The 72089-nt window shown below is 32.7% G+C and overlaps 1 protein-coding gene across 1 annotated transcript; it reads right to left on the bottom strand.

Annotated features, from left to right (window-relative positions):
* Positions 1-35165: 35165 nt before the first annotated feature.
* On the bottom strand, positions 35166-71869 carry LOC107074262 (uncharacterized). The gene is made up of 6 exons (XM_089170622.1): positions 71792-71869; positions 70762-71490; positions 67944-68212; positions 53046-53240; positions 45520-45665; positions 35166-35797 (listed from the first exon to the last, which is right to left on the bottom strand). The coding sequence occupies exons 2-6, from the start codon at positions 70764-70766 to the stop codon at positions 35192-35194; spliced, it is 1221 nt and encodes a 406-aa protein (XP_089026748.1). The 5' UTR covers positions 70767-71490; positions 71792-71869; the 3' UTR covers positions 35166-35191.
* Positions 71870-72089: the final 220 nt, after the last annotated feature.

Raw genomic sequence — 72089 nt, 5'->3', positions numbered from 1 at the left:
TGTGGGGTTGGGTTGGGGGAGGGAGGGTGTAGCGCGGGGAAATAATTTAAAAGCTGAATTGAATTTTTCGTCCTCGGAGTCTTTCGTTCGGGCATTGGGAGGCGGACAATGGCTCAATAGCGATGTATCAAGGAAAGTCGACTCGCGGGAGAGGCTAGCATTGTATCGGCCTTTCCTCCTCTTGCCTACCCCCGCTTTACCTTCTCTAGACACATACACACATACATTCATACACACACACATAGATGAATATATGTACGTTCGACGAGAGCCACGATCGTGCGCGCGTGATGCCTGTCGCTTGAAAAATCTTCTCTTCTCAACTACTGGCTGGTCCATCGAGTTTTCTCTCTCTCTCTCTCTCTCTTTCTTTTTTGATTTTTTTCTTTTTCTCTCTATGCATAGATATATACATGTATGTGTTATTCGTGTACATACCTATGTAATTATATACCCAGTTCTATCTATACATATACACAGCTGTGAGATGTCATTCGTTTTGAAATGAAATAAAATGAATTTTTTCTTAATTGCTTACTACGAACAACAAATAAAATATAATTCATTAATAATAAACTCGCATAATGAGAAATACTTCAAACAGGAATTTAACGGAAATGGTTGGATGTTGACGGGTTATTACTCACCGCGTTCCTCCCTTTTCGTTTGATTTAGATCTTGCGTGTTGGTAAGTCGATCGGAATAGTACGGTTTGGTATGTATACATATATATGTCTCTTAGTGTTTATGTGATCGTATACGTAGGTGTACGACATCAGGATCGACGTGGGAGGACATTACCATATCGCCTAGGTCGCCCATTGTCGACAGTCGACGTTGGATTTGCATTGGATTCGCATTCGGCCACACGAAAGTAGATCGCCGTACTTTGTTCTACGAAGACGAATGGCCAAAAAGGTCTTTCTGTTTCTCTCTCTCTTTCTCTCTCACTCTCTTTATTTCTCCCTATTTACTTGTATCCGACCAGCGGAAAAGAGATGGAGAGATACTAGGGAATAGACCTTGCCTTTTTTGGGAGAGACTTTCTTCGATCCTGTTGAAATCCCGTGTTCCGGTTATCTGGAAGAGAAACGATCTGTTAGAGAGATTCGCAAGATCGCATTTTTTTTTCTTCTTTCTTTTTTCTTTTTTCTTCTGTCGTTGTTGCATGTCATCAAACGACATTTATTCGAACAATCGATATAACTTTTGTTCAAAGTTATTATTGGATTCGTATTTTTTTTCTTATTTATTTTTCCTTTTATAAAAATTTAATATTTTTAAGTATTTATAAAATATAATTATAATATAATATAAATATAAATGTAAATTATAAAATAATATAAAAATATTAATAAAAATATATTTTGTAAAATAATGAATCATAGATTTCGTAGTTGTATTGGTCTAACTCAAAATTAAAAAAATAATCAGTATATCAGTTATTTCACACAACATTATTTGAAACTAAATTACATCAATGCATTTTTCATGATATTGTCAAAAATGAATTTTTGTTATTTCGACATTCTAATACAATTGATTTTGTTAGTGTTCAAATGTAATCTTTCAAAAAACATCTCGAAACAAGACATATATGTCTTACAATTAGACCACTTTCATAATTATAAGCACATAAATAAAATGAAATCATTTTTAACGAGTTGATAATATTTATTGGTAATATTTGATTGGGGGAAAAAATGTTAGACACCCCATGAATATCCCGAGTTCTTTCGCGCCAGCGCAAGCAGGCGAGAGATCCGGCCACAGAGAGGTACAAAGGGTGGAGACAAAGGGAAGCGCCGCCCTCAAGATACTAGAAACAATGGAGACTCAACAATGGGAAGCTACTGGAAATTTAAAACCCATTGGATCCAAATTCGATTGTATCAATCGATCGTATTCGATATAAATAATATAATTACTTATTTGTTATATAATACTTACGTGAACAAAAGGATAAAAAAAAAGAAAAAGGAGTTGGGGAGGGGGAAATTATAGTTGCATATAAAAAATGTCTTTCGTTTTACGGTAAATATTTTAAATATCGCGAAAGGAAAGAAAAAATCTTTTGAATAGTTTGTTCAGAGAGGCCGTGTATCGGAAGTGGCTCGTCTCGTTGCTTTTAGTTGGAAAAACAAAAAAAGCAAAAAGGAAAGAAAAAGAAATTAGTTTTTAATGGAGATCGAGCGATTTATACGCGAATCTTTGAGGGTGGACGCAAAACAGGGATGGAGGATACGTGTGGCAAAGTTGCTCGTCGGACCGGAACTCGTAAGCATACCGTGCTACTTCTGTCTCTCGTTTGTGGTCCGAGTAGGTTCTGATAAAAAGGAGAAATAAAATAAAAGGGAAAATAGAAAGGACAAAGGGGAAAACAGAGACAGAGAGAGAGAGAGAGAGAGAGAGAGAGAGAGAGGGGGAATAAAATACTGTGTGCTAGTAGCAATAATGAAAATTTCTCTCTTTTTTTCTCTTTCCATCTCATTTTATCGTATGCAATTCTTTTTTGCTAACGTTCATTCGTCAGATAGATGGATAGATAGATGGTTAGTTGAAAGGTTGGTTGGTTGGTTGGTTGGTTGGTTGGGATTAAAGTAATGGAAGTAGCAAGTGGGTCAAACGCGTACACTTATTTTTCGTAGTATAAAATACAAACTTTATACGAGAAAAATCCTAATTATTTTTCAATTTAAGTAGAACACGTGCAAAATTTCTGACAACAAATTTTGATATTGTTAATGAAGGATTCAACCAGAATATATACAATATATCATTTCACTGATGTACGTCTCTATTGAGATGAAAGAATTCATGGATTATTCCATTGTAGAGAGTCTTATTTTATACTAACGACAATAATAATAATAATAATAATAATAATAATAATAATAATAATAATAATAATAATAATAATAATAATAATAATAATAATAAAAAAGATGGAAAAGAAGTAGAAAATAGGAAGAAACGGAATGGTAAAGACGATCGCACTGGCGGTCGGTGACGTCGTACAAAGCCCGTCCTTACATACTTATATCCCATCCATATAATACATATATACATACATACACACATGTATAGAATCATAAATACATGCATATATGAGTCGCGTTGCGCGAATGCGTTCGTACAAATGCAAAAGCGGGCGGTGAACACACGTGAAATCGATTTCAAGCAAATAATCGGATACTCGGTGTTCAGGGGCGGGCTTCGTTCGACTACAACAACTACGACGAGGAAGACGACGACAACGACGACGACGACAACAAGGACGACGACGACGATGACGACAAGTTTGGTGGTGGATGAAGGCGGCAGCGAGTGTGGAGAGGTAAGGGGTTTGGTAAAGGGTGAGAGGGAGGTAGAGAAAGATGGAGAAGGAGAAGGCGGAGGAGGAGGAGGAGCGTAGTCGCATAATTCAGAATCGACAAAGCGGCAGATTATGGAAATAGAGTCTCTGAGTCGGAGCCAGTTCGCTCTCTCTCTCTCTCTCCGTTCTCTCATTCCTTCATCTATCTGTTTGTCTCTTTCTCTCTCTTTCTTTTTCTCTCTTTCTCTCTTTCTCTTTTCCTCCGCAGTAGAGTGCGCAAAGCCGCGTGGTGTTACCATGACAACCATTGTGGTACTTTCTCTTCCACCTCCACATTCGCTCCTCTTCCTCCTCCTATTCCTCCTCCACCTCTTCTATCCACCACCACCAGCAGTAGCACCACCACCATCAACAGCAGTACCAGCAGTAGTACCGGTTTCACTCTCCGAACCCCTCCGAACCACGACGTGCAAGCAGCTTCAACAGCGCCTCCTGTGCTGCCGACAAACCAGCCAGTTCCTTTCTCTCTCTCTCTCTCTCTCTTTCTCTCTTTCTCTCTTTCTCTATCGTGCTTTCTCACTCCTCTTCCCATTACCTCCTCCACCTACATTTTCGTCTCCAACGTCGTCGTTCTCCCTCTGCCGTAGCATACACCACTTCTACCCCTCTTCCTATCGGTCTCCCCCCAGCCACCCTTCCCTTTCTCTCCCACCCTCCTGTTTCTCTACTCTCCAACAACCCTCCTCCCTCGTGTACTACCTCATCTCTCTAACGACTTGTTGTTAATGTTGTATCAACTCAACCTTGCAAACAGGCTCGCACGCGAACTCTATACCTTTCGTGTCTCCTCACCTAACGCCACGAGACGCCACTGTGTGTATATTTACTATCGATACGGTATATATACATATATGTATGTATATACAGTTTATTCTATGTGTCGAGCATCGATACGCTCTTACCTATAATTCTATCTAAATCTCTCCTCGTTTCTGGGATCAGCTATAAGAATGTAGCTGCTGCTGCTGCTGCTGCTGTTGTTGCTGTTGCTGTTGGCTGTTGCTACATGCATATAGAAATGTTCTGTCTATGTATTGGTATACGACGTTTTGTAAGAACTTTCTTGTTTTATTTGGATATACACGCGATCTGTAGGACCACCCACGCGCCTATCGTTTCAAGTTATTTAAACGATGACGAGGTTTCCTCTCATTTTGTATTTTCTTTTATTTTGTTTGATTTCTTTCTGTAAACGTGTTGATATTACGCGATCGATATTGTTATATTATTTAAACATGATAGGGTAATATAACTATATGGGTTTGTTTAAAAAAGAAGTACAATAAATCTGTTTATCTAAAGATAATAAGATAAACGAAATTATCGTGTTATCTTGGACGAGTTTACATTGAATACGATGACGATGAAGACGACGACGATTAAATTCTTATATACAAAATGACAAAGCTTCTTCGTTAAACAAACTTAATAGTCATCGTTGATATCGTTTTTATCAAAAAAAAAAAAAAAAGAGAATAGAAGTTCGTTTCCGATGAGTCACCTTATTTTCTTTTTTCTTGTTCTTTTTGTTCTTTTTAAAAGGGTAGGGTAAATCAAGAACGTCCGATCGCTTAGACGATTCGTCACAATGTCGCGGTGATAATAAACGGCAAATCTGCATGATTTTGCTTTCCGTCGGATTAGTTCCAGAAAATCAGCGTCGGAAGGAAGGAAGGAAGGAAGGAAGGAAGGAAAGAAGGACGTTAGGCACGTCGAGAATAATTAATGAAGCTTACGCGCTTGTTTCAATGCTACGATTAAAAAAGGACAAGAGCTTTTCCGAATTGTGGTTTTTTGCATGTATCATCATAATCATTATCATGTTCATCGTCATCTTCTTCTTATTATTATCATTCTTGTTCTTATTCATCTTTCGTATAATAGGCATTACTCTCTCTCTCTCTCTCTCTCTCTCTCTGTTTTTGCTTAAAGGTAGTAAAATAAAGAAAAATGGAAGATAAATAGAAAAGAATAAAAGAAAACGTCGTTCACCGACATCTACCACGCGACCCATGCCATCGATTATCAATGTCCGCACGTGCAGATACGATCTGTTCTTGTATTGTTTCTTCCACGTGCTCTGATGGGTTTTTATATATATATATATATATATTTATAATTTCATCTCATTGAATGCTTTAACAACAAAAATTATATGGACCGTATATTTAGAAAGTGATGTAAGTCCATTTTCTCTCGTTTCGAAAAAATTAAAGGTTTGCATATTTCTTAATACAAAAATATAGGGTAATCATATTAAATATGGCAATGTGCCTATTTATTTATCAATATTTAATTTAATTATTTAAATTGGTTTTAGGCGAATTTAACTAAAGTAATGTATATTTATGAGCTTCAAATGGACTTATACAACTTTTAAAATAAACGGTCCATGTATCAACATACTTACATTGGTAAAACAAAATAATAATAATAATAATAATAATAATAATAATAATAATAATAATAATAATAATAATAATAATAATAATCTTCATCATCATCATCATTACCATTATTACTATTAAACTTTTAACGAATATACGTATAAACGTGTATAATAAAGACATTTTCTTTATTTTCTTTTTGAATAAAGCTCGTGTGGTGAACTGTTATCACGTTTCGTATGCTTGGTAGATGCTTACAACCGTGGAAATTTCGTAAAGAAACGAAAGGAATGGAAAGTATTCTGCATTTTTGCCTGAGCGCAACAGCAACAGCAACAGCAACAGCAGTAGCAGTAGCAGTAGCAGTAGCAGTAGCAGTAGCAGTAGCAGGCAAGCTAGGATGTGATTCGTGCGTATACAACACCTATTGTTTTCTATATACGTATACACTAACGTTTACAATAATATCGTCGTCACCCTGCATTATATAATGACACGGAACGGATTAATCCTACCGGTGGCGGCAACTCAGGCAGGATAATAGATATGCTCCTTCTTTGTTTTCGTACTCTCATAATGGCCGCGCCTCGCAAGAAAACGCGGAATACGAGGCATTATGCAGTCCGCCGAGACGAACGAGAATAAACCGGGGCTGAATGCTTCTCTGAGCTTGTTTCCCTTTCTCTTCGTCTTTTCGAGGTACCAGCCGACTCCGCTTTTCAGGGCTCTTTCCTCGAATGTAAAAAAAGAAAAAAAAGAAAAGAAAAGAAAAGAAAAGGAGGTAAAAAGAAGTGAGGAGGAAAAGAGAAAAGGAGAAACCGAGAGAGAGAGAGAGAGAGAGAGAGAGAGAGAAAGATGTGGAGAAAAAGAAAAAGAAAATGAAAGAGTAAGAGAGTAAGAGTGTGTGTTTGAGAGAGAGAGAGAGAGAGAGAGAAACGATCGGAGCACAAATACATGTGCATAGTTGTGATGCTCGTGGAAAGCCCTTTGAAAATCGTTCGGTTTATAAATATTCGATCCCAGGAGAAGCAAAGAGTAACGCGCGTCGGTAATCCTTCGAGCGGAAGTTACGATGTACGCGAATCATGCATTGCTGGATACTAACTTCTAACGATCGAATGATCGCAAATTTAAAATATGTCGTATGGTTGCTTTCTCTCTCACTCTCTCTCACTCTTTCATTCATTTTTTTTTTTTTACTTTATTTATCTCTTTCTATTTTCGTTCTTTATATTTTCTATACAATCATTTGCATCCGTGCACACTTCATTGTTTTATGTAACATTTAAATATAAGAATAAAAATTCCTCTTCTTTTTTTTTTTTTTACAGGTAACAACGTGAATGGTGTTCTTGGGTGTTTTTTAATTGGACGGATATATTTTCTTTTTTTATTGTTGAGAAAATTTGCGTTGAATTCGAAGGCACGATATGCTGAATTTGTTTTTTATTTTGTGTGTGTGTGTGTAAATGCAAAGGAAGAAGAAGAAGAAGAAGAAGAAGAAGAAAAAGAAGGTAGTGCCGAACGTGAAATATAAATCGTGCGAATGCCACGTTCCAAAAAGCACGGATCGAAGTGGTTTCGTCGCGGAGGGTTTTCTTTCTCTTTCTTTCTTCTCATCTTCTCTTTCCTATACGTTCAAAGGAAGGTCTTCTTAACGACCGTATCAATTCGCATTTTCTCCCATTCACGCTCGGCCTAATCCCTTGGCTTGGTAACATATATGTATGTATATAGATGCGTGTATATATATATATATATCGAATAAGGGGTGTCGCATTTTTTGAATCAATGAGAATTCAAATATATTTACGAGAAATAACAAACATATTCAATTATAGGTTTTACAATAATAAAAGTGAAATAATGATTATAATGAAATGGGTTTATAAAAAAATATGTATACGCTTGTTAAATTGAATAAAATTTCAAGACAAATAATAAATTGTGCATATACCATTATTACAATTTATACAAACATTGAATATCATTAAAAATATATAAAAATATAATTGCATTATTATTAAATCTAACAAACGCATTAAATTACACGTTGACGTTGTAACACATATTTTCTGTTTTTCACTTTAAACAAAGTATAAATTATAATTGAAAAAATATATAAAAATATGATTTATTAATGATATTTTTAAATTATAAATTACTATAATTTTGTAAATTTTAATAATTATACATTTTATATAATCTAATAATTATATTTTTTAATTAGAATTTACTATAATCAAACTCTCTACTATCACACTTTAAACAAAATATAAAATATAATAATATAATTTAGCAATTATCAAATGCATAGTTCATGTAAAATATTTATTTACATCCAAAGTTATATTTAATATTGTCTTATTTAGATGCAACTCTTATGACTCTTATTTCAAACATCCATTTATGTTATATTGAAATATCGACAGATATTAATTAAAATATTTCGATGTTATGGATGATGTGTATTTTTTGAAAAAGAGGACACCCTGTATAAGCATATAAGTCCTGTATCGAGTCCTCCTGCGAGACTTATGCCAAGCCGAAGGCTGCTATGCCTACGGAGGGGTATAAATCGTCCTCCTCGTCGTCTTACTTCGCACGGTCGTAGACACACGCGCACGATGGGAAACGTTCTTTTGTAAAAGCTCCTACGAGACAACTTATATGCGCGTGCTTCGTCTATGGGACACAATTTCAATGGTTATAAAAGATCAAAGAATTTAGAATCTAAGTCGGGCAAGCATCTCCACGGATGAGCGAACTTATTCGAATGCGATCGATTAAAAATGCCAAGTAAATTCGATTATTCGATTATTCTATTCAAAATGCATATAAATGATTACGTCATATCAATCCCGATTATTATTATCATAATAATCATTATTATTATTATTAGATTAAAATATTAAATTATTGTACATAATATTTAACCGTTCGTCAGATTATTATTTCTATAATTGTGATAGTAAATTTGATAATTCTATTCGCATTTAAGTGATTACGTTACATCAATCCTGATGATTATTATAATAATAGTATAATTATTATTATTAGATTATAATATTAAATTATGTCATAATATTTAATCTTTCTTCAGAGATTATTATTTCTATAATTGACATAGTAAATTTGATAATTCTATTAGAAATTCATTTAAGTGATTAGGTCATATCAATCCTGGTGTGATTACAATAATAATAATAATTATTATTATTCAATTACAAAATTAAACGATTAAATAATATTTAACTGTTCGTTAACTTATTATTTTTATTATACGATGATAGTAAACTTGATGATTCAATTGAAATTATAATACATTAAAGTTAATCAATCATGTAAATGAAAATTCGATTATTATAAAATAAATCTATTCAATATGTTATTAGTTATTATGATCAGTTTATTAATATTTAATAGAATTGATTTTGTATTATATCGAAAAGCTCTTATTCTCGATGTATAACAGTAGGGCTTTACGCCAAGTTTGATCTCGAAGTATAAGGAAATTCGTTGGATAACTCGCGGAAATGATCCGGAAGATTCGAAATGTTGGCTCGCCAAAGTTCCTTTATTTTTTTTTTTTTTTCTATTTCTTTCTTTCTATTTGGAAAAAGAGGAGTATGCTTCGTCGTTTCGTAGAGTCGTTATACCGAAGAAGCATCGAAGTTTCCGTTCTTGACTCTCGCGTTAGATCGTTTTCTCAAAGATAAAATGGCCGAAAGGAGACGTACCGGCACTGTATAACGTTCTTTGTCGATCGAGACTCCTACTTATTCCTTGTATCATTTTCAATACGTATAATACATACCTATACATTGATAAATGTATATACCATATAAGTAGTATCAAGATTTGAAAAACTAAAATGTCGGATGTGTAGATATTTTTCCTATTTGCTGTTGTCGGAAGTAATGCGATTATGGAACTCGCATAAAAGATAAAAGCTTTTTTACATCAAACTTTACTTTTCGAGTTTTGAGAAAAGAAAGAAAAACAAACCAAAAAAGAGAAAAAAAAACTTTACGATAGATTGGTATGAAGGATAAAAAGAATACAAAATGGGAGAGAGTGTGCATTTAATGTTGCATCTTGAAGTACGTTTGTCTATTTCAATGCATCTTCACGCTCGTTTGAAAAAAAAAAAAAAAGAAAAGAGAAAAGAAAAGAAAAGAAAAGAAAAAGCTAATGTAAGCGTCTTTTGAATGGAAATTGCGAAGTAAGAGAAACGATGATTGCTACGGAGTTAGAGGATAATGAGTAATTACTCCACTCCCAGATGTTCTTTTATGAATTCTGATAAGAGGAACTCGATGAAGGGAAATGGTTAATAAGAGAGTTTCTCGCACGTGCCAGTTTTCGCCAGGGGGTTTAGTAGCTATTTAAATCCAGAAAATATGTAAATCCGTCGTTTATAAAGCCATACATCAAGCTTGTTGCTACTCATGACGAAAGAGGAAGGAAGGAAGGAAGGAAGGAAGGAAGAAAAGGAAGGAAGGAAGGATATTCATCTGGAAGAAAGGAAACCTTGACTCACTCACTTACCCTCTTCAAACTTGTACTTACTAAAACTCCCTATTAATCGCCCTTCAATGTTCCCTACATTTTCGATTATTACATTTTATCATATAAAAAAGTATTCAAGTATCAAAAAAAGAAAATCAATTAGATATCTGTTAAATATATATGTAAATGTTATTTATATTAAATATAATACATATTAACATTTACTTTAATTTATATTAATATAAAACATATATTTATTTATTAAATAAATAAATGTTTACTTTTTTTCTTTCTTATCGTGTATAAATACGAAACGTTATATGGAAAAATAATATATTTTTTAAAAATGACGCACATATGTGCTACAAAAATATTTAACAAGTTAAACACATTGCAGATGGGATAACGTAAAAATCTACACGGTTTCGTATAATTTTTTTAAATTATATGATTAGATATAATTACGTATAGAAATAATGTTAACAAAATTCGTTACCGGTATATTTTCGTACGAAACGTTTAACCGTGTACCACTACTGTGTATTAACGCAATAATTATAAAACCTATTACTAAATTAAGAAATAAAATTACGATTAAATAAATTTAACAAGAATATAAAATATAACAAAACATTTAAAATAGAACAAATTAATTAATAATAAGAATATAATGACGTAGTATTATGTACCATTGATATTTACTTCAAGAATTTCATTTGACTAAAGATATTAATACATTAAAATCAACACATGGATGTGTTCAGAGAGTAAAACGTTTGTATCCAGGATGTGTCAATCGTTGTTTAAAAGATCCCACCGTATATAAATTTTTAATAACACGAAACGACACATCTCGAAACACGGTATTTATGTTGCACGTATCTCCAGTGTATTCGACGTTGTGAGATATTTCGGTCTCGAGTACAATACGTTGTACTCGACGTATTCTTGTCTCGTGTATTCTCCCTATCTCTCTCTCTCTCTCTTTTTTTTACTCTTTTTCTCTTTTTAAGAATGCCTCACACGTATAGGAATAGAAAGGTCGTAGTGTTCTTCGCGGACTTCCATGCGGACGAGTTCGTATGTCGAGTACAAAACACCTTATACGTAGTGCGCGTAGGCTCGAGAGAATGCAAAAGAAAAGGAGAGAAAAAGAAAGAAGAAAGAGAGAGAGAGAGAGAGAGAGAGAGAGAGAGAGAAGAAGGGATCAAGAGGGAGGAAGGGGTTGGTGGAGGGGAAGAAGAAGAAAAAAAACGGGAGAGAAAAAGCGGTATCGAATCTGCATGCCAAAACCATTTCACCCTCGCGATGGATAGATGGATGGTTGGTTGGTTGGTTGGATAGATGGATCGACTATAGAATATAGTCGATCTCTTCGCGTATGTTTTTTTTGTTTTGTTTCTTTCCTTCCTCTTTTCATTCCTCCACGGGTTCAAAGAGAAATCGTCGAAGAATCGAATTTTCTGACTGACCACCAAAGCCTAGTCACTTGATTGCAATTTTACGGATTGTAAAATATAAAGAAAATATATATATATATGTTCTTAATTCACCGTCACTGTGAGTTGGAAAAAACGAAAAGAGTAATGGTGAGCTTATTAAAATTTGAAAGTAACGTTTCTCTATCCATCCTCTTTCTCTCATTTTCTTTCTCATCTTTCGTTACTTCTTTCCCCTCTTTTTTTTCGAGGAAAATTCTCCCCCTCCCCACTCCTGTGTTCGTGCACCTGCCTTATCTCTCGTAGCTACTTCGCTTCCAATTTATTACCGCTCTGTAAATAATTACCGACAAGAGCACGGAGACTACGACGAGATTTCCCTTCTCCATCCTCCTCCACAACCAACTTTTCCCATTCCAACCACCACCCCCGTTCTCACCCTCTGACTTCATTCCAACCCCCCACTCCCATTCCCGCACCCAAACTCTCACTCGTTTTGCTTGCTCCTTTTACTTCTTTTCCTCTATCCATCCTTCTCTCTTTTATTCCATACTATTCGAATAACTGTGCGCGTCTTATTGAGTACAAAATGTATTCAAGAGCAGCGAGTGAATCGTCGAAAGGAAAGAAAGAGAGAGAGAGAGAGAGAGAGAGAGAGAGAGAGAGAGAGTGAGAAGAGGGAGAAAAGGGTGGGACTTTTTAGTTGGGGTGGGTTAGAACGCGGAGGAGTAAAGAAGAAAAGTAGAAATAAAAAAGACGCCAAAAGGTCATTCAGGTGCGAGGCTAATAAAAAGCTATGGGGGATGGAGCGGATGTCAAGTGGCCTCAGCTTATGCTACTATTTCTCTTTCTCTCTCTCTCTCTCTTTCTTTTTCTTTTTCTTTTTCTCATACACAGACACACACACACACACACAGTTTTTTATCGGTACATAGAAATTACGGTCTTTTCGTTGATACCTCTTACGTATCGTTTAAACGTTTGGTCCCGTTTATAAGAAAATTTGTTAACGCGAGTAATATTTGAACAAGATCATCGATTTGAAAAGTCTGAAAATCTTAATGGTATTATGTAAATAATTAAATGAATAACAAAAAAAGGGGGAAAGAAAAATGCGCGCGCGCGCGCGCGCGAGAGAGAGAGAGAGAGAGAGAGAGAGAGAGTTCTTGTGATGAGGAAATTTTTCGAAATATTTTTTTGTTGTCTTTACTTTAAGTTAAAATATAGGACGAATATCAGAAATTAGGAATTATATCGGGTAAGCGTGATGATCATATGGTACTTAGGTACTTATAAGCGATGATTTGTAAGTAGGGAAAAAAAGGGTATATGTCGAAATGAGAGAAAGAATGAAAGAAGGAAAGAAAGAAAGAAAAAGAGGAAATGAAAGCTGCGAATCGAGCGACTCGGAAGAGAGTAGAGAAGAAATTCTTCATCGTTCCGGAAAAGTGCGCATTGTGTGTATATACGAATGTATGTACGACGACTATGACTATAACTATAACTATGACTATGACTATGACTATGACTGTGACTATGACTATGACTATGACGACTTACGAAAAGACGAAATTCAGAATTTTCACCGACGGTTTCCGCCATAAAGGAAGCCGCGAACTGGAGCGAGGCAACTTGCCGAAGTCTACACACTGCTAAAAAGGGATATATGTATTTTGTCGTGTATAACATACTTTTCTCGCGCATAGGATAATATGCATGAACGTTTCATGCATATTTCGTATCCGGATAAAAGTAAATGTAGTGGTGTGATACACGTAAGAACGTTATATTAGAAAATCGTTCGATCGATAAAAGATACACAAATATGCATTGACAAATTTTTTTATTAATTCTAATAGAATTTTTATATTATATGTATATTATATTGGTCAAAATTATATTATCGCTTTTATAATATTAATTATAAAAAGTAAGGTTAGTTATGTTATATGTAAATCTGAAAAAACGTCGAAATAATTGAATTGCGATACAGCACCATCTACTGAAAACTTACACTAGCAAAAGACTTAGATAATCTCTAAATAATAAATCCTTAAATAAGCAATAACAAATAAAAATAATGACACTGAATTATTATATATAAAGATATAATATTAATATGAATATATAATTAATATAATATATAATATGTATATCAATTATTTACAAAGAATAAATCGATACACATCAAATTACATATGATAATAAATGAATACTTAATAAAATTCTCTTAAAACCAAAACAGTAGATAATGAAATTAGAATGACTTCAATATTCTACGCCAATGTCGATTCGATTTTAACGGTCTGGTCCACCTGGTCACGAATTTAGCCTCGAGTGTTCGCCAATTTACTGAAATAATGCTAATTTATAGCGCTACCCGTGGTCCAAGAGGCGGGATACCTCTTCCGAGAAAGCACGAAACTTATCTGCAGGACATTGGACCTACCTAAGTACGAGAAAGAGAGAGAAAGAGAGTGTGAGAGAAGTTTAAATGCGAAGTAAAAGGGCAAAGGGATAGTCCGGGGTACCTTTCTCTGATATAATATATGTATTAAAATATGAGACTCAGTGGAACGTCTCCTTTCCACGCACGTAAATTCAATTCACGGAGATGATACGAATAGCTAGAGCTATTCGTTACGCATAAATTATTCTTATCGCATTTTGCGCGTATAATTTCTCGCTAGTATGGAAATAAACGTTGACCACAGGTGCTATCGTAAGAGCTCGTTAGCGAGTCGTTTCAATGTACTTACGTAGCTATAAATGTATAAATGTATAAATGTATTACTACGTGTTATACACATGTGTGTGATTTTGTGTTTGTGTATATGCATGCATTTATACATACATGTATACATTAGGGGTAAGTAAGTAAGTAAGTAAGTAAGTAAGAATAACCAGCTTATAATCCGTTACACTTATTTTAGTCAGACGTTGGTTCAAAGAATTCAAGCAGGTGTGATAAGAATTTATGAAGTTACGTACATATATACATATAAATCCAAAAATACATATATGTCTGATTAAGTAAGCTCGTAATGGTGTTACTGTAGAAGATAAATATGAGTAATATTATCTTGAAACTTTTAGACAAGAATTATTTTCTAATTTCTACTATACAATACGTATTTTGACCGGTACACTTTGACCACCCTCGCTTACGTAAATCGTGTTTTGTATATTTGAGAGGGATAGAGAGAGAGAGAGAGAGAGAAAATAAAAAAAGGGTAAGAGAGTACGGGAGGGTGAACGCGCTTTAATTTAGTGTCCGAGTGCATGCGGTCTCGGTATAAATATTTTTATTTATCCCGTGTAACACGTTCGAGTCAGCGGCAACGGTGTCCACGGAAATAAGCTGGTAATTTACGTCCATGTGCGCGCGCGCACACGCACAACACACGCACGAGAAAGAGAAAAAAGGGAAGAGTGAAAACGAACAAACGAACGAACTGTAGAGTAGTATACCCATGGTGGGAATTTTTGGTCGATTTATGACTTTCCACAACCGAGACCACGAAAGTGGGGAGTTTAAAGGACACATTGTGTGTTCCAACTCTCTTTCTTTCTTTCTCTTTATACATATATATCTGTATAGGTGCATTTAACGCACCTCGTGCTTTCGCGAGTCTCGATAAAAATGAGGATTAGCTTGCTTCAACCCTTTTCACCATTATTTTTTTTTATCTATCACCCTAGCATTCGTAGTTCCTGACCTTTCGCCACGTACAATATCGTTCTTGATATTAAATTCTTTTTTTTTTCTTTTTTTTTTCATTTGTACAGTTGATTTTTAAAATAATTTTTTTTTAAATATGTCTAACATTGGAACATCGTAAAAGTTTGTAATACATTTGTTATATGTTATATGTTTTTATGTATGTTATGTGAAAGGGTAAATTAAATATATATTATCTCTTTTTATTTTAATATTATTGAATTTTAATTTTAAAGTATAAAAGTATAAAAAAAATATTCCTATTAAAATATTGATGCATTATACAAAATGCAATATAGAACAAAGTACGTATAAGTTTGTTTAATTGTTATATTTAACAATAATTAATAATTAAATGTAATGGTTGATTTTGTTCAAGCAAAATTAAATGGCTTGAGTTACAAGTCAGGTAAAAAGGGACGTGTTAATAAAAAAAAAAGAACTATTAATTATATAACCAATCCACGTACATGTAAAAAATACTTGTTCTACTATTATAAGTGTCATACGAATGACAGTTTCAGGTTTGTATAAACCTCCTGCTTCCCACCCAAATTTTATTTCAATTGTATTCGGAGTTAACATATTTAATCACTGACTGAGGTGGTCTTTGGTGTCGGTTTTGTTTTGAAAACCCAACGGGAAGAGGTAAGTAGGCGGTAGATTTCTCATTATACTATAGTAGAAGTGCGCATATCGGACGGGATCAGTGAACGAACTTTGCGTTCTCGGGCACACCCCAATCTGCGCCATCCAGATAACGCGACCGCATGCGGATCGTTACTTTATTCGATCCATGTTCCCCTCCCGCACGATTTAAAAGCGTCCTCGTGCTACCGAACGACGACGATGACAATGAGAGTGAGAGAGAGAGAGAGAGACAGAGAAAGAGATAGAGACTTTTCGCATACCTTTTCTCCCCACCCTTATTCATCAGATCGTTTCTACGCTAACGACAAAGACGCAACCCCCTTTGTCTCTACCCTTTGTCTCAAAGCTTTCAAACGATTATTATCCGCTTCAATGATTTCGACATTTTCATTGATATGACCAAACTTTTATGTACATATATATATATATATATATATATATATATATATATATATATATATATATATATATATATATATATATATAAATATTCTTTTTTATCTTTTAGAAATACGACACTTCTTCATCTTCTATGCACGTTATTTTTTCTCTCGTATCTCATTCTAATCAACGTAATTTACATTAACTACAAAAATAATTAGAATAAATAAAAAAAAAAAAGAGAAAAAGAATAAGATGGAAGAAATAGAAAACCTTGTAAAGTGATTTTGATTTGCGACACGAATCACAGTGGGAGAACACTCGTTTTCTCGGATTGCTCTCGGATAGAGAATATAGAAAAGGTTCGATCAGCGGAAAAAGGGTACGTACGGATCTCGAGTTCTTGATCCATCCTTTAAGCGATCGACGTCGAAGTAGAAATAGAAGAAGAAGAAGAAGAAGAAGAAGAAGAAGAAATAGAAGAAGAAATAGAAGAAGAAAACGAATAAAAGGAGTAAAAAAGAGGAGTAGCAGGTGAAGGAAGAGGAGATGGAGAGAAGGGAGAATAAAGAGGGTGGGAGGGTGATAGAGGAGGTTGGCTGGTATAGAACATTCTTTTCTAGTTCATAGGATTCGACGAAGTTCACCGCGTGCCGTTCATCCCCTCTACAGTAGAATCTTCGTCGTTGTTGTCGTAGTCGTAGTCGTCGTTTCACCCCCCACACAACAACAACAACAACCCTCGAGTTTCATCCGTAGTTTTGCATTATCCCCATTACTGCTGATTCACACGTCCTCCTTTGTGGCCTTTGTACAGGTCGACAATGGCCGACGGAGGAACGTTCTCCTCTTTTTCCTTCTCCTTCACTTCACTTCTCCTCATCCTTATATACTCATCCTCCTTATTTTTTTGCATGCTCGCGAAAGTAGAAATAGCCGGTAAAAGGGGGAGGAAGGGAGGCAGAGAGAGAGAGAGCGGTCGAATGACAAACGACAACGCAAGGATACCCCATCGACCCGATATTATAATATTCCTTCGCTTCAACTTTGTGCTCAGAATCCTTTCGATCCTTCCTCCTCCTCCTCTTCCTTCTCCTCATCCTCTTCCTATTAGTCCTCTTACTCTTATTTTTCTTTTTTTATTCATCTTTTTCTTTTTCTTCATCGACCCGGTGGGGTGGTCCTTCCAACGATTTCTTTTATAAATTCCTGTTGTGCCTACCGCACAAACATTTCTTTTCGAAAAAAACTTATCTTATTCTAAAGTATTTCTTCTATTTATATGTAGTGTCAGATTTTTATCGATCCAACAAAGGTGATACGATTTCGAAAGATAATCTTTCCTCCTTCTTCATTCCAACCCCCTTTTACGAAGGACACGTATTATGGTGCACGAACATACGTTATTTAACGATTAATTACTTAAGGGTACTATAGTACGTTACGAAGTTAGAGAAGTAAAGTTATATATGTATGTGTGTGTGTGTAAGGTGGTTATACAGAAAAAACGAATAAAAGATAAGAAAGAGAAGAACGTTCCATTTATTCGTATGACGCGACACTTTCGTTTCCTTCGACGCGTTCGTAACAATTTCGTCCCTTTAGGTATACCCTTTCTACTTCTACTTCTTCTTCTTCTTCTTTTTTTTTCTTCTTTTTATTTTTTGTATTTTATTTTCGATCGATCGATGAATCTCCTTCGGTAGCACGAAAAATTTACTCACTCTCTACGAACGAACGACTAATTAAACTCGTCCGATTCTTACCCAGGGACAAGAATGAAAGAACGAATGAACGAAGAAAGAAAAAAAAAAGAAAAAATCTGCAAAGAAGTTCTGATCCCCCCTTTCTCTCTCTCTCTCACTCTTTTCTTTTCTTTTCTTTTCTTTTTCTTTCTCTTTGAACTCGAACCGTCCGTTTTGAAATTCCGTTTTGTTGTCCGTAGGAGAGGGGGTGAGGTGGAGGGTTTGAGGGAGGGCGGGTATAAGGCGAGAAAGAATAAAAGGTGGGCCGAATAACACCAGTGGCCTGTGGTAGACACCCACTGAGAGTTATTAAACGATCTACAATGCTTGTTGCCGCGTCACCCATCTACCGGCGGATCCGTGTGTGCGCGCTCTCGGCACCTTCAGAAGCCCGTAATCAAATTCATGGGGCGATAATTCGTATTCGAAGTGGATGTAACGACGAAAGAGAAACGCGATCCTCATTCTCTACCCTTCTCATTCTCTCTTATTCTTTCTCTGTTTAACTGTCTACTTGTTCTCCTTTCTCTTTCTCTTTCACTCAGTATTTACATACATACATACATATATTAGGGTGATTCAGTGAATCGTTGGATTTGTCTTGACAACCGCTATCAGAAAATAAGTATTATAATATAGCATTGTATCTAAAAACAACAAAGTTAACCTATAAATCTAATAATTAATCTATAAAAAGTAGTATGATAGTAGCAGAAAAGTTTATTAAAACAATGTTGCATGACAAATTCAGGACAATAATATGACGTTAGTTTTATTTTGCTAGGTTCAGTATCTTTCGAGAGTTATAATATGACAATAGTTATCAGAAAATAAGTATTAAATTATAGCATTGTATTTAAAAAAACAAAGTTGACCTATATAAATCTGGAAAGATATTGAACCTAGCAAAAATTAAAACCTAACGTCATATTATGGTCCTGAATTTTTCATGCAACCTTTTTCTTAACAAACTTTTCTGCAAATGTCATACTTATGAAGCTATTTAGGTGGTAAGAGTTATTGAATCACCCTGTATATATATATATATATATATATATATATATATATATATATATATATATATATATATATATATATATATATATATATATTAGGAATAGTACAAGCTTGCAACACCGATTCCATCCTCCGAGGAGAAGCTTTTGTTCATGATGTTGAATACTACGAGCATGTTACACGTTACCCCTCCTGCAACACACGCCACCGTCCAAGAAACGAACTTTTCCTCCCGTTAGGATTAGGTAAATCGGGGTCACCGATCGATAACTCGTTCTGATGAAACGACTAACTCTCTCCCTCTCTCTCTGTCTAGTCTTTTTCAACGGGTAAACTTTCTTATTGGCTATCATGAATGACGAGAGGAATTCAAAAGTGATGATACTTGTTGTAAAGGTAAGAGATGGGTGAAGGGAGGTAGGTGAACGAGGGAGAAGAGGAGAAGGTGATGAAGAAAAGGAAACCTAACGAGAAAATTAAATTAGAAAATGAGAAGAAAAAGATAAAAGAGGGTGAGAGAGAAGATTGGAATGGAAAGAAGGTTATGTACGACACATGTTGTGCATTATTTTCGGTAGCGCTTTAACATCTGTGTTAAAAATAAAAAAAAAATAAAAAACGAAGAAAGAGTAAGAGAGAGATAGCTCGTAAAAAAACCTGAGTGCTTATAAAACATCCTTTTATCTCATTTTATCTTATCATTCTTAAACTCAAAGCACGAGTGTCTCTCGTTCGCGTAATACTCGTGCTTAGGTTAGGTTATCGTTTGTAGTTTTGCGGCCACCTGGGAGTCGGCCGCGGCCGCTCGATCGAAGATCGAACACAATTGTAACGCAGAGTCACGATTGCTTCGAGAAAAGGTGGTGAAGAAGGGCAGGAGGGTGAGAAGAGAACTGGAAAAACGAAAGAGAAAGAGAGAGTGAGAGAGAGAGAGAGAGAGAGAGAGATCTATAGAATGAGAGAGAAATGGGCCGTTGTCATTAACGCACGTTTTGCTTCGGCACTTCGCACCAAATAAGCGGAACTCCGATTCGAATGATGTATAATCGAAAAGAACATCTTTTCTTTATTTTTTTTTTAATTTTTTTCTTTATTTATTTCTTTATTTATTTCTTTTCTATCTTAATGGGTCTTTGGTGAATTTTGGAGCCAATGAAACTACAAAAATTGTGCTCGTCAAGCACGCAAGACCACCCGTTAAGGATAGATTGTTGTTGCAACATCTTGGTAAAAATCTTCCTATGGTTGTTTCCTAATTGATCTTTTTTTTTCCTTTTTCAACATGCTTCGTAATTATATCGTATTATACAATGTGTTTATTGATACGTAATGATTCAAGAATCACATCTGTCAATGATTTTATTTTTTTCATTTCTTCAGAAAAATTTCTCTTTATCCTCGTCAACGAGCCTCGTAAAAGAGTCTCGTAAACGAGGCTCGCGTTCCTCGTTTCATCGCGTTGCATATTTTGCGTTTCTCGTTCCATTGCGTTTTACGTTTCGCGTTAGATCGCGTTTCACGAGACTCGTTTACGAGGCTCGTTTACGGGGATGAATGATGAATGATGAATGATCATTATTGGTAACCTTTGTTATATATGGTAATAATATTATAATAAATAAACCCTACGATTATCTTACTTTTGAAACTGTGCATTTGTTTCATTTTCTCGAAACTTAGTTTTTTGAAGGTTTTACTTCTAACACGTATGATCTGCACACGATGTTTCTCGTTTTTCAAAATAAATTTTCTTTAATTATTAAGCTTCAAAATTTTGATATGCTTGTCTGGAAACATTTAAATATATATTCGACAATATATTTACAACTTTATTCATTTTATTTTACTTTGTTTTTTTATGAAGTTAGTTGATGCATGAATTCATGTATAATTGAGTGGTTGTTTGAAAGAAAGGTATATGTTGCATTTAATAAAGTACAAAATACGATATTTGATACAAAAATGTTACGCAAGTTGCATTTAATAAATTATTGAATAGTTTTTTTTCTTTTTTATATTTATTCCATGATATTTAATATTTGTTTAAAAATAGAAACATGGGCGTATGTGTTAAGTCATTTGGTTTGTTTTCGTTGCATTAAAGTTTGTTTTTAAATTTTTAAGGAAAAAAATATCTTATTTAAACGACCCCTTTTTAAATTATAGTTGGATAAGAAATATTTTATTAAATTTATCTAAAAAAAAAAAAAAAAATAATCGTTGTTCCCTTAACCGAAAAAAAGGGGTTACAGATTCGAATAAAAAGATTAAAAAAGAAAGATAGAAAACTGGGAGGAAAAAAAAGGATTGGGATAATAACCATTCGTCCCTTTTTCTCTCTTCTTACACTCTCTTTTTCGATAAGCATCGACAATCCTAGTACTAGATGAATGACAACAAAATAGAGAAAGATAGAGAAAACTTCAATCGATTGCAACCAAAAGGGTAAACCAGAATGTGTCACTGATCGAAACGGAATCATCGATGAAGTTTCTTCTTGCAACTAACAAGGGTGAAAGGGTCTTTAAACGGTTTTATATAGGGTCCCGAAAAAAAAGCCAGAGCCAGGTACATCCTAAACTATTAAAAAAAAAAAAAAACGTACTCGTTCATTTCTCGATAATAAAATCATTGCTTGAAGTTTCAGCAAATAAAAATATTAATAATAAAAATAATGGTTATAATATAATAACATATAATAATAATAATACTAATAATATTTCAAAATGTCGGATTTAAAGCTATAAGTAAATATGAAAAATTTCGATTGGTCATTTAACGAGTAACTCGAGTACTAATAATGATAATAATAATAAGAATGAGAAAAAATATTTAAAAAAAAGAAAAAAAAATAAAATTAAAAGAACGTGTTTACACGTTCGTTGGTATTACAATGAACCAATTAACACGTCGGAGTAGACGCGTGAGTACTTCGAAGGCAAGTCGATGCTACTACGACCTCGGTAGAACCTGGTAGTAAACTGTTGAAGGGTTGACGGAGAATGGGGTAGGGGGTAAGGCAAAGTAGGGAAGGGATAAGCAAGCAAATGGTCGCGAACAAGTTGACACCTTTTGCTAGGTGAAACGTTCGCGCTTATATATTTCTCTCTTATTCTCTCTCACATTCTCTTACTCGTTGTATAAACAATTCTCTACATCATGGCACAGTGTACCGTCAGAATGTTCAAAGAGAAAATGTGCGCGTGCGTGCTTGCGAGTTTTCCCTTAATTCGTGTGTGTGTGTGTGTGTCTGTGTGTGTGTGCGTTCTCACACACGTTCATAACGTGCTGACAATAAACGAGTCTCCGAGTCGCGTTATTAGCTGTTAGCTGGAAGTTCCACTGAAACGTTGTGAAAAGGGTAAGAGAGAGAGAGAGAGAGAGAGAAAGAAATAGGAAGTAGGGAGGGTGGGATAGAAAGAGAAGGTACTAGTCTCAAAGAACAATAACAATTTCTCCGCTTTTCCTCTTTCATCGTCATCGTTCCAACTATTATTATATCGTACATTCGCAATTTGGTTATAAGGAATCGATCCTAGGGTACCCCCGTCGATCGGTTTATCATAAAAGCGAGACAAAAAAAAAGGGGTTTAGGAATCTACAGATTTGATTGGATTTAAAAATATAAGAGAAAATAATTGAATGAAAGAAATATATGACGAGTCTTACGAAAATGTCGAAATAAAGATTTTTTTACTTGAATTGAATAGCGTGAAGTTTTTTTTTTTTTTTTAAGTGAAAACTTCATTAGAATGGGAATGATCTGAAAAGTAAATAAACGGAAACGGAGCTATGTAACGAAGCTATGAAACGGCTGCCATACTAAATAATGAGAGAAAAAGAGACAAACATAGGATTTAGAATGCGAGGGAATGAGACGGAATATAGCTATACAGTTTTTCCTATTCTCGGCCTCCTCTTTATATTATGCTTCGTAGTTATCGCTCCTGGTTGTCTATGTGTGTGTTTGTATGCGACTGCATACTACAAATCATAAACACACATATTTTTCGATACTCGAAATGTTTATAGGTAGGAGCGATAGAAGGGTTAAAGAATAAACAGAGATAAGCACGTAGGTATGCGACAAAAGTATAAGGACCAAACGAACCGACCGTAGGGTCTTTCCGATAAGTCCGTAGGGTCTTTCCGATAAGTCCGTAGGGTCTTTCCGATAAGTCCGTAGGGTCTTTCCGATTAGTCCGCAGGGTCTTTCCGATTAGTCCGTAGGGTCTTTCCGAAAAGTAGTGAGGTTTTTTCCGAAAAGTAGTCACTAGTTTTCGGAAAAAACCTTACAATAGAGGTGTTTACTAGACTAACAGAGGTGTTTTGTTTCCATGCATTTTTAAGTTACCAGAAGCAACTCGTGTCGTTTCTTTGAATTGAGAACTTGCTTACTGTGTAATATGTTGTCTATTTATATATGTTTTCAATAAAACGTATAATAATTTTTGAACGTGCTAACAATAATATAATAATAATATTATAACAAATATACCCAACAACTATCCTACTCCTTATATTCTGCTGTCGTCTCTTTCTCTCGAAACTTAGTTTTTCGAAGGTTTCACTTCTAACACGTGTGATCTGCCCACATGATATTTTATATTATTTCGAATTAGTTAGAACTCTAATGTCAGGAGATTTATATAACACATGTTGTATGTATCTTTAAACTGATTTAAGTAATTAAATTCTAAGCGTATTTTTTTTTTTTTTTAATTTAAATATTTATTTGTGTAAGATTTAATACATTTTGATTGATATATTTTTATTTCTATATTTTTTATTTTGATTTTTGTGATACCTAGGGGACTTTCACTTTTTGTTTGATTTTAAAAAAAAATTTTTTTCTTTAGATTATTGAGAATCATCTACGGCTGCTGATTCTTGAGGCGAACGTTATTAAACTGGGAATGTCGAAATAGAAAGAAAGTTGGTGTTAAGAAAGAAGAAGAGAATGTGGTAAGAGTAGTAGTAGCAGTAAGAGAGAAAGAGAGAAAAAGAGAGAAAGAAATCTCGTTCGAGACGAGTTCTTTATAGTTTTGGAATGCTGTTATACTATGCAGCAGGTTCTTTACAACGAAACCAATTCGAGTTTATACATCTAAAGATGTGATATACGAATAAAGAAAACAGTGTCACAGTGAAATAATATATTTGCCATACTTTTGATCTTTTTCTAAATTTAATTTTCTTTAATATAATTATATTGTATCGATTTGTATTTCAAATATAAAAAATTAAAATTCGAATTACGTGATCGAAATGTAAAATGAGTTTTTTTTTTTTTTTTTAATTTTTTTTTCCAATATTTAAAATTCAGCCATGCATTAATTATATTCTAATACGTTTATATACTTGTACACATGTCACTAGTAAATATATTTCAATTTGAAATGGAACGAACGATCGAAAAATGTGAATTAATTATAAAAATCCTTTTTTATTTCTTCTCTTCTTCTTCTTTTTTATTTTTTCAATATTTAAAATACAAGCATTCGTTATTTATTTATTTATTCCCTAATGCACGTTTGTTGGCAAACACGTGTCACCATTAAATGTAAGCAGGTGTGTACGTTCGATTGATCACGTGTTGCCAAGCGTTATTTACAAACGATAATTAAATGAAAAAAAAAAAAAATAAATAAAAAACACGTGTTTTGACTCGTTGACAAAACAAAAAAAAGAAAAAGAAAAATGAAGTAGAATTCTAAGTATTCCATTTCACGATTGTAATAAATTCAGGAAGAGTGCGACATAATGGGTGAGGAGGGGGTGGAGTTGGCTTAAAACCCCTCACACTTTATCCTTCTCACCCCTTTCCACCCCATCGAATGTTTGCGCAGAAACCATCGGTGGGTGTTCCAGCGAGTGAGCAAGCATGGATCGACTAGCATAAACAAGAGGCGTCGCCGATCATCGTTGTCGTTGTTGATTCCATTTCGAGTAGGTGTACCTGCTACTAATCTAAATAATTACTTCACAAATAAACAAAACTTCGACCGAGATTAAACGATTAAAATTCGATCATTTTCTTAGAATTTTATTCTTCTTTCTATTCCTTTCTATTTCCTAATATCTCAATAAAGATTAATTATAAAAATTAATGACAAAACATATATATGATGCTCTGGTCACGTGTTGCTGTAACTTTGTTATAAAATGTTGACCTAATATAATTCTAAACTACTTAATGAGGTTAAATTATATTCATTAATAATTTCTGGGAATTTAAATGAAGTAAAAAATATATAATATATAATATATAAATAATAACACACATGCAAAATAATACCACAATTAGAATGAAGTACATAAAATAATACACGAAAAAATATAAAAAGCAAGGTTAGACAAAAGTATAACGTGAATATAGCGAAATAAATGAATTGTAGTACAGCACCATCTATTGAAAACTTACAGTAGTACCTAGAGACCTAGATAACCTATAAATAACAAATCCTTAAATTAGTAATAAAAAATTAAAAATAATTACGATAAAAACTATCCTATGTACTAAGTTGAAAAAAAAACACATACACACACAAAATAAAAATAATTTCATTAAGATCGGTTCAGTAGTTTTGAACTTCATTGGAAACGAACAATGTGACACACTGAATTTTTATATTAAAAAATATATAGAATTTTTAAAACGGTATTTTGTAAAATAATAATTTTTTCATAACTCATTAATTAATTTTATAATATTCATATTTTAAAATTAGAAAAATTCCATCATTATTAAAATTATTTTAATAACTCGATCTAGTAATGATTTATAATTACTATTATTATCCAACCAAATTTCTCTCGTTAATTTACGTTGAAGATTTTATTCTAAACCAACTAAATATATAATAATATTTAACTAGGTAAAAATGTTTTTCTCTCACGAAGAGAAAAAAAATGAGATAAAAAATACTGAATAATATAAAATGAAGTCACGTCATTGAAGGGTTAATTACATTTTTCCTTCCATCGTTGGTAAGAAGAAGTCACGGGAATAATTGGAACGCGACGCGATCTTTTCTTTTTCAATGCACTCGAGATTTACATGCATGCATCGATTTACAGTAGGCGCGATACCGGATTTCTCCGGATGCAATTTTGCCACTCGAGTTTTGAAAGCAACCAACGTGCGCACGTATTTAAAAGATTCTTCTTGCCTGTAGAAGAGAACCAAAGAGTTAAGGGAGAGAGAAAAGAACAAAAAAGGAAAAGAAAGAACGAACGAAATAAAGAAATAAAGAATGAAATAAAGAAGGAAAGAAAAGGAAGAAATAAAAAAAGGAAGGAGTGATCGAACAAGCAAGCAAACAAACAAACAAACAAACAAGCAAGTAAGAAAACAAGCATGCAAGCAAGCATGCAAGTATGCAAGCATGCAAGTTACCGAGTCAATGTTGTTTCGAGAGACGAGGGCTATAAAACGGGACGACGAATCGTGCCACGTTGGGAAAACAATGATCGACGATTAATTATCCACGCTACTCGTTCTCCCTCTTGTTCCACGTACATATATACATCCACAAACACATATATATATATATACGTACATACATATGTATACCTACTAAACGTAATACGTGTGTACCTTCGAGAGATGAGATCTCGCTTCGTACACCACTCGATCAGCTACCAACGCCAATCGAGAAATACATTCTCACAAGTGAACGCACGTGCGAGCATTATTAATTATTCCAATCGCATTTCTCAATTTATCCCTGTTATCCCTGATCGAGTTTAATCTTAGAAAGCGTTAACCACGTTTCAACGTAACTTACATATAAACACACACACACACACAGAGTTATAAGTATTTATTTGGAAAATAATTATTAGCTTTCTCTTCGAACGAATTCAAGTTAGGATTATTTAATGTTATTATATATTTTTTTTTAATAATATGATAATTATATATAATCTATTATCATTTTGTTTATTATTTTATTTGTTATTTTTATTATTACGTCAAAAGGATTATGATACGACTGTCACTATAATAACAATAAGAAAACCAATTGAGAACTTGATGATAATATCAGAACAATTTATTGAAATTGTTGACCGGAAGAAACAACTAGTAATTAATAAATGATTACTCTAAAGCTCTCTCTCTCTCTCTCTATATATATATATATAACAAACTCGAATATTTCAAAATAGATATCGTGTAAATGAAGTTACCACATAAACTAATATTATTAATTAAATATATCATTAATTCAATGATAAAAATCAAGTTAAAAAATAATATGAAATCTGTAGAAAGAATAAAATTATTAGATATAATAATAATAATAATAATAAAGATTAGTTGGACCGTATAAATCGTCCATTTCTCTAATCCCGTTCTAAGATATTTAAGATGTTAGTAGGAACCGCGTGCATTCCAAAGTCAGCGGGTACTAATGAAGTCGTGGGATGTTTATCGCGCTACATTGACCATGAGAATGAAACGGACGGATACCTAACTATAATATAGATATAGGAAGAGATAGAAGATAGAGATAGATATAAAGATATATATAGGGTGATTCACCAGATCTTGCCACCTAAATAGCTCCGAAAGTATGATAGTAACAGATATTTTCCGAATAGTTTTTATTGGTCATTGTCAGGTTTTGTATTTAATGTTGCACATCATTGGATTAGTCTTGACAGCCGCTATACAAAAATAAGTATTAACACTCACACAACATATGTGTGATAGCCGAAACATTGTGTGGTCGTTATTTTATTTATAACTTTATATATTGGGTTGGCAAGAAAGTAATATTTCACACTAGAAAACTGAAATTACTTTCTACCCAACCCATACAATATATTTAAAATTATATATAAAATTAATGTTGTTGTTGTTAAATTGTTGTTTTTCCTTTAAGTTAATTTTTTCGTGAATAACAATACAGTTTTTTTTTTTTAAATTAATTCTTGTAAAATATTACCGGGCCCCTGACGACGTTTGACTGCTTACACGTGCGGCCATTAAAGTGTTAAAATATAACATTGTATTTAAAAAAACAAAGTTGTCCAATAAATCTCGAAAGTGACTCAACCTAACATAGCAAAAAAATACTAATGTCATATTGCAGTCTTGCAATTTTTCATGCAACTTTTCTTATCCACTTTTCTGTTACTGCTATCATACCGAGCTATTTAGGTGACAAGAACAGGTGAATCACCCTGTATATGTAGAAAGAGAGAGAGAGAGAGAGAGAGAGAGAGAGAGAGAGAGAGAGAGAGAGACAATGGTCGAGAAAAGATGATTTAGATTCCAGCTAAACGATCTGTCTAAGCTCACGGATATGACGGCTGAGTTGGACTCTCTGAGTTCATCGTTGCTCACTCGAATATAATGGATTTAATGAGAAGCTAGCTGAGGGCCTGAAGAGTCGTCCATGTTAGGGAGAAGAGAGAGAGAGGATGGGGAAGTAGAAGAAGAGGAACGTGGTGGCATCAGTAGGAACGGCCTTCCGACTTTAGGACTTCTACTAGGCACCAGTTGGGGTTGTTCCGAAGCCTCCGGCACCCTCTTCTCGTCCCTTTTCCTCCTAACGTTCATACGCATTCTCTCTCTCTCTCTCTCTCTCTGAAATTCTCGCACACACTTGCTCTATGCTCGACAACATAATGGCCCTTCAGAGATCAGAAACAATGGCATGCCTCTCGAGAGGATAATGACGGTGAAAATTGTCAGTTTGTCGTGCCGAGAGGCGTGCATAAGTCGGTAATCACCGTTCTCGCGAACCCGTTAGAGAAAGAGAGATAGAGTTAGGGTTGGGTGAGGTAGGGGGAAGGTAGAGGGAGAAATAGGTGCCTTATTATCGTAAGACTCGAACGGTGCTACCGTGTGTGACTTCTTTTATCGGTACGAAAAGAGACAGACGGACAGGCCTTCCTTCCTCTCTTCTATTTTGTTTTGTTTGTTTTTTATTCTCTTTTCTTTTCTTTTATTCTCATCATCATCTAACTGCTCGTTAGGTCTTTTCCGTAACGAAAGTCCAGCGTCACTGAAGTCTCTTCTCTTTCTCTTTCTATCTATTTCTATCTCTCTCTTATTTTTATTATACATGCTTTTTTTCTTTCTTTCTTTCTTTCTTTCTTTCTTTCTTTCTTTCTTTCGTTCGTTAATCTTCACCCGTCCAAATCTTCTTTCTCTTTTTTAATGGTCTTACGAGAGTGTTATTATATTCGTGCCACGTGAATAATATTAAATTAGTTGCTCGTAAAATCGCCAACGGTTTTGTGATCAAACTCGATTTTAAAGATACAAAATAATAAATAAGAATAATAATGAGAATAAAAATGTGAATAAAAGAAAAAAAGTAAGTTAAGCAATGTGAAATTATTGCGAACACAGGTATTTTCTTTCGTGAATACGAAAAGGTGTGAAGAATCGAATCCTACGAATATCCAAATGTCTCTTTAGTGCAGCTGTCTTATTATTCCCTGTCAAAGTTCTTAAGCTTTTTCTTTTCCACGACAATACACGTTTGTATACCTCGGAAAATATCTTTCTTTTCTTTTCTTTCCTTTCCTTTATTTCTTTCTTATTCTCATGCACCATATATATATATATCTGCACACAAAATGCGTTTCAGATTTCGATGGGTATTGTGCGTCAAAGCGAAGAGAGTTCCAGTTATTTTGACGGATAGCGTACAACCCCTAGTCGATTGTCTTCGAAGATCAACAGAAGAATAGCTGTCTAGGAACGTAGAATAGAAATGAAAGGAAAATAGAAAAAAAAAAGAAAAAGAAAGATTCTTTTCTTTAACAAATAACACTAATCTTACATTTCCGGATTTATTTTGTGGTACGTTGCATGAATTTAAAATAAGAAACAAATATATTTTTCAAGAAAACGTTCTTTGAAATTATTCTCAAATAAAATATATTAATAATATGAATAATTGATATTGTTCGTTAAATAACAAAATGATTATATTTAATATTTAATAATTATTTAATTTTAACCTCTTAGGCACTACACGCCACTATAGTGACTTTCACGGATAACCTTTTTTAAAATATAGTATATTTAATTTTATTATTAATAATTAAAGTAAGAGTAGTCAAAGTTAAAGTATATATGTGTATCATTTCTTTAAAAACAATTATAATTTAATCATCAAAAACTAAATTTCAATGTACTCTCGTAGAGAATAACATTTTTCATCGTCACACATTGCAGTTGTATTCGTTTACATGTAATTCTCGTTTAATCCTGTTGTACAGAGAAACCATTCGCGCTCTTAAAAGGTTAATACAAAATTATTATATTTATTATTTTATTTATATATTTAAATAAAACAATTATTAATTTCCACTTACTTGTTAGTGTTCTGCCGAATATATGAGTTCGTTCGATGATAATAATAAGATCGTTTGATAAGATGAAATAAATTAGGACAATCAATTATAAAGCTACACACATTATCTATTATTTTGCAGGATTAAATTTAACGTTTATTTTTTACTTTCTTACTTACAGTACAATATTTATAGATTACTTTTGCCGCTCGTAATGTAATACTCCAATAATCAGTAAAGTTTATGATTTATCGTAACGATACAAATATAAAGGTTATACATCGTACAGCGGGAAGGGTATTTAACCCTCTGACCATCAAAGTAATTTTTCATTCTGATCATGACCAACTTTATAGGCCTTTCAATACGTTGCGAAAACAAAAGCGTACCAAAAATAAAAGTGTACCGTAATCAAATTTTCAAATCATTACTCTAACCTATCTGTTTATCTATTAATGATGATTATTACTATTATGCCAGAACATGATCAATGTGGTTACGTATATTTTTCCATCCGGGAAATCCAGAGGTTTTTTTAATGAATATTTTTGCATTTAAAATACGTTCTCTCGACGATAAGATTATTTTCCGATCTCAAAGTTAATTACCCTAATTACGTTATAGTTGCTTTCCTGGTGTAAACTTTTGAGTCCTGATCGTTGATTTGAAAATATTCTCTTTACCGATTTTAGCGTTAAAATCCTGCACGACTTAGTTTCATGTTTCATCCTCTCGGTAATTGATCCACGATGCACTCAACCCGTTTTTAATTTCATCCTCTTTATCTTTCGTATGCACATTTATTATCGCGATTCTTGTACCACCAATCCCTGCAATACTATCCTAATCTTTCATTTATGAACCTTAATGTTTTTTACCGCGGATAATATTTTCTTTCTGATAGTAAACCTGAAGTTGAAACTATGGATCTCTGATCTTCCATATTAAAACGTTTATGCCCCTTCTGCATTGCCCTGAACCTTCCCCGGCCCATCTGGTTTCTTGCAGTGCTATGAGTACTGTCCCTTATTTCTCCATTTTCCCTCGAACATCGCCTAAAACGCTTAAGGTCTGAACAGGCTTTTCACCTTCTACGTATCAACTTTGTAATCTCTTTGAAACGATTTTACCAGATATGAGTTCTTTCTAAAGTAGTCCCCACCCGAAGATCCAAACGGGGGACTAGTTTACCTCCGGAATCTATTAATATGATTATAAATTAAAATAAAATTAATATTTGGATTTGTTGTAATTACATCATTAATTTAAAAATATTTAATTAATTAATAAAGCAAAAATTGATGATTGTGATCTGTGTGATCACAATTGTTGGTTGTATTACAATGATTTCTGAAACAAGTGATATAGAAAGGGGGGACACATTGACAAACTAACACACTAATACTATTATATTAACACGTTCGCGGATAATAAAAATTTCATTTAGATTGGTCATTACTTGGAAGTGTATAATAATTACAAAAATTAAAGTTTATATATATATATGTATATAACAGTAAATAAATATAATTAAATCTTAAACTTAAATGATATAACATTTTACGTCTGCGAACGTCTTAATCAACGCTTAACATTTCAATTTAATAGGCTGTGTATCCCCACTATCATTTAACACACATCATTAACATTCATGAAAACTTTGATGATCAGAGGGTTAATTGGGTGATTTCGCCTAACTTTCGACAATGTTTTTTTTTTTTTTTTTTTTTTTTTTTAATCCACGTATATTATTCTCTCCTATCTTCTATCTCCCTCAAAATTGAAATGTTTTCGATGAGACAAGATGGACGAAGATACACGTGGTATCAAAATAATGCAATTAGTTCTAAAACGATCATTTTTATTTTTTATTTTTAATAGGATTCGTGGAAAAAAAGTTGAATCTCGTTGGACTGACCAGACCCAGGATTAAAACTTAAGATTATTTTCCAAGTTTTATCCATTTAAGTTATCCTAGGCCCTTTTCTTTTTTAAGTCAACCTTATCACGAATACCTAATTTACATTTGGCATGGAATTGTAGATCTCACATTTTTATATTCATTGAATATTTCATATTCAATCTAAAAAACTGACGTTCATATTTGTGCCCATAATTATGAATGTTGTTTAAGTCATATAATATCTCATGTGTTTCGAGATATTTCAAGTGAAATTATGTTTTAACATTAAATTAAATTCTGTGTAATATTGATATAACAAACATTATCTATAACAAATTCATTTTTAACGATGTCGTCAAAATTACATTCAAATTTCTTCTTTATTCTCTTCTTCTTCCTCTTGATAGGACTACGTCATGTTTCACATAGTTAAGTCTTCTTTCCACAGGGGATGTTTTGTTCTTGCGATCTTGTTATCCAGCTTTCTTTTTTGGTGGTCTTCTCAGTGGTCTTGTTGTCCCAAATTTTCCTGATTTCAATCATAAATCCTAATGATCACTCCTTGGTATTTAAATCGTGCACTGTGTTCTTGTTTCTGCCGCATTGGTATCATTATCAGTCTGACGCAAGACATTCCAATTGATTTATTTAGTTTAATATTAACCCTTTCGCTACGGTGGGCCTCGCCGCGGAGTACCTCGTCTAGAACGGAGCGACGTACCGAAAGTAAGAACATTAAGCGCGCGCAGTCTTTAGCATTCGGAGCCTTTTGTCTCAAAAACGACTTTGTGACATTACTTTTAGAAACAAAATGATTTGTGTTCATAATTTTTCCATGGATATATTTTTAATTCAACAATACAATTAATAATACACGAAGCGATACCATTTATCTTAACATTTGGTTCCATTTTTGGAGCGGGTGACTATAGTCACCCGTCGTGTATAGGTGGCATCGTGTGACGGGTGACTATAGTCACCCGTCGTGTGCGGGTGTCGTTTTGTGGCGGGTGACTATAGTCACCCGTAGTAGTGAAAGGGTTAATGTTGTGTTTAAAATAACTGATAAATTCATTTTTCTTTTTGGTCTTCTTTTGTTTTTGTTTTTCTTTAAATTTAGACTTAGACCACTTTCATAATTATAAGCACATTTGTAATTATATCATGATTACAATTTTGTTTCAAATCTAATTTGCTTGTAGAGAATAAACTAAAAAGAAGAAATGTAATGATATTTAAAGGATAATACAATCGCAGAATTCATTTATAATAAAAAAAAAAAGCAAAAAAAAGGAAAAAAAAATAAATTAAAATATATAAAATCTAATTTTAACAAAAATTTCTTATCATTGTATTACTCTAATATAGGTATGTATGACTTTAATCTAAAAAAGATAGATGCAAAGAATTTTAAGAAGAAGATGAAGAAGAAGTAGAAATAGAAGAAAAAGAAAACAAAAAATTACAGTCATAGTTTAAAAAGAAAAAGGCGATTTTTAAAGACCCGATCGAAGGGCAGAAGAGTGAAATTTTCCGAGCGTCTTCGTACTGACGTGAGAAAGTTTACTCTTTCTTGCTAAATTATTTACACAAGGGAGTTTATTTACAAATCCTTCATAATATATCATCAAATATATATATATATATTCGGATCTTCTATGGTGGTTCGAGCTAACTTATATAGTTGTCAAAAATTGTCATCTCCCTTTAATGACAGCTTAAACCACCCGACGACTTTTTCTTTCTTTATTTATTTTTTATTTTTTTTATTTTTCTTCATTTATTTATGTATACCTAATATTTTTTTTTTTTTACTGATCTTCGTCTAATCGACGAATATGAATATTCAAATATTCACTTTCTCTCATTCTCTCTCTCTCTCTCTCTCTCTCTCTCTATCTTTTTCTCTGTTTCTATTTTTTCTCTCTCTCTCTCTCTTTCTCTCCTTTCTAAATAAATACATAAACGACAGCGATTCGTTGGTTCGTTATTTGTTATTATTTTTACTTTTCTGGGCACTTTCTAACCACGAATCCGTAAATTAAAAAAAAAAAAGAAAAAAAAAGAATAAAATGTATTAATTACATATATAGACAAGTTTTATTAAATATATAATATTATTTAATATAATAATATTCAATAAATAATAATATTTTATTCTTTTTAGGTCAAAATTTCTTTAAAGATCAGGGTGATTTGGAAATCATTAATTGCAGAGCAATGAAATCTAAAGAATGTGTTGTGATCTCCAGCTCCCTTCGTTTTTTTTTTCTGCGTCGAGACAAATAAACAAATTTTATGTTCAAGATCGCATTGTCAATGATAGATAAAAATTTTACAAGTATAATTAAATAATATACTTGTCTATAATAATTAATTTACAGTATAACAACCACAAAATTTGTAAAATCATCCCATAATGATTGTCATAAAAATTAAAAGAGATCAAAATTATATACAGTAAACTAAAAAAAAAAATAAAAAAACATAAAATAAAGGAAAACAAATAACAACAAAAAAAAACAAAACAAAAAAAATTAGAAAAAAAAGAAAAAAATAATTCAAATATTTTTGGACACGTGGTGAAAATCTTATAAGATTCACGTTTACCTTAAGTTAATTGAATTTTGTTGTAAATTTTTTATCGTGAATCACGTTTACCCTGATTCGAGCTACAAACTCGTTGTATTCAGGTAGATTGCTCTTCAAAAATCGATCAGAGCTATGCTCTATCGGGTCAGAAGATGACAGTGAGTGGACGCCGGAATGAGTCGTTTCCTGGTGCTGGTGTCGTTTGATAGGTACCGTATTGACCCATCTGTGGTCCTAGAAGACCACTTGCTTGGACCGGACCCGGATAATAAGTCGATAAACTGGCACCAGGACTCGCTGCTGATGACGTTGACGTTGAGCTACCACTGGAGGATCCTTGTTCCGTTCTCTCGTGTTGTTTATTAATATCCGGTGAATCCGCAGCTGGTGACCTTGTCGAACCACCCCCAGCACCACCACCCCCACCCCCACTTCCACCACTACCACCACCACCAGCACCACCACCACCACCACCACCAGTTACGCTACCAGGACTTGATTCCTCGTATAGTTTGTTAGGTTCGTAACTTGGTCTAGTGTAATCGGATATCGATGGTTTTGGGTCAATGTAAATCTTCGATTGCTCAAAATATGCCTTCGCCGAATCCAGGTAGCTACGGTCGAGGTATTTTGGACTTGAATCGAGATACTTCGCCTCGGAGTACATGCCCAATGTGCTTGGTGGCATGTATGGTCCACGATATTTGTCAGCCTCGATCGAATATTTCATCGCGTCCATAGAACTGACAACCTGTTAACAAACAATTATTGTGTTAATTAATTATTGTGTTAATTAATTATTTTCTATTTTATAAAAAAATAACAAGCAATTACATATACATGAATATAATTCAATTCACTTCAACTTAGGTGTATCCATTAGTGTGAAATTTTTGAAAATTCGGTTTTATTATATCTGCAATAGAGATACATTTTTTTGGACTCTGGGAAATTGAAAATAATTCGCTTTATTTTCAATTTTTTGATCTAATATACATCATACAAAAATTGTATAAAAAATTCCTAAACATTGCCTTTTTTTTTTTTTAAGCATTCACACTAATGGCAAGTCATTTAAAAAAATCTAAGAAGAAAGATTTGCCAATGAATTGGCTTATTCGTGCGTGAGGACGAACTCACTAATGGATATAAATTTTCTAACGATGCTGTACGACTGCGTAGTATTTCTGCGACAATGATGGTACCATCTCTTTCTATCATTCATTCTTTCTTTCCTATCTGTCTATCCATCTATCTGTCCCTTTCTCTCATTGAATCGTTCCAACGACCGACTGCCAAATAAAGGAGACGAAAGAAGAAAAAAAAAAAAAAAAGAAAGGAAAGAAAGGAAACGAATGTGCGTATTCCCGATTCTATAATTCGTGGACGAAGGATCGCGAAGGATTCCCTTTGTCGGATCGTTAAGCGGCTTTGTCCGGATGATTTACATGCAGTCTTAGTCTCGGTTCGCGTTCCTCTCACACACAAACCTCTTCCCTCTCTCCCCGGACCCCTACCAACACTTCCTTCTTTCGTTCTTTTCTACTCCCAATGGATTACACCTCGGTTCCAACAGTTCAAATCCGAACTAAGAAAACCCGAAAGAAACTCCTTTTGCTACCGGTTCTTTCTAATGTTTCTAAATATGTGTGTTACCCCACTACTGAAAAGAAATTTCTCTTCAAACAACTTCTTCAATATTCTGCTATCATCGTATTTCTTAATCTTAAGAAATTGAGATTGAATAACAAATTTCTTATCTATCGCGTTAACCTTGTGTTATCATTTGTCTCTGAGGGTTTTCATTTCTTCGTGTATACGAAGACAGTATTTATGAAGAATGGGTTTCTTTTGTGAATGAAAAACAGAGAAAGAGAAAGAAAAAGAGACAAGTATGGTAGGGATGTCATTGTATATTTTTTTAAAGGTGACATACCGTGGCCGACGAAGAGCGATGGCGACGAATGCAAGATAATTAAGTCTTCCTTCTAGTAGTACTACGAAGGAAGAAGAAGAAGAAGAAAGAGAAAAAGAAATAGAAATAAAGAAGAAGAAAAAAACAAATAAAGAAACGTCCTCCTCCATCTTATCCTCGAGTTCTAACATTGAAGATGAACACGAAGAAGAAGAAGAAGAAGAAGAAGAAGAAGAAGAAGAAGAAGAAGAAGAAGAAGAAGAAGAAGAAAGAGAAAAAGAGATAGAAATAACAAAAAATATAAAGGAAAGAAGAAAAAACAAATGAAGAAACGTTCTCCTTCATCTTCTCATCGAGTTCTGACACTGAAGATGAACACGAAGAAGAAGAAGAAGAAGAAGAAGAAAAGGATGAAGAAGAACAGGATGAAGAAGAAAAAAGAGAAAAAGAGAGAAATAAAAAAGAAAATAAAGGAAAGAAGAAAAACACAAATGAAGAAACCTCCTCCTTCATCTTCTCTATGAGTTCAGCATTGAAAACGAACATGAAGATGAAGAAGAAGATGAAGAAGAAGATGAAGAAGAAGAAGAAGATGAAGAAGAAGAAAAGGAAGAGAATGTTGGGAAGAAGAAACGATGATAGCAGTCACCTTGGAATTCTTCGAACGTGCTCGACGCATTTTGCCAATAATAGCCGCTTGTATCGCGGCATAGCGTCGTTCCAGACGCGTCGGCCATTCAGCCGTTGAATGCAGAAATAACTAGCTATCTGTTTGTCTCCCGTAGCCAGCTGCGGAAATTCATACACAGACCACGGTCTCCGGTTTCTGTTTGCGAAGCCACCCTGGGGCCTCTTTGTTAACGCACGAATGAAGCGTACGTACCTGCACTGTCCTCCTCCTACTCCACCACCTCCATCACCACCACCATCACCATCACTTCCTATTCGAACTCTCCTTTTTCCTAGATATCCACCAATTTTTCTCTCTAACAATCCTGCTATTTAACTTTTATCCAAATAGCGTTAGGGTTGCGTCAAGTTTTTAGAAGCAAGCGGGGCAAACTCTAGCCTAGTTTACTAAAAAGGGGGCAAATTCTGATTATAATATTATGCTTTTCAAACAGTTATTCTGACTGCTCCTATTTTACGCGATAGTTCATAAGATTATCGGGAGGTTTTTTAGATGGACCACGCAACCCAGACGGGTTGAATCCTACACTATCCAGGTACCGGGCCTATGGTGTCTATGAAGGTTTTTCCTTCTGACGAAACAAAAAAAAGGATTGCATAAGTGTTTGAAGTTTCATCAAGTCTATGCATGTTGTCTAACGAGTTGAATATTTTTGTCATCTCTTCTCCCCCTTGTTTTCTTTTTTTTTGTTTTATTTTATTTTATTTTATTTTATTTCTTCATAGACGATCAAACGAAAAAAAGAAAGTTTCTTTAAAGTAATAATCTCATCTCGTCATATTGAATTAAACGAGTTATTCTGCCACGTGTCTATTTTTCGTTTAACCTTTTTCTTTTTTTTTTTTTTAATACTATCTCTCTCTCTCTCTCATCGCCAATTAGTATCAAGACAAGATTCTCTCCCCGTTTATCCTCGAATCCGATACAAGAAACGTGTCTACTAAGTCGTTATAATCGTCTCTGTCATTCTGTTCTATAAAAATTCGATTTATGTTTTATATTATAATGCGATTATACTGCGAACGGATTTATTAGATTAACGTTTCTACGATTGCATATATATTCGATTTAAAACGTTGAACAATTTTGTAAGATTATTATTATTATTATTATTATTATTATTATTATTATTATTATTATTATTATTATTGATGGAATTGAAAGAAAAAAAAAAAGAAACAAACAAACAAAAAAATGATCTTCCTCGTTTATCTCCCTTTTCAGATAAAATATTGGACTTGTCAATAATAGACTCTTTGACAAAAAACCTTTTTCTACGATATGAAAACGAGAATCGTTAGTCGTAAAAATGCTATAGCAATATTTTCCTTCACGAAATAGGGGGAGAAGAGAGAAGCAAACTGGTGGGTGGTCTTCTTATTTTCGTGGGTATCGCGATAATAGGTGTTTGTGCGAATGTCGTGCACCCCCTTATAGAGGGATCACGACAAATCGACTTGCCGATGTCACTCCCGCCGAATCGTTTCCATTCACTAATTGTCCTTACTTTTGTATCCCGTCGAACATACAAAGAATCGAAAGATACCGTCCTTTCGACTCATTCCTATTGTCCAAACATGTCTCTCAATTTCTAGGGGTTTTTTTTTCTTTTCTTTTTTTTTCTATATATTATGTCAAAACGTAATATTAAAACATTTAGAAATACGATTAATTTATGACCTATATTTTATCTACGATTTATCTACCGATTAGGGTGAACCAAAAGCTCGTAAGCTTATTTTGAAATAAATGTAGTAGTCGTATCAACCAAGTTATGTTGATAAATACCTAGGAGTGATCATCACAAGTGACAGAAACCTAGAAGAGGAACAAACAACTAAAGCTTGTATAATCTCTGGATACCATATGAGATATCATATGGAGAAACAAACATATGTGAACATCAAAAGTAAAATAGGAATATACAAAACTTGCATCAGACCAATAGTGATCCATGAGACAAGGGCAGAGTCCACGATAACACAGCGTACCTGAGAACTAACAGAAATGGAGACGTTATGAACAATAACAGGGTACTCACTAAAAGACACAAGGAGAAACAAAGGTAATAAGAAAGGAATGTGAGATACAAAACGTTGTAAGATGGATAAAAAGGAAAAGAAGAGATTGGAGAGATCATGTAGATAGAATGGATGACAATAGACTAGTAGTAAAAACTAGAAAAAGTGGGAACAAATATATAAACTTGGAGAATAATGTTAAGTTAAAATATGAAAGGTGTCAAAAGACACCTTTCATATTTTATAATATAAATAGTGTTATAGTGTACAATAAGGTGAAGGTATCAGTCATTGACCATGTACCAAAATTTGAACACTTCTCGTCAATTAACAGAATCATATCATTCTGATTGTTTTTAGAAGTTGACATACATGGTCAATTACTAATACAAATTAATCAAATTTATGTAATATCTTGACGCATTGGGACCACTTACTATTCAATAAAAATGTAAAAAGTTATCACTATTGAAGATAAACATTTGTCTTAACTGGTCAACTACTGATGCCTTTACCTTAATGTTAGAAATACGAAAGATGGACTATTTTTGTTTTGTTTTGTTTCAGTGTAATGCAATATTTTATTTACTATTTAATTTAAGCAATTTATGATATAAAAAAAGTTGTTAACATTGTATAAAAAAATTCAAATAAATTTTGAAACTTGCTTTTCTTTTTTCAATTAACACTTTGACTTTACATTGGTTCGTGTATAATTTGGTTATAATGATCATTGTCAGCTATGATAAATTTTGTCTCTCATGTAAATATGTATATAAAATCTAAAAATGATATTTATGTATTTTTATACATCATTTAACATATAATCTATAACAAATATTGCACACCAATGATATGCAACATTAAATATTAAACCTGACAATGATCAATAAAAATACAGTCATTTCTCGAAACGACTATATATCGAGGACAACTTGTTAACTAGACTTGGTCTTCAAGGTTGACCTTAAAAAATATTATTGTTACACATCGTTGGATTAGTCCGTTTGCCATTATTAACAAATTTGTAACAAAATATAAAATTTTATATAAAACAATAAAATAAAATTCTAAATTTCAGAGCTACTTCCATATAAGAAAAAAGAACTAACATTATATAAACATTTTTTCATATAACTTTTGTTATACAAACTTTGTTACTACTATAATAAATTTGGTGCTATTTACTTGGCAAAAGTTAGTTCATTAACTATAACAATATAGTATATATGGAGTATTCCTCGTCAAATCGATTACTTTTGATCTCGACCCCTTTCATTTCTTTGTAATCTTTTTCCTACTTATTTATAAATTTTTAAACTAAGTATTTCTTAAGTTTATTATTTTTTCGCAATTTAATTATGTTTTTGTACAATAATAAACCTAATAAAATATATCTATATATAGATATATGTACAAATATATATATATATAAATATATATTTTTAATTAATTCGTTAGTTTAATTATCTATCATTTAAAATTGAAATAACAAAATTTTTGTTCAATTATCGTAATTAATATAATTAACAACAACTAACAGAGCTTTTATGAGATATCATAATTCTCATTTTGACAGATCAACTACTTCCTTTAGCGTTTTGGATTATCATATAGTATTCATTTTTCGTTTCCAATGGTTAAATGTTGAAAAAAAGGTTCTATATGGTGCCATTGAAGCCATTCATTACACGTGATGGATCGTTTTGCTTTGTTCTCTTCGGTCGGATTATGGGAGGTTCAAAATACCTGTTCTGCTTATTTTTCTAATCTGTTGCAAATATTCTTGGATGGTAGATCAAGGTTGATTAAAGTTGTTTGACCGTTTCTTCGATTGTCTAACATGAATTTGCTTTTCACTTCTGTTCTTATTATGTTGTTTCCTAATATTCTTGCTTTTCTTGATGGATAGGAGTCTCAAACGGATCAAAAATTACCCGATCTAAACTTAGAATACCATCTTTGGCAATTATGAACGTCTAATTCATTTGAATAAACATGGCAAATGTTTCTGATCGCAGAATTGTTGCTTTACTACCATTGCAAAAACTCAAAAAGTGCACAATGCTGAGAATATACTTTAATGGTATTTCGATTGTCATTTTATCTTAAATTGTACAAAAAAAATCATTCAATATTTACAGGGTATATAGGGTACATTGTATTGGCTATGATTATGTTACTTTAATAAAACTTTGACTTTCAAAAAAATATATGTTTAGTAGTATACAGTTAAATGCAATAAAATCCTATTGTTATGTTGAAAAATGACATATGTTTTATAATTACGTTTATTATTATTCGAAAAATGGAATGACCTGAAAAATGACATATTTTTCTTATTGACAAACATGCTATTTCATTTGATTAATAGCTAAAAAACTATCAATTAAGATAAAGCAACATTTTGAATATGATAAATATGAAGAATATGAAGCTTTTTTTTTATATTATAATTACGTAACAAGTTAATCATGTTTCTAACAAAAACAAAAATGTTTATATCTCAGAAACGGTTGACTTTTCAATCTATGGTTACTAAAGTTTTTTTACTCACATCAGTACAATGTATCCTGTATATTTTATAAATATTAAATGATTTGTTTTAGAGCACCATGTAGATATTATTATAGACACTCGAAACACGTGAGTTTTATAATAAATAGTTTACACAGTAAGCCGAGGCTTTTTAAAAATTTGTGCAAAAAAAAATATTAATTAATTATTTAAAAATAAACTTTATTTTTATTATGAATGCAGTTTACTTTAATGCAATTGCGGATATGCAGTTAGAATTTTATAGTTTTGAAATGATTCAAATTTGATAGAAGCAACACTGGATCCGTCCAAGGGCACAGGATTAATCCACGGATACGCGACGATATATCTACGTTGGCACTTTTTCGACAAAAAGATAATAATTCTCGTACTAAATGAATTTACATTGACAATAACGATTTTTTTTTTTTACACGTTCATCCTTCATTTTTATATTTAACTCATGGCCTCAGGTTCAGGTACAGATTTACGATCTGCGATTGACAATTATGATTTGCCAAAAGGATTGCATTTCTATAAAAATTGTTATGTGCCACTTGTTCTATAGATTTTAAAACACCTTTAACTGACCTTTAACAATAAGTATCTATCTAATATTTTCATCTTCTTCTTCTTCTTCATCGTCATCTTCTTCTTCATCTTCATCTTCATCTTCTTCTTCTTCTTCTTCTTCTTCATCGTCATCTTGTTAGGACTTCATACCGTGAGACTAATATTTTACAGGTACAGAGATGCACACTTTTAAGAAATTATTTGTAATGTACATGTATACACATTATCTAATCTCTAAAAATAGATTCGTATATAATAGTATTTGCCTATTCCTATCAAGAATCTACTATTAATAAAATAGTTTTATTTAAAATGGACATACATGCACACACACATACATACACATACTCTCTCTCTCTCTTTCTCTTGTTTTTTCACATCACACTAACAGAAAAACATTCTTCTTATTTATCTTCTTCTTTTTCTCTTTAAATATCTTTAACTAAGAGAATAAATTATTCCATTATTCTGAAAACAGACATTGAAATTTATCCTAAAATTGCCTACTTAAACCTAATTAAGGGAATAATTAGTGTAGTGTACATTAGTGTACATATTCTATACCAATCGTTTCTTGTCTTCCTACTTATTTTCATATAACGTATTTGGTATTATATAATTTGTCGACAAAGTACAGATGTTATAATATTTCATTACATTCATTAATTAATATCATTAAAATGAAATTCTGCCTAACGTAATATATATCTTCAGCTTCTCCATTGATATTGGAACGAATAATATTGCTAAAGACCTAAATGTCTAGTTTTTGTCAGCTTTCAATAAAAATAATTTCCTAATACATACACGAGACAACAATCAAAAAGCCTACTTATAATTTGCTAAGAATGCATTATTCATCGGTGGCTTGAGTTTGACGCACATATGCGTCCATAGCAACCAAAGAGCTAATGCAATTTGAACATTACCTATATTAATATAAATTAGGATATGAATGCTGAATAGAAGATACTAATGAACAATTAAATATAATATTACTAGAATATGCTGTTGAACAATTAAGAAAATGTTGTCTTATATATCACTTATTGTATCTCGTTTTCCGTTATTTGTTTTTCTTCAGGCGTGACAGTCAAAGTGTTAATCTGTTAGCATTACAGTAAGTGTAAATTTCTTATTGTATAAAAAAAAGTATAAAAAAGTATTAACACATCTTGCACGGTTTATTTTACCGCCAAAGTCTTACTGTGCGGCGGGGCGATTTTATACAATTCAGAAGCAAAATTCTTTCTGTATAAAATAGCTGTAGTTTTTAAATTTTATTAGATTTTCTTTTTAACATGCAACAATCCTTTAAAAACGACTTTAGTCGTTTTCCGCGCAAGATGTGTTAAAAATGTATAAAAGTGATGAAAACAAAAAACATAAAATCTACAATAAAATTATTAGAATTAATTTCTTTTTAAAATTGCCCGTTCGTTTCTTCATCTTTCAAGATTTCTTTGCAGTTCCATTCAAACAGCACCTAGTATCCTAGTAATAGTTTTCAAATCTTTCTTCTTAGAATTATCCAGATAACAGTAAACATTAATTAGTACTAATTTTGTACTCATTGTCTTCTACTTTAAAAAGTGAATTGAATTATTTTAGGATGTTGAAGAGTCGGAGACTGAATTGTTGATTGTTAGTGTTAAAGGGTTGGAGCGTTAGTCGGTTGGTGGTGTATTAATGTTGTTTAGTCTTTATAAAATGGTGGTGTATACATTTTCGTTTGTTGATGTTAAATTGTTGGAGTCTGAAATGTTGGTTGTTGGTGTTGAAGGGTTGGAGTATGAAGCGTTGGTTGATGGTGTTGAAGAGTCGGAGTATGAAAAGTTGGTTATTGGTGTTGAAGGGTTGGAGTATGAAGCGTTGTTTGTTGGTGTTGAAGGGTTGGAGTATGAAGCGTTGGTTGTTGATGTATGAATGTTGTTTAGTCCTGATAAAATGGTGGAAATTACAGTATCGTTTGGTGGTGGTGAAGTGTTGGAGTATGAAGTGTCGTTTGGTGGTGGTGAAGTGTTGGAGTATGAAGTGTTGGTTGTTAGTGTTGAAGGGTTGGAGGATGAAGCGTTGGTTGTTGGTGGTGAAGTGTTGGAGTCTGAAATGTTGGGTGATGGTGTTGAAGGGTTGGAGCATAAAGCGTTGGATGTTGGTGTTGGAGGATTGGAGTATGAAGTGTTGGTTTTTGGTGTTAAATGGTTGGAGGATGAAGCGTTGGTTGTTGGTCTTGAAATGTAGGAGTATAAAACGTTGGTTGATGGTGGTGAAGTGTTGGAGCATGAAACGTTGGTTGTTGGTGGTAAAGTATTGGAGTATGAAGCGTTGGTTGTTGGTCTTGAAATGTAGGAGTATAAAACGTTGGTTGATGGTGGTGAAGTGTTGTAGCATGAAGCGTTGGTTGTTGGTGGTAAAGCATTGGAGTATGAAGTATTGGTTGTTGGTGTTGAAGGGTGGGAGGATGAAGCGTTGGTTGTTGGTCTTGAAATGTAGGAGAATAAAACGTTGGTTGTTGGTGGTAAAGTATTGGAATATGAAGTGTTCGAATATGCTAGTGGCAAAGTGTTGGAGTATGAAATGTTGGTTGTTGGTGCTAAATTGTTTTGATGTAAAGTGTTAGAGTATGAAGTACTGGGGTGTGGTGGGTGTGGAGGGTGTGAAGTGTTGGGGTATTGATGGGGGACCATATCGTTTACAGGATAATGAGTATAAGGATGATAGTGTGGAGAATTTACTTGTCCAGGTGCACCAAGTCCAGACATTGCCGACTGCTGAGCTGCTGCTGCGGCCGCAGCAGCCATACTTGCAGAAATACTTCCGTAAGCTGCTGCTGGGTTGTAGTACGGCGCCATTCCAGCTTGTCCCATACTACCTGCCATACCTATAACATTAATGATTTAATTAAATTTTTTTTTCATAATCAAATATATATATATATTATCATTTAGTTTATTTTTATTAAATCTCTTTGGTACGACTGAATATTGCGCTGGACTGTAGTTCTGTAGGGGTAGCGGGGAAGGGCAGGGTTCAAGGAGAATTACGTATAAACGATAAATCTACTATTATGACGAACAATAACTGTTCCCTAATGAAGTTTTTCATGATTAAATTATAATTTCTCTTTTGAGAAAAATTGTTTTATTAATTACTTTTGAAATGATACACATATACTTTAACTTAACAAGGGATGTGGTCAGAAGTACCCACTTACGATTAAACTTAAAAAAAAATATTTTTCACATGAATGTAAGATTTAAAAATGCTTTCTAGTTGTGCTACGACTTCGAACTGTACGCAACGGTGAGTTTAAAAAAATGAAAACTAAGCCTTAAATTCAAGATGCATTTCTTATTTTAGATCTGTTACACTGTAGATCTTGTCTTATCTCATTTAAACTAATAATAGGATTAAAACATATTCATCTAAACTTTATTTTAACATTCTTAATTCAACCGTCTATTCTAATATATTTTTCTACATATTTTTATTTCAACCTTTTTGATATCATGTATAACTTAAAGGACACACATACACAAAACTCACGTACTCTCTTTTTCTTCAGAAAAACATACTTTTATATTCTTCATAACAACAGTTGATAATATTTCTTATACTTTTACCTAAACAGAAAAACATCTTCGCTTATCTTAGAATATTTATTTACACTTATAGGAAGGTCGTTTTTATCTTTTCTAAAACCATGTATTATATTTTCTCTTAATATGTGAGAAAATGTATTTAGTCTATTCTTAAAATAGCTAGCTACTTGAAAAACTAAGTAGAAATAAACCATTGGCGTACATATCAAATGTAGATATGATCCAAATAAATTTATTTCATATTTTAACAAAAATTACAATATAATATTTTTTGTTTTGGATTTGTACAGACATTTATTATTATTAATAAAAATTAAATTGTTTATATAGATGATTAATTTATTAAGTAAATTTATTGCATCATGCCTACGTTAGATATATACGTCAATGGTTTTTTTTTTCTAGTTAGTTTTAAGTAATTCTTTTCAAAATAGAATAAATACGTTTCTCACATAGACAAAAGAAAATAGATGGTTTCAAGAAAAGGTAAAAACAATCTTCTTATAAATATAAATAGATATTCTAGGATAAACGAAGATGTTTTTTTGTTAGGTAAAAGTATAAGAGATGTTATCCTTTGTTGTTATGAAGAATATAGAAGTATGTATCTAAAGAAATGAGAGAGTAGGTGAGTTTTGTGTGTGTATGTGTGCTTTAAAGTATACGTGATTTCAAAAATATCGATATAAATGTGTTGAAATAAAGATGTTGGAATAAACAGTCTGAAAATTCCCATACTTTTTGTACTAGCTCTAAGGTCTTATACAACATAGTTTCACACAACACGGTTTCACACAACATAATTTCACACAATACTTTTAATCATTCATTGAAGATAATTACTGTAAATTTAATTGATGAGTAAAAAACACATCAATTTTTACACATACGTAAACTTCAAAATGTATAAAGCAAAACTTAAAAGTACGAACACTTCTATTTCCATATTGTCTTTCAGTTTCTTAACAGAAACTGATGTAAATATCGTATGATTTTGAGTTTATTTCAAAAGATTTCAAAATCCGAATTCAAAAGATTCAGATTCGTGTTCTGATTCGGTTAACTCAACGATTCAATAAAATTGCATGTGAATCTTTTTCAAAATATATTTCGAATTCATGAACCTTCGTTTCTTACAATGATCAGGATTAAAATATTACCACCCTTACTTTTTTAGAGCAACCATGAGCAAACAAAACACGAATTTGAAAGATTTAGATTCGTGTTCTGATTCGGTCAATAAAATTGCATGTGAATCTTTTTAAAAATATATTTCGAATTCATGAAAATTATACAATAATGTTGATTGAGTAATAATGAAACGAATAAGAGAAATAAATGTAAGAATAATTAATTAGAAAGAACAAGTTTGTATAAAAGAAGAACCAGTAGGGATAATACATAAATCTGCCAAGAAGGAAATTATAATTTACGCGACAAAGCACCACTCATCATGCTTTCCTTAATGATATCAAGAAGGGCCGATGTTGGTGTTGGTGATGGGTTATGGTGTGATGGTAATGTTGATGGTTGTACAAGTGAGTAAGTTGAAGAAGGGTCCCGTAAATGTGAAAGAGAAAGAAGAAGTATAACCAAAGAAAAGGGGGAAGAGGAGAGAGAGAGAGAGAGAGAGGGAATAAATCGTCGAATAATTCCCTTCGGCGCGTAAGGGCCCTCTATTTGTGCGCGTTCTCGTTCTGGAGTCGTGTCACGATTCATTGGTGGTAGCCACGCGAACGCATAAACATGTCCCTACGAATGCGTTATTTATCGAATTGTCTCAAGTTCCGTGCGAGTGTCCGGTGTACGAAGTTGTACAGAAAACTCGGGAACTTAAATGAACTTCCTACTTTCACGTCGAACTTAACTTTCATCTAAGATTTATGAGTTTTCTCTTATTTTTCATCATTAAAAATGGTATTAAATCAATTCGTTGTGTCCAAATTATTATTAAGTGTAAATTTATTTTGATTTACGTTAATGTTTGTTTGTTTGTTTGTTTGTTTTTTTTTAATTAAAATAAGTTAAATATAAGTTTAATTATGACAATGGACTATGTCATGAAATTGGAAGAATTTGATATTATAATATAAATTTATAATTGTTAGATTCTAGATGTTTATTTATGTTATATATAATAATAATAATAATAATAATAATAATAATAATAATAATAATAATATATTTATAATTATATTATATTATATTATATTATATTATAATATACATATATTATATATATATATAGAATAATAATATATTTATTTATATAATATATTAATAACATAATTAAATAAATATATTATATTATACGATTATTTTGTAACATATTATAATACAAATTACACAATATATTATAAGCACCTTTTGCATGTTTAATGGTGTATTATATTTGGCGAATTCTATAAAAAACGATACAAGCAGATTTTCTTGTACCTTTGAAGTAAATTTTAGTATTTAGATACTTGAATATATACAAAGTTATATAAAGTTAGATAGAGAGAGTATTATCTTCCATATCAGTTTGCTTGATACAAATAACAACAAATATGGCTTAAGATGCGATAAAATGCTAAACTATGGCAATTATCGTCGATTCGAAGCTACGATTTGCTTTTCGTTAGAATGGGGAAATAAGTAAAAGTAGAAAATCTATGCACGTGTAAGTAACTGCATGAATATATTTGTGTGTGTGTGTTTCTTTGGTAAGATGAGAAAGGGTTAAGTCCCCGGGAGCAGAAAGAACATCTCAGAAATTTCAACTTTAAGCCGATAATTTATCCCAACCACCCACGCTCAACTCTTCACACGCGTGGCACCATTTCCACTGGTTATTCTCCTCCTACTTGAAAATGAAGAAGAAAGAATATAAGGATGAGTAGAAGAAGAAGAAAAAGAAGAAGAAGAAGGGAAAAGGTCGGAAAGAAGACGAGGAGTGAATTTCTCGCGAAACAGAAAGAGAAAGAAAAAATGAATATGAGAGAGAGATAGAGAGAGAGAGAGAGAGAGAGAGAGAGGATGAAAATAAGTGGAAGAAAGAAGAAAAGAGAAACGAAAGGTGGAAGGCTACGACCAATAAATCGTGGATTACCGATCACCCTTTTTGCCTTGTGGAAGTTCGCGTGGGCGGTATGGGGATAAATTCCAGCCTTAAAAGTTCCCCTAACACCTTCCCCTTCCTCCCATATCGCCCATTGCCGGAATTAATAATTTTCTTCGGCTGTTCCGCGAATAATATGCAGACCCGTATAACGCAGCCGTAAGAAGGGTGAAATCATGAATGAACGAATAAGAGAGAATAATATATCGAAAAGTCTAACTTTTCAATAGATTCAAAAAATATTGACTAACTTCAACCTGTTAAAATGTATCCTGTCGTATAAATAAAAATTCACTTTCACATCATTTGTTTCACAAATGCATCAAAAGATGTATATAACCTCAAAAAGATAATATGAAAATTTGAATGGAAAAAATTGAAATAAAAGAAAAGAAATAATAATTAAAGAACACATATGGGGTTAGGTTGTATGAGAATATAATCCTCTCGAGGTTTTCTATCCCTCAACAAGACTACCCCATTCGTGATTCTCTTTCCCCTATTTCTTTAACCCATTACGCACCACAATACAAAAATAAACTTAAATTAATTGTATAATGATATTCATACTAATCAAATAGAACTATTTTTGTTATAATTGTTTGTTTGTTTTTTTTTTTATTAAAATATAAAATGTCACAAGCTTCCAGATAAAGGGGTGGGTTCTAGAGTGTGGCTAGCAATTTACACTCGGTAAAATAAAAATAATGGCTCCAAGAACTAACAAAATTGTTTATTTAGGCTGTTAAGTTATGAATAACAGGACGAAGTAATAAAAAAAGAAGAAGAAGAAGAAGAAAAAGAAGAAGAAGAAAGCGTATAAATTCTTACATGCATCATACATAAGTGCATACGCCAGTTTTTTTTTTCTCCTAATGAAATCGAACTCGTTGGAAAATTAATAACGATCTATATTTGTTTACTTTTTTTTTTTTTTTTTTTTTTTAATTTCTTTTCAATGCGTGAACGTTTTCATCTCACGTAATTAATAATTATTGCTATTTGCATTGGCAAATATAAATAAAGGAAAAAAGAAAGAAAAAAAAGAAGAAAAAAAATAAATGAAGATAAAATCTTCCTATTCTTTCATTTTTATTCAAAATGATTGCCATCAACGAGTTGCAAATATTTGCCAGAGTTTTAATTCCATTAAAACATGCTTCCCTTTTCATTCCTAGCATATGTTTCGTAAAAGAACGTAGACAATGTCGCAATCGTGTTTCGAAGTAATTGCAAGCATTACGAAGCATCGGTAAAGTGCAGTCTTTGAGTTATTATCGAAACAAGTGGAATTATTGCATACGTCGATTCGACTGATCGTCGTCGTGTAAGATCGAATGAGGACGATCTTTAGAAATGTTCTTTTTTTAAATAGATAATTGCATTAATCGACGTCTATTGGAACATTCGAAATAATGTTATCACATTTTTAATATTATTTTCTTTATTCTTTTTACAAAAACAAAATTTACAAACCTAAAAAAAAAAAGGAGATAAAAGAACAGAACACAATAATAACGATAAAACAAAAATTTAGAAAAAAAATTAATAAATAATATTTAATATATTAAAATATATATTGTTAATATTTAACATAATTTATCATATTATAATATACAAAAACAAAATAATAAATATTATATAAAAAAATAATAAATAATATATATATATATATATATATTACATTAAAAAAAATATATAAAGAAAATGTAATATATAATAGGTAACGATATTTACGATGAATTTGTAATAAATAAAATTAATAACGAATATAAAACAAAATTTACAATTAGACAAAATCTTACAATACGTTAATTCAGACGGAATTCAACAGCTGATATAGATTGATTGAACAGATCTATATAACAATGAAGAAGATTAACTAATCGATACATTCTATTAATGTTGTATAATTATAAACATATACATACATATATTTTATTTTATTTTTTTTTCGAAATAAATCGTTAATCGGATAATGGTACAAACAAATTTCGATCTCCGTCTGAAGGTTTTAATTTTGAAAGAAAAAAGAAAGAGAGAGAAATAGATGAAAAACTATTTGGATTTTTAGTAAAAAAAAAAAATAAAAAATAAAAAATGAAAGAAAACGTGTGAGAAAGAGAAAGAGAGATAACAAATGTGTTCAATTTTTAATTCAGATGATTCGATTGTACGGGAAGAAGAAGAAACAAGAAAAACACACATAACACGTTAATAAATAAATAAATAAATAAAACAATAAATAATAAAATAATAATTAAGAATGGAAATGAACAATATTCGTTTTCTTGACGCAAATGCTTCGTCATAGGATATCTGTTTACGCAAGTGTAAAATACGAACTCTCTTTCGTTAGTTTACGATATTTGTCAGGACGTTTCGTTGACGCGGTTGCAGCATCGCGTAGTCGCGACGCAAGAAAGAGAAAAAAATAAAGAAAACAGAGAGAGAGAGAGAGAGAGAGCGAGAGAGAGAGACAAAGAGACAGAGAGGGAAAAATAAAGAAAGAAAGAGAAACGGAAGTGCGCATCTTTGATGCCAGAAGAAAACCGGGACAATGAAGGAGCCATTACCGGATCGTTCGTGCTAGCCAAAGAAAAAAAGAAAATAAAAAGAAGTCGAAGGGAAAAAAAAGATGAGAGAAATGTATATGTGTGTGTGTGAGAGAGAAAGAGAGAGAGAGAGAGAGATAAAGAGAGAAAAATAAAAAGGGGAAAGCGACTTTTCGAAACCGCCATTATGAGATTTCCGAGCGTGTTTATCCCGAGGGCATCGAGACCACTCTGTGTGTGCTTTCTAAATAACAATACGCGATCGAAATACTATCTAACCCTCTAGAGAGAGAAAGAGAGAGAGAGAGAGAGAGAGAAAGATAAAAGAGAAAGAGTAAAAGATACAATGAAAGAAAAGAAAAGAGATTCGATAAGGTAAGAATATCAAAGACTACCAACAACTATTTTTTTATTCCCCTTTTCGATTAAAGGTGCGTTGTTGTTGGATTTTTATTATTTTATTGATAAATTTTTTATTTTCGATGAATTATATCAACTAGGTATGTGTTTTGTTTGTTTAGAAATTATTCTAACAGAGTATTGCAATTTTTTCCTGTTCGTTAATTAAAATTCGTTCGTTAATATAAAAAAATTTCGTTAATACAATAATTAACAATATGCAAAATTGTTCATGCAATCGTAACGATTTCGTCTAGAGTCGTTAAAATAAATAAAACGTTCAAAATTAGATATGGAATATTACGCATTTAATATGTCCATAAATTTATAATAATAAAATAGAAAATAATATTTAAAATTAGAATAATAAGAATTATTTGTCTGTTGTTAAAGGGATTCGCTGTAAATGGAAAAAGTTTGACAAATTATTTTTTACATTTGTTAAGATAGAAAGTAGAAAAAGTTGATTAAAATAGGAATATAATACACAGTGTGCATTATAAATATTGGGCTGTCAAATAAATGATTGCTGATTTTGTCGATAGGTGGATTTTGATAACCAGCAATAACTTAGTTGCCAGCCCAATAGTTTCCTATTGGCGTACCTGCTCGCAGGGCGTCCATCGGTACACTCGGATAAGGGATACTATAAGGGTAACCTTCTTTCCGTAGGGTTTTAGGTTTCCTTCTAGGCCTGTATTTGTAATCAGGATATTCTTTCATGTGTTGAGCTCGTAACCTTTTCGCTTGATCGATGAATGGTCGTTTTTCGTCTTCCGAAAGTAGTTTCCATTCTGCACCTAAAATCAAAATAAAACAAACATATGAATACATTTCAAACAATTAGATTATAGACTGTTAATCAACTCTAACGTCATTTTTAAATTAGTTTTCTAAATAATAGAAAAAGTGTATAAGAAACGATTCTTTACAATTAATTGATACTATCCGAATAAATAGAAATACCTTTGATTACCATGAATAGACCTTAAACTGGCTTTATAAGTGCGAAATGTAAAATAATATTTTATTAATATTCGATATATAATATTGAAATAAAAATCTCTGAAATTGATAATTGATAAATTTGTTGACAAGTCTTGTTTAATAAATGGAAGAAAGAGAAAGAGAGAAAGAGACAATACATTGGATGGATTATGGTTGTAATGAAAACAGTACAAAACTGTTCGAAAATTGTGATGAAAAGGTAAAAGAAAAATAGAAAGAGAGAGAGAGAGTGTGTGGGAGGGAGGGTGAGGGTGAGAGAAAGAGAAATGATGACGATGACAACAACACGCACTTTGTAAACCTCCCACTGTTATAGTTACACGAATAACGCTTTGGATCAATGAATACAAAGGCCATTGGTGGATGTACTACATTTGTTCGTGGTTGAAGCGTCGCTTGCATCGCGATTCTGTCGTTGTCCTAGTCGAGACTGGTGGACACGAGCGTTATGATTGAATTGATCGACGTGCGGATGTTGTGCATTGTTTAATGGCGCGTCGATTATTATCGACTACGTTTCGTCCCACCATTTTTACCTCCTCCCTCACCACTTCCATCCCACCTTTTCTCCCCTTAACCATTTACCCAACCACCAGTTCCAACCCCCTTTCCACACAGATCCCGATTTTCTATATTTCCCTCTATTTTCCCATTCGATGGTAGACTACCGAACATGCGAATCAAAGTTTCAAACCTACCCCTTCTCCTCTACCCGGTAAAAAAAAGTACAAAAATTAAATAGTTTATTAATAATATTCTTGTATTTATATGATACTCCGATCACGCGTTTCTGTGTTTTTATTATACAATGTTAATTTAATATAATTCTAAACTATTTAGTTTAACAAGACTAAAACTGTTCTAAACTGTTTAACACAAAATATAATTCCGCAATTAGAATATAATACATAAAATAATAATAAAAGAGAAAATAGAAAAAGTAAGGTTATGTCGCATGTAAATTTGAAAAGAACGTATGGCATGAATATAGCGAAATAATCGAATTGTGATATAGTGTCATCTGTTGAAAACTTCCAGTACCTAAAAACTTAGATAACCACTAAATAATAAATCCTTAAATCAGCAATAAAAAATAGAAATAATCACGATAAAAACTATCCCATATTGTAAGTTGAAAAAAATCACACAAAATCAAAAATATTTCATCAAGATTGGTTCAGTAGTTTCAAAATCTATAAGAAATCAACAATGTGACACTGAATTTTTATGTATAAAGATTATTTCAAATTTATATTGTTCGATGATTAATTTTGATTAAGCAGAAAATTTAAACTCACATTCTATTTTACTAGATAAACGAAAGAAAGAAAAAGAAATAATTTAAAAATATATATAAAAGAGAGAGAGAGAGAAACGTGCGAAGAGAATCGCTAACACGTAAAGCAAAGCTTGTTGCTGTGCTCGCATAGCGAAACGCTTTTACGACCCTCGAGCTTCGTGTCGCGAAGCTTTCTCTCTCGCCACCAACGAGAATTGTTTCACTGGGAATTAATTACCACTTGTTGTTGGTGCGCCGCCGGCATCGAGAACAAAGAGAGAACGAAACCCTGGTTGTATCCTGCGAAACGCTTTCTATCTAACCTATACATATGCGTTTATAGTTGTATACCTGTCAGTTTCGAAGTTAGTATTGATATTATATTATGTATACAATCGTTGAGATTCGTTGACAAGAACAATGTTGCTTGCTTTTATACTTTTGACAAAATTTAACAAAAACAAATCTCTATATATTTAATTATTTATTTATTTATTCATATATTCATTTATTTATCTGATTAAACGTTTAATATGAACAAAAGACTCTATTCGAAGAAAGAATGTAAGTAACATAATACTAACGTTATATTTGAAATGAAATCTTTCTATCGGTTTTTCTAAAATTATTTCTGTCATAAATTCAATTCGTATCGGCTATCGACAAAAAAAAATTGCAAAAACATTTATTTGATTAACGATACATCTATCATTATTATCAATAATTTGTCACTATCTAAAACAAAATATTGAATGTTCATTTCTAACGAAAAATATAATATTCGACTTATACAGTGCAACAAATCAAATGCTGTTTAAAAAAAAAAAGGACAAAAATTATGCAACGATATGATAAATTAATTGTGTGTGTGTTCATCGGTTATTTGTTATAAAATAAATATATTTAACAATAATATTTACGATATGATATGATATGATATTTACGAATGATATTACATTTTATTTCTAAAGAAATCTCTTTTGCAAGGACTAAGAAGAAATACACATATAGGAAAAAGAAATCATAAGAGTTGAAAGAAAAGTTTCTAATGTCCCTTAAAAAGTATGCCTGAAGAAAATGCATTCCAAAATTGTACGATTGTAACTAATATATCCATAGCATAAGGTATCTTCTATATATATTTCAAGGATACAATATCAACACAGTAGTAACAACGAACACATACAACAGTAATAGCAACAGCAACAACAACGGTGACAACAACATGGCGATTGAGAACTCTGAGGTATCGAGAAAGGAAATAAAAGGGAAAGGAAAGAAAAGGAAAAATAATAAAAGTCCTCGATACGAAAGATAGAGGTGCACGCGTGCAAATTCTTCGTGCGAGGAAGAGTGGAAGAAATTACAGTGGATGGAAGAAACGAGAACAAGAGAAAGGGAGAGGGAGAGGGAGAATGAATCGACGTTGTTCGCGAGACCTTTTTACTCTTTCTCTATCTATCTTTCTCTTTCTCTTTCTCTTTCTCTTTCTCTTTCTATTTCTCTCATAGTCGTAGTTTGCAAGCAGTAGACTATGACAATGGGAAGAGAGTTGCTTTCTACATATATCGAGGCACATAGAGACTAAACAATACGAATACGTGGTGACTTACAATGAATCGGAAAGAATGGTACAGAAAAAGAAAAACAAAAAACATAGAAGAACAGAAAGAGAAAAAAAGAAGAGAGAAAGAGAGAGAAAAAAAATACAAACAAAATTCTTGATTTTCATCGTCATGATGAATAATTTACATTGACATCAACACTACGATCAATTATCATAAGTTTCTTCTTCTTTTTCTTCTTACTCATGAAATTAGTCAAAAAAAAAAAAAAAAGAAAAATAAGAAGGTTAAAAAAAAAAGGATCGTTTGAAGAGAATTCGTAAAAAAGCTCTGTAGAATCGTCGAAATGTCAAGTGTACTTAGTCTATTTATAGTATTATGCTTTATCCAATCGATACGCGTTTTCTCGTTAGAAAGGCAGGTGGTAGAGTGACGAAGAAGGTGGTGGTGGGTAGAGTTAGAGGGTAGTCAAGAGTGACGGGTTGGTGGAGGGTAAGAGAAGGGGGTGGTAGCTCGGTGTATTTGTTTAGAACAAAGGCTTCCCAGCAGCAGCAGCAACAGCAGCAGTACCAGCAGTAGCACTAGCAGCAGTAGTAGCAGTAGCAGCAGTAAAGTAGTAGTAGCACTGACGGTGTTAGTACTAGTACAGGTTATATTCTCTCTTTCTCTTATTTCTTCTCTTCGTCGTTTTGAAAACGACGACTACGACTACGACGACGACGATGACGTCGACTACGACGACGACGACGACGTCGACTACGACGACGACGACGACGACGACGACGAGCTTAAAGCACAATGGCGCTTGCTTTTCAGTCCTTTCGCCGACGGACAATGGCGTTTATTTAACATCGTTTAAAAGTACAAAGCCTGTTAATTAATGGACGGGGGCGGAAAGACTGCTAGAGAAAGGGAAAGAAGGGAATGGAGACCTTCCAGAGGATAACGCGGCCATGCCGACAGACCGACTACTACCACTAATAGGTACCTAACTTCTCTCTTTTACCCTTCTTTCTCTCTCTCTCTCTCTCTCTTTCTTTCTTTCTTTCTTTCTTTCTTTCTTTCTTTCTTTCTTTCTTTCTGTTTTCATTGTCAAAGCGGGGAAAAAGCTGCTGGTTTCGAGAGGAAAGTAATTCGCCGATGAGAGAGAGAAGAAGAATCCTAGGTACATTCCTTTTCATGAAATTCGCGAACTCAACGACGAGATGAAGTTTCTTTTATTTTTTCTTTTTTTTATTTTCCCTCCCCTTTTTCTTTCTTTCTTTCTTTCATTCCCTTCTTCTATTTTTTGTTTGTTTGTTTTTGTTATCGTTGTTGTTTTGACAACAACTAAAAAAATAATAAACAAGAATGACGCAAATAGTATACGATCGTAAACGTTAATTTAAGGTTTCTTTAACGTGGTAAAAAATATACATTTTTTGTACCAATCAATCCCCAAAAATCCCAACTACCTCTATCCATCAATCATATTCTTTCTTAGTTATTTATTTCTAAATATTGTAATATACGCTTATTTATATTTTGTTTTTTGTATGATGTTAAAATATAAATAAAGAAGGGGTATTCCATTGAATTCGTAGAAAAACATTTAGAAACCATCAAACCGTTGGTATCGCGAGTAACAACGTGAGAGTTATAAAGGAGCACGAATCGATCGAACGGAACAGTTCTCTCGTTCGCAAAGTCGACGTGCTGTTGTCGTGTCCGTGCCAATGAAACGTGGAAATTGGAAAACGTTTCCTATGCTTCCCGTCGTTCGTCGTATGTGTGTAAGACCCGCTATTTTTTCTTTTCTTTTTTTCTTTCTCTCTCATTCTCATTACTCGCTCGATCTGAACATTTTGAATTTTCTTTCTTTTATACATATTGTTTTATTTCTAATTCGTTTCTTAACCACTTGACATACAATGACGTCTCGGAGACGTCATTTATTTCTTATGCAATTGTAGACTTCGACGTCTCCAAAATGTCAAAAATTGTTTTCGGCTGTTTCTGCTTTATGAAGTGTCACACGTTACAAAATTATTAAATTATTATTTTATAGTATTATTTAATTAATTATTAACCTTATTGAATTTTATAAAGCAATGTAAATGTCAAAATAAAACGCGACGCATTTTATTTGTATGTCAAGTTAAACGATATAGAAAATTTACTTTATAATAAATACATGTTGAAAGAAAAAATATAATATAATAAAAAAAAAAAAAAAAACATGTGTGCAGATCACACAAGATAGTAATTTAGTTTATTCGCGTTGGTTTGTTACGTTCTGTTTCAAATCATCTTGATTGTAAAGAAGTTTTCACTTGAAGAAAAAAAATAAAATAAAAATAACAAGAAAATATCTTAGACGAGTCGTCAACGAGACTTCATCATTAAATATCCGAGTATTTATTAACACCTTTGATATATTTGCACTCGCGGCAACGCTCAATTAAGACGTTACGACCGACAATGCAAAACTCGAAGAAGGAAAATTGAAAATAATGGCGAAACGAGATGCTAAATGAGAGACACATAATAAGAATAAATTGTATGCCTTCGTGCTTCCTTGCGTTTCCCTTTTTCAAAGCTGCTTCACCATCTTTCCCTGCTCCACCTCCTTCACTACCTCCTCCTTCACCACCACCTCCTCCACCTCTTTCCACTTCTTTCTCATTCTCCATACTTTGTTAGCGGCGTTTCCCCTTTCTTACGACGCACTACAATGAAGCCGTTATTTCCGTAACGGAAGCTGCATCGTACCAATTAACGAGAACAGCCTCGGGGCCAACCAACGCCCAAGATATGATTTATATTTTTAATGAAATACAATTGGAATTAGAGAACATCGTTAATGTCTACTACTACTACTACTATTATTACTACTACGTTTCAAACCGAAAAATTGTGTTCTATTTTATTGTATATTTTTGTAACAACCGTTATATATTTATCTATGTATATTTTTCTACAATGATTAATAATCAGTTAAATCGATAATCGTTCAACGATCTTCTTAGTTCATACGATTACATCATCGATCACCGTTAACCATCAAGGTTTTCCTTAATTACAAACACCGTCGAATGTTCAACGTGAATAAAGAAATTTCATCAAAAAAATAATTTATAATTATTAACTCAAACATATATTTGTTTTACTTTAACAATTACATTTTATTTTTCAAATTATAGGATAAGAAAGAAGTATATCTCTTTGTAATGTCTTACATTGATGTAAATATCCAGGTAAAAAAGAAAAATAGCGACCGAGATGACTTTTGAAAGATCGTTTTAGAAACAGAGTGAGATTCAGAGAGAGAGAGAGAGAGAGAGAGATGAGAGAAAAATGAGATGAGAAGAAGTGTGGAAGAACGTTTCGAAACGATCATTTTCTTCTCTCTTCTCTTGCCCACCCCCTTTCCATCCCTTTTTCCCTTTTTGTTTTTTTAATCACGCGAGCGAAAGAGGAAAGGCGCTTAGCCGTACGTTTTCTACACGTTTTGTATACGATTCCTTTGTCGCGACGGCTCGCATTGTTCATTCGCGATTCTATAGGATTCGCACGGTGTCGGGGATCCTCCGCGAATTGTTTTCTTCGTAAATTTCAAGAGAAAGATAAAGAGAAAGAACTGGAAGAAAGGGAAGAAAGAAAGAGAGAGAGAGAGAGAGAGAGAGAGAGAGAGAAAGAATACTAATCAAAACGTAATCGAGTTACGTATCAATTGATATTTTTCTACAAAGTTTTGATCAATTACTTATTTTTTAACTAATTATTAAGTTGTTGCATAATTTCTTTAATATTTATTATTGAAATACTTGGCAAATTAATATTAATCAAAACCTAATTGAATTATATATCAATTAATATTTTTCTTTAAAGTTTCCGTCAATTATTTATTCTTCAATGAGATATTAAATTATTGCATAATTTTTTTAACATTTTTAATTTAATATTTGACAAATTAATATAATAGCAAAATTAATTCGAATAAAACATTTTGTTGAATTATTATAGTAAGTATATGTAAGTGGTTTCGTTAAATATGCAATAAAATTATTTAATATTATAAGAATAATTTATTATTTATTTCATACGAAAAAGAAGTATTACCAAATGTATGAAATTATTAATTATTTAATTAGTAAAGAAAAAAATATATCTATTTGTAAGTCACTTTTCAAGTAAATTACGACCAATGAGGGTTAAAATTAATTGAAATCTATAATCAGTAATAAACTAACAATAAGTAAGAGACAAATAATTAATCTCATACTTGTAGAACAGTAATAATTTTCTTTCAATTATCTAAAACAATATGCATATAAATACAAATATAAAAAGAAGCAAATAATAATAATAAAAAAAAAGAAAGACAAAAGGTTAGTCAAATGGATAAGAGAACCCTTTTCTCGTTAAGCAAAAGGGTTAGAGTTAGGAAGAAACGATGACGATGATGACTATGACGATAGCTACCTAACAACGCAAAGATTTCTCTGCGGAATAAACGCAGTAACGCGTCTAAACGAACGAATGAGAACGATAAGAGAGAAAGAGAGAGAGAAAGAGAGAGAGAGAGAGAGAGAGAAAGAACCAAGGGGACTGAGTTTAATACGCGGAAAATGTACGTGGTCCCTTAGGACACGTCAGGACTGGCGAAAGGCTAAATAGGATCGTCGTGGACGCTAAAAAAAGAAACATCTTTTTCCTACCCACCTCCTTTTCTACTCCTTCTTTTACCCCTCCTACTCTTTGCACCCCCCTTTTCTTCAACAACTTTCCTCCTTTACCCTCGTTGAGTATCCAACAGCAGAAGCCTGCACGATTCGTTTCTCCGATGTGGAAGAAACGAAACTCCGACTTAAGAGTGAGTAAGTGAGTGAGTGAGTGAGTGAGTGAGTGACTGACTGAGTGACTGAGTAAGAGTAAAAAAGAGAGAGAGAGAGAGAGATGTTTCAGTAAGCGACAGAAATACTTCATTACGATGAAAGCTTCTGCACGTAACTCTCCACGAGTCTCTTCTTCTTCTTCTTCTTCTTCTTCTTTCTATCCTCCCACCACCGGCCCTGTTTCTCTCTCAACAAGCATAGCTTTTTCCGTCTCTTTCCACGCGATACAACACACTATCCAACCCTCTCCAACCCCTCTTTCTCTCTCTCTCTCTCTCTCGCATGTTTTTTACGCAGGGTGGAACACCTTCTCTACCCAACGTTGCTCGTCCTCCTCCTCCTCCTCCTCCTATTTTTACCCCACTCTGTCTTCCATTCTCACTCCTCCTTTTTCTTCCTCCTTACTCCTCAATCTCTTCCTCCTGAAATCCCTTCAAACCCTCAGTCCCAGTCCCAGCCCCATCCTCATACCCCTTTTATTTCTTTTCTCATTCTCTCTAGCTTTTTGTAAAGTTACTTGCTGTTTGTAGTACGCCCACGCCCGTGCTCAAACTCGTGCATACGCTTAGCTTAGAGACAACAATGCATTAGGGGTATTTTAGACGATGGCCGACAAAAATGAACGAGAGGGAAAGAAAGAGAAAGAAGATTCTCAGATAAACGTCGATCGATGGAAAGATGTATGAGAGAGTGTTGTTAAAAAACCTTGAATTTGTGTTTACTGTGTGTATAGTAGATTTACTGTTGTATAACTGTAATGATAATAAATGAATAAATATTATATTATAATGATCATTAATAATCATGTGTCAAATGCAATAATAAAAAAAAGTTGTAATGTTGTATTAAAATGATCTGTAATTATTACTCTTTCATGATTAATGTTGTTAGGTTTTTTGTCTGATTTATTTGTAAATTTATTGAATAAATTAGGCTATCATATGAGTCCGAGCGATATTTATATTGTTTCTTTTTTTACTTTTTATTAAGATTAAGGTAAGAAATAATAGGGTAAGGAAAATTGTATAGAATTATCAATCGAGTTTGTATAATTTTAAATAACAAGTCATCGTAATCATAGTATCACTAAAAATACTACTGTATGCATTATACTCTTAAGTATTAAACTAATTTATAAATTTGAGTATTAAGTAATATGAATTACTGTAATAATGATGGTATTTTTTTCCGAACTGCCAAAGTTTAGGTGAATTATACAGTGAGTACATCAATGTTCAATAAGAAGATTAGTTGCAATCGTTTAATTTACTTAATGGAAGTGATTCACTTTATACAGTTATGTTCCTTTTCTTCCATTTTGTTAGCATTTTTCCTTGATTTTCCTATTGGTTCTCACCTCGTTCGCACGCTCGTTTATTCGTTCGTTCGTTTCAACCAAGAAAATGGTGGAATACTCCGGAGTATTTTTAAGACTTGTATCATCATCCTCTAATGGAGGTAATAAAATCTAGCCTGAGGGTTTACACCGGTACGTAACTTTAATGCTTTTGTTACTCAAACATTAGAGATAATACTTCCTTCATCATTTTATACAAATATCTTTCGTTTGTAATTTCTTTAATTCCATGAATTCATTTCGTTCGAGTTTTAAAAAATTGTATAACATCTTAATTAAACAACTAAACAATTAATCCCTTGACATACAAATTAAATGGAACTAGATGAGACTGAAAAATGGAGGACGAGTGGAATGACGTGTTACGAACGTCAAGATGCTTCTGTTATCGGAACACCAGTGATTATGTTAGTGTGTAACATGTCGTCAGGTGATTATTGCAGAAAGAAAGATGCATTGATGATTTTGAAAAATATCACACTATGCAAAATTATTAATAAATTAATTTAGTATTCATAATTTTATCATCAATTGATGCGTTTTTATATTCTCTTTTGGAACTCCCCGAACCTTTCCCTGACCGCGCCCCAAAGTGATTGGAATTTGACTGTTCTGGCACAGGCAACCATGAATTTCTTTGCACTTCAAAAGGTTAATTTAATTCAATTGAATAATTTAACTAAAAACATGAAACATTTCTTTTGGAAATTTTTATTTTTATTAATCAGGTTGATGTGTGATGAACGCCTGTCCAAATGCTAAAATTTAGATAAGCATTCGTGGGGAGGGATTGTTCGGTGGGCCCTGGATAGCTCAATGGTTAATAGCAGTTGCCTGGAAAGCAAAAGATCCGTGGTTTCGATTTGTGGTCCAGTGTTAATCCAGCGGGTCCAATATTTTTTTACGAATCTTAAATTTGAGGGCTCGTGTCCGGGATGGAAGTTTGTTTTGTAACATGCTCTTCAATTATGCAGCAACACACAAAAAAAAATTAAAATAAAGATATATCATAAAGAGAGGTTAGGACGATAGTAGCGACGTTGAACGGTTTATTAGAGAACTAAGTAGAGGTCCTTTAAGTGCCCAGCAACTTAGGGGGTAGAATGTTGGACGAAAAACTCAATGAACATTGAAAAATAAAATAAGAAAAAAGAAAAATCTTAAATAGGGATACCCCATTGAAAATATATATCGGAAAAAAAAATAAAAATAAAAATTATAATAAGAAAAAGAAAGAGTATATAAGAATAAGAATATGAAAGGCAAAGAAAGAAGGAAAAAGAAAAACATAAATGAAAGGTAAAGAAAGAAAGAGAAGAAAAAATGAAATTTACGAATGTACCGACAAGGAGTAGTAGTACAGAGTCGCGCGACAGCTAGCTGTATACCGTCGTCATCTAACGAAAAACCACCCCCTCTTATTCTTCCTCTCACTCTTACACTCAGCTATTCCGTATATATATCAACGTGTATAACTATACACGGTGTGCCAGGTATAAGGCGGTAAAAGAGCTACGAAAAGAGTGTCGCGTCGATAAAGAGTGGAATATGGGGGGGGGGTGGAAATAGGAAGAAAGAGAAAGAGAGAAAAATGGTGGTAACGAAGGAGGATAGAAAAAGAGAGAAAAAAGAAGAAGGGGTAAAAATGGAGAGTAGGGAGAAAAAGAGAAGGTGGAGGAAGAAGAGGAGTACGAGAAGTTGAGTTGGTGCAAGAGGAGGTGGCAAGGGAGGAACGAGAAAGGGTGAGGGATAGAGTAGAGGGAAAGGGGGAGGAGGGGGAGGAGGTTCGAGCGTGCGCGCATCATATTTAGCAAAGGAGGAGGCACTTCCCTTATTCGTCGTCGTCGAGGGAGTGAAAAACGGGGGTTAGAGAAAGACCGTGAGGAGGGGGCGGATAGAATGAGTGAAAGAGGAAAGGAAAGGAGTAGTGAGAGTGAGAGAGAGAGAGAGAAAGGGTAGTAGAGGGAGGCGAGGAAGAAAATGACGGATAAAGAAGCGCTCGAGGGATGCTGCGGGAAGACTCCCTTTGTCGAATACTCGGTATTTAACGGAAATACCAGCCGGAATACCTTCGTTCTCGTCCATCTTTTACCCTCTCCTATGACGTACAAGACTCATCCCTTCTTATTCCGGATCCACCCTTTTCCCATCGTTTTCTTACTCTCGCTCTCGGTACACTGTACCACACCTCAATTCTACTATTTCCCTTTTCAATCGCATTTTACGTATGCGTTGTAAAATGTGCCTTGTTACTTTTTTTATTTCGTTTTATTTAAAATTGATTTTTTTTCTTCTTCTTCTTTTTTTTTGCCTTAAAAAGTGTTCAAAACAAATTCGTGTAGAATTTTTGAGTAAATGTTCTTTTTCGAATGGTTTCGTTTTTTTTTTTTTTGGTCTATTTAGAATTGGATTGGTTTTTCGATTGATTGATTGTAATTTGTATTATTTATATATAGGGAATTTTGACGTTAAGAATTGTTGTAAATCGTGATCAGTATAATAAATAAGTATGTAAGTATACACTTTAGCTACCATTTTCTTTTAATGTTTGTTTTTATTGTGTTTTCTATTTTTCTGTTTTCATTATTTGTCCGTTGCAAGCTTAAAGAAAGAAAGAAAGAAAGAATAATAAAAATAATAAAAAAAAATGCTTTTTAACGTAGTAAAAGTTCGCGCTTTTTTCAAAAGTACCTAACTGGAAATACGTAACGTCGGGGCTGCTCGAGGGCGCCGGAATTACGCGCGGAAACACAGGAACACGTTGACGACAGGGGGTAAAAAGAAAGGTATGAAGAAAGAAAAAAAGAAGAGAAAATATATATATAGAGAGAGAGAAGAACAAAATAAAAAAAAATTATAAAAGAAAAAGTAAGCAACTATTTTTCCCTTGGAAGAGTCGACTCTTTCTCTCTCTTTTCGTACGCGATATACCTAAACCGAGATCCTTTTAATTATTTTTCCGTAGCACTCGCACCTTGCCCTACTTCCGTTTAACATTTGTTCGAAAACGTGGGCGACAGTCGCTTTAAACTGTTTCAAAGATTACAGTTTACGTTTTTGTTACTTCATCTCGCAGTTTCTTCTGTATGTCTAGTACTTAAGCAAAGCATACAAATACATATGTCGTGTTTGTTTTAAACAAAAAAAAAAAACAAAAAAAAAAACATAGAAAATCTTAAATATACAAAATCCTAAAGCTTTATTTCAATCCTTAAAAATGTCATCCGTGAAATCTTCCGTTAATTTTTTATTTATTTTCTTATGTATAAGATTTCATTCTTTACAACACGTTGATTGACATGTAGGTCACAGGTGATCTCAACACGACTAGTAGTAAAAATACATAATTACAGGAAATATCGATACTGATAAATTTTTAAATAATACCGTTGTTTTTATAAGAATACACAGAACATGCAAGAAAAATTTTATTAATACAAAAAAAAATATGCATGACGTGTAACGATGTTTTTTCTGTATGTAATTTGCTTGATCAAATGCATCATCCAAATATTTCACTAAATAAATCTTTAACTTTATTTTACAATAGGGTTTTAAAATATTTTTTGAGTTACTTGTGTTTTTATAACACCATTTCATTTACTTTTATTTCAGCTGGCAGATCATATTGTATCTTTTAAACCCGTCGTATAGCATACGATTTTTACTTATAAATAACGTATCACGTTTATCTTGTTTTGCATTCCTCCCTCAAATCAAACTAATTCTATTTTATTATTTAAATAATTGGAACACTCTGAAATTACCATTTTTTGTATCAAAATACAAACATTGTATACAATTACTCTGTTTGATTGACAGAAATTGCAACTTTTCCAATATATCATTTATTCTTACTCTAATATTGCAACGTATACAGAAAAAAGAGTTTTACAGTAAAAAGATTGGTTCTAAAACTGACCTTTGTGGGACTCCCAGATTTATGTGAATGGGATCCGATAAAATTCCATTAAGTTTTACTCTTTGCGATCAACCTTTCAGATAACCCTTAAACAAACTAAATACCTTTTTTTCTCGTACCACTTTATTTTCCTTAGTAAAATATTTCTATTCACTAATTCCAATGTTATTCTTAAGTCTAGTCTTGGATAATCTTTTCCCATTTTGAAACAACTCATTGCAACCCATTGAATGTTCTGCTCTAAATCCAGATTGACATATTTCCAAAAGATTGCTCCTATCCAAATATTGGACTAACTGATCATTCATAAATATTTCTATTATTTTCTTATAAATCGGCAATTTATAAACGCGATCTAAATCCTTCAACTTTTGTTGTTGTTTGTATTTTTGGTATAGGGATTACTGTTTCTTTTCATTCACTCACTTTTCATTCACAAAAATCATTCTTTTCAAGATCTATTATATATGACACATGATAGTTTTACCACTTGTTACCATAACCACTGTTTTTATTGATTTTCACAATTATTCCTTCTTTCCTGACACTTTTGTTTTTTAGTTTACTCACTATTCTAAAGAAAAAGAAGAAATTGTAAGAAAAAGAAAAGATACAAAAGTGATTTATAATAAATCCAAGTTAAATATAATATAAAGGCACATTCAGATGTTGTATCGATAAATGTTTAATTATTAATAATAAAAATTATTATTACTATTATTATTATTAATTAGCGTTAAGAACTCGAAAGTTCAGAATGTACCAAATCCAAAATATATAAATAGAAAAAAATTAAACACCAAATCCTGCCAGTTTACCCTCATCCCTGAGCACAACCTCCCTTCATTTGCAGTTTTCTTACCCCACAATTTATGTATTACAATTTTATCTCAAAACATTAACTTTTTCACACTAGTGGTGTCCCTTAAAATCTTTCTCATCTACTCAATGGTCTTTTCTTGTTAGGTATACCGATTTGTATTTTATCTGTTGTTCGCTCCTCCCCCATGCATTCCATGTGACCTGCCGATCTTAATCGGTGTGATTTTACGACGTTAACGATGTCCTATTTGTTATACAATTCGTGTATTTTTACGTTATGTAGTTTTCTCTATTCACTTGTTTCCTCATCACGTCTTGTTTGCACCGAATATTTTACGAACAACTTTATTTTCGAATACCCTAAATCTCTTTTCGTCCCGAAACCTAAGTGACCATGTTTAGCTACCATTAAGGACTATCAGTAGGATGATCGTTATGTATATGATAGGTGTTTGTTTCTTAATGTTGTCAAATTACTACCTATTTAATTACTAGATATTTAAAATGAATTTATATTAAGGTTATCAATTTTAAATTGAATTATTATATATATATTAAATAACATGAAGTGAATTAGACATATTTAATTGTTCGATTTTCCTTTCAAATTTCTTATTAAAAAATATGAAAATAGTTGTTAGAAATAAAAGAAAATAATAACACAGATACTTACCAAGTCTTTTAGATATTTCACTATTGTGCATCTTTGGATTATCTTGTGCAATCTTCCTACGTTGTAGTCGTGACCAAACCATAAATGCATTCATAGGTCGCTTGATATGTTCAACTTGTGCCTTCTTGACCCCAGCAGGACCGAGAGGGCTGCCGAGGGCAACCCCCATAGGGCTGACCCCTGCGGCACCGGGTGGTGATGTTCCAGGAATACCCGGCATATTACGAAGACTGTCTGCGAACGAGCCATCGCACATGCTACCGCCGGCTCTGTAATTAAACGCGTAGACACTAATTAGTAAAGGGCCTACAATAGTCAGGTTAACTTGTCACGCTCATTACAATTAACATTTGTTAGGTGTATGGTGTATCCCATTTCAAAATATTATTATCTTTGCAAATGTGTTTAAGTTTACGTGATTTATGTTATACATTTTAAAATATTATTATTTCTTTCATATTATTATTGTTATTATTATTAAATTATTATTAATTATATTATTATATTTTAAATTAGTATTATAATGTCGACCAATTTTAAAATTAAAGAATGATCAAACAATATTATCTTATGGAACGTGTTTAAGTTTACGTGGTTTTTAGTATACGTTTTAAAATATAATTTTTCTTTAATATTATTATTATTATTATTATTATTATTATTAGTTATATTACTATTATCATTATATTTAAAATTGGTTCTATAATGTCAACCATTTTCAAAATTAAAGAATGATCAAACAATATTATCTTTTGGAACGTGTTTAACTTTACGTGATTTTTATTATACGTTTTAAAATATTATTTTTCTTTCATATTATTATTATATTATATCACTATTAATTACATATTCATTATATTTAATATTAGTTCTATAATACCGACCAATTTCCAAATTAAAGATTGTTCAAACCATGCAACATCTTTTTATTTTTTGCAAATCACATAATTCTACCAAATGCAACAATGATAAATCAATCAGTAAGCAACAAACAATACTAATAATACTAATTACTTATTAGTTTCAATGTTGTTTAATTCAATTAGTGAATAATTAAATCTTATAATTTGCTAGTATAAAAGCCATTAAACAATTCCTGAGCATATTAAGAAATGCATGCATTAGTGAGATCGCGAGTGGATGATGTCAAACCTCTTTTTTCGTTTATTATTTTTTTTCTTTTCTCTCGAGCGAACCCCTAAATGTCACCCCTAAAAACCCGAAGGGTTTGCTTGAAGAAGAAGAAGAAGAAGAAGAAGAAGAAGAAGAGAGAATCTACTGTCGTTCCTTTTCTATCATCTTTACCATACCATATCTATCTCTTATTCCCTCTTTTTAACTAACACAATTACAACGCGAATCTCTCCTTGAGTATTCATTAAAAAGAGAAGTAGAAGAAAGAAGAAAGAGGAAAGGCGTAGTGGTCGTAGAAGGGAAAGAGAGAAAGAGAGAAAGAGAGAAACTCAGGGCTGTAGTTACGATTTTGTAGGGTTAAAATCACCCTACAAAAAAAAAGGGTGGGAGCCACCCTCGAGTGTCATTCAACGAGGATTAATAGATACGTCGGTTAACGTGGGCGCACACGACGGGGGTGTACGAGGGGGGTTACTCATTCACTATGGGGATGGGTGGGGAGTTTTGCCGAGGTTTGGTGGTGGTGCTCGTCGTAAAAAGGGAGAATTCGACTACACTATAGTGAAAGAAAGAAACAAGAGAGAAAGAGAAAGAGAAAAGATGAGGGTTGCGTTTGGTTTGTCGCCGAGAAGATGCTGGAAGTAATGGTTGTTGTCAAGAAACGCACTAGGGGGCATTAGGAAGCGCTAATTGAATGTTTTGCCACGGCACGGCGGATATCTACCAAACGATTCGAATGATTTCGACTAGAGTGGCTCCATTCAAGGGAGAAAGAAAAAGAGAGAGAAGAGAGAGAGAGAGAGAGAGAGAGAAGTCGTGATTCGATTCGCACATTTTTCACGGTTCACCACGATTACTCTGATCCGATTATTATTATTTTTGTTCTTTTTAGTTTCTTTTCAAATTTATATGTCACGCTCGTTTATTTACGATTAACGATCATGATCGGTAACATCGTATAAAATGATTCGATATCGTTCGCTCGATTTAACACTCACATGTTTACATAATTTTTTCTTAGTGTAATCAAATTTACACGTCTTTTAATTCAATGCAATATCGTACAGACTTTGAATTTATTCATAATCTATTTCAAAATTATTAAACAAATTAAGCTAATTTGTTTAAAAAGTGATAAACTCGATAAACTGACGTTTAAGTTAGTGAGTGTTAAAAGAAATAGAATTGAATAGATTTGATTGTTCGAATAGTTTTTATGATGGAATTATGCGAAAACACAAGGACGATTCTTTTACCGTCGCTTCCGTACTATTGTGTTTCAACTAATTCGTTTTAAAAAAAATTATCTTTTTTATATTCGTTAAATATTTTGTTTGTTTTCTTTTTACGATCAGTTTCTATGTATTTTTTTTTTTTGTATGTTATAAGCTATTGTATAATTCTATTTCTATTCTTAACATTTCAATTTTGTTAAAAGAAAATTCATCAATATATTTTTGTTTTCACAGTTTCTTTTTTTGACAGTATGTTAATCAGGTAACTCGTGAATAAACCTTTTCTGTGATTCTTATATAGTACTTTTCTGATTTGTAAAATTACAAGTATTTAATTCTGCAATTCTGAGTAATACGAAACGATAATAGAAAATGAAACGTGTAATGATATGGTGTATAATAACTACGATAGAATGAGTATAAAATAATATCTTGAAAAAGACATTAACCTCATATAATGGCCGGCGGCACGTTGATGTAAGTCCAGCTCAATCTTGGTGCCGTTTTTGAGACTGTGTCTCAAATAAAGTTTGTTTAGTTGATAATGTGTCAATTAATTTCACTCCCGTATTGGCTACGCTCTCGTGCACGTGCTTTCTCACTTTGCTTGGTATAGGTAATATATCCCTTTCGAATTTCACGTTGGAAGGGTCACGTTTTTTATTGGTTATCACCTCCGGTTTATATCGATTAGCTGAATTTATTTGAAATAATTTAATTAATCGATTAAGCTTAATGTGAATTACTTTTTTCGTTTTTGTTAATTTTGTTTGTATTTTGTTGTATAATTTATAGACATTTGATAAATTGTTATATAAATGAAAAACAACAGCTAGCACGTGGTCAGTTTTGTTATCATTTATTTCGTGTAGATTTTAATTTTTATTAAGTCTTCAAGATATAAGAATTCTTTTTCAGCTTTGATAGTTAATTCACTATTATAAAACTGCAATAATAATGGTCAGGAATTTGAATTCAATTACGATACGATAAAACAATAACAATTAACAAAACGGATAATAACAAAAATTATAAAACAAAATCACTACACTTTAGTCCGATTAGTCCAAGTTCACTCGTAGTAGTACAGATGATTGTTCCTTAATAATCTTCTTAAATGATGTAACACTTGTTTCACGTTTTCCAAAATGTCCAGATAACAGTGTAATCCACGATATCTAAATAGTCATAAAGTTGTATCGATGTTAATATTCTCTCTTGATCGTATAGAGAATTAACATAAGATCATACGTATGATCATAGAATTCCGAACAATAACAAAATCACGTTCCATCTTTGATAATACGTACGTTTTTACTCCGATGACGACGTAACAATTTAAATAATAGTAATAATAGTAATAATAATAATAATAATAATAAGAAGAAGAAGAAGAATTAAGTATTTAGATTTATATTTATTATTAAAAATGGTAAAACTTTATATGATAATTTTAAGATAAAATGAGAAAATATATACTTCGATGAGAACATCAGGAAACAACGGAGCACGCGAACCGTAGAACTTCCTACGGGAACGGCAGATTAAGAAGTGAATCGCGCACGAAAATTTCCGAACAGAGGGGCTCAGTTCGAAACATCCCGTAGTCGTTGGAAGCCGTTCTCGAATTCCCCCACCACATTTTCTGAATCAGCCACTAAGGTTGCAGTTGAGCGGGACTTGAATAACTGCGACTGGCAATCGCGACAAAAGGGTAGGCGTGGCTATTTCACCGACGACCTACGTCGCGTTTTGATTGGCTCTCCTTGGCATTTTC

This window comes from Polistes dominula, unplaced genomic scaffold, assembly GCF_049000335.1.
Source record: "Polistes dominula isolate Pdom_NZ unplaced genomic scaffold, Pdom_raw_medaka contig_79, whole genome shotgun sequence".
In the NCBI taxonomy this organism is placed as follows: domain Eukaryota; kingdom Metazoa; phylum Arthropoda; class Insecta; order Hymenoptera; family Vespidae; genus Polistes; species Polistes dominula.
This window is presented reverse-complemented; position numbering and strand designations above follow the sequence as displayed.

Excerpts from the sequence above, each read along its gene's own strand:
- LOC107074262 (XM_089170622.1), bottom strand. Across the intron at positions 45,666-53,045 it reads GATGGACGCCCTGCGAGCAG|GTATGGCAGGTAGTATGGGA; the intron begins GTACGCCAATAG and ends TTAATGTTATAG. Across the intron at positions 35,798-45,519 it reads GACTTGGTGCACCTGGACAA|GTTGTCAGTTCTATGGACGC; the intron begins GTAAATTCTCCA and ends GTTTGTTAACAG.